Below are 70,210 nucleotides of genomic sequence, written 5' to 3'. Positions count from 1 at the left end.
GGCTGTGGCTGTGGCTCTGGGCTCTGGCTCTGGCTGTGGCTGTGGCTGTGGCTGTGGGCTCTGGCTCTGGCTGTGGCTGTGGCTGTGGGCTGTGGCTGTGGGCTGTGGGCTGTGGGCTCTGGCTGTGGGCTGTGGCTGTGGCTCTGGGCTCTGGCTCTGGCTCTGGCTGTGGGCTGTGGCTGTGGGCTGTGACTGTGGGCTGTGGGCTGTGGGCTCTGGCTGTGGCTCTGGCTGTGACTCTGGGCTCTGGCTCTGGCTCTGGCTGTGGCTCTGGGCTCTGGCTCTGGGCTGTGGACTGTGGCTGTGGGCTGTGGGCTCTGGGCTGTGCAGGTGACAGAGGCTTTGCACCATCCCGGGGCTCCCCTGGGCTCCTGTGGGGCTGAGCCCTCCCTGCCCTGGTGCTGGGGGCTCTGGTCCTCCACAGCTCCTGCCTCCCCTCACCACTGGCTGCCTTTGCTGATGGACAACTGCAATTGGATTTCCAAATTACACCGTCTCAGATTAGATTCAATATCCCTTTCCTCAGACCAGACAACCCCTTAATTCCTTTTCTTTCGATTGCGTGGGGACCCTCTGTGCAGCTCAGACCCTTCAGCAGAAAATCTTTGCTGCACCGAGGCTGTCGTGTGCTCTTGCAATAAACTGGAGACACAGAGCTCCAGCACAAACAGCAGGAGAGCAGCCAGTTTTCCCTTCCAGCACTGAGATTTCTGGAGGCTCCTTCTTGTCTGGCTGAGCTTATCCTCCTTCCAGCAGCAGCTCTGCTGGCATACTAATTTATAGCGTGCTTGAGCAGTCCCCCTGCATCCTGAGCGAGGAGGGTTTGGGAAATTAAAGTTTGTAGAAAATGCATCAAAAATTTGATGTCCTCAAGCAAGACAGCTGTTTTTCCAGACACCGAAAGGGAGGCTGTGCCTTGCTGCAGCATCTGGAGGCCGGTGTGGGGCAGAGGACCACAGGCTGGGGCAGAGGACGTGGCCCTGTGTCCTGGCGAGGAGCAGGGGCTGGGTGGGTGCCCGGGCTCCGAGGGCACTGGGGGCACAGTGCTGCCCAGCAGCCGTGCTCCCGCTGGCCTGGGCGGGGCTGGGCACGTTCCTGCTGCTGCCAAATAATAAATAACAATAATGATTATGGAAGCGCTATGCATGCGCCCCATGGGCTCTGCAAAAAAACCTTCTACATCAAAATCCAACTGCAACGTTTTCCCCCTTGTCTAATTCACAATATATGCCCATAAAAACAATAATTTATTTGTACATGGGCAATTCCCGAGGTATTTAGCGAAGATTGGTAGCTGCTGACTGTCTCCTATCCTCGCAGAGTAGACCCAGTGGGATTTCTGGGACTTTGTGCAAGTGCAGAAGTGTCTTGAGGGTGTATATTAAAAAGTTATTAAAGGACATTATATTGTCTACTTGGGATTAAGCCCTGGGCTAGCCCTGGTCCCACCCCCAGTCATGTCTCCTGGCTTGCTCTCAATGTCCCTGGGCTCTGAGCCTGGCTCGTCTCCTGTTGTTCAGGACAGACACTGAAAGCAAATGCTGCTCCCCATTTCCAGTTTTGACTTTCATATCATGGCTCTTCAATGTTCTGAAATCTGTGTGGTGTTTAAAATTCAGCTATGTTTGTCAGAATTCAATTACCCCTGAAGATTACACAAAGATTATCAAAGTTGTAAACAGCAGAATATGCTCAGAGATCAATGAAGCGCAACAAAGACCATATTTAACAGGAGAAATAAAAGTAGGAGCATGCTGGCAAACCCTGGCAGTAGAGCATAATGTCGCATCATCACGCTGAAGGTTGGGAAGTAATTGAAATCTATGTTTAAGCACAATATATCCCTGTGCAGATTTGCAGGCACAGAACCCAGTTCCACTTCTAATATCTGAGCAATTAATTTGGTTTGAGCAGAGCCAGGCTCGGGGGTGCCCAGCAGGTGCCAGCACAGGGAGGGTCTGCCTGCTGCCCCTGCCCTGCCTTGCTCCTGGCAGCCTGGGGCAGCAGAATTCCTGCAGGGAGGGGAGGATGAGGGTCAGGATGATTGTCCTTAACACAAGTGAGCCACCGCGTTCATCCTTGTTTGGGTGGGTTTGGCATGAAGCTGTTTCAGCTCAGCAGTGGCACGGGCCAGTGCTCAGTGGTCAGTGGCCAGTGGTCAGTGGTCAGTGGTCAGTGGCCAGTGGTCAGTGGTCATGGTCAGTGGTCAGCGGTCAGTGGTTGCCTCCTCTTGGGGGCATGGCTGCTCCTGGTGCCAGTGGGGTGCCCTGTTCGGGCAGTGCCCTGCCCTGGGTGCTGTCTGCCCTGGCACAGGAGCTGTTCCTGCAGAGCCTGGCGTGGCCCAGGGGCAGCAGCACAGGGGGAGCTGGGTGCTGCCCTGGCACAGGAGCTGTTCTCTGTTCCTGCAGAGCCTGGCGTGGCCCAGGGGCAGCAGCACAGGGGTGCCGGGTCCTGCCTGCCCGTCCGGAGCGCGGCCATCCCTGCTGCCCAGGAGGTGTCTGTCTGTCCATGGGAACACACACAGGACAAACACCTTCCCCAAAGCCACTTCCTGGTGCCCCGGTGCCCGCAGAGCCCTGGCAGATCCCCTCTGGGCAGCTGCAGCTCCAGCGTGTTTGTGGTTTCCATTGTCATTCCGGAGGCAGCAGCCGGCTGATTTTTCTTCTCTGTAATATATTGCCACTATAATACCAAGTCTAGCAGAACAATGAACTCCGGAGGATGGAGGTACCTTCCTCCTGTTTTGCAAACTAAACATAATTTTTATTTGTGCTCGGGTTCCTGGCTGGTGCAGGCAGGGTGAGGAGGGGGGACGGTGCTGGGTGGGAGGAACCCCAGCCCCGTCCTGCCCTGGTGCTCCCTGGGCCCCGCAGCATTGGGATGCAGGGAAGGAAATCTCCTTTTGTCAGGCACGGAGAGGTTTCAGAAGAAACCCTAAAACCCAGATTAATTACTGCTATCTGATCCCACCGGGGCTGGTCCACCTGCTGCAGCCAAAATGGGCTGAAATTCTCATTCCCTTTCTGCCTTCCTTTCTCTCTCTCCCTCTCTTTTTTTTTCCTATTTACTTCTGGTTTAATCTGCATATTATCATCAGTGCAAAGACCTCTGAAATAACATCTGACAAATGACGCCTATTAAAAAAACCCTCTGCACTGTCCTCTTTCACCGCCTTCCAATTTGGACTAGCACTATAACTATGCATCAATAGACAAGCAATATTATGTTAAGAACATGATAAAATACCAGCAGCTTCATAATGGCAGCAGCCAAATGGTAATTTCTGCTTCAGAAATTGGTCATTTATTTTGCTGGTCTGTTCTTACGTTCAAATTAGATGAAGTTTAATATACTGTAAAATTGAATGTATTCTATCCTTTTCAACAAATATGGCATGTATGAAATGATTTATGGGTCTTACAAACCTTAAAATGTTAAATAATCTCCTTTTTCCTGTGCCTTAACTCAGTGATGCCAAATAGTTTAAGTACAGAGAAGCAAAACTTTATTAGCTCCTATCCTGATCATCACTTTATTTTGCTGCATTTACAGAGATAGGAACAGTATTTAACATATTAGACCAAGTTTAGAAGCAGCCGTATTAATTGGTACATTAATTTTACCCTATTAACTGTAATTGGTAGGAAAGCGATTCTTCCCAATAAACGCTGTACTTTGCGTTTTAAATGTTTAATAAAGTCATGGTGCCCAAATGAGGCTGCTCCTCCCAGCTTGAGCCTCTGGCCCCGCTGGGCTCCCCCTGCCCGGGGCCTTGAGGGGCCGCCCCACAGCACCAGGAGCACCAGCCCAGGGCAGGGCCTTCACCAGATCCCTGCCTGCCCCGGGTGTGCCCCCCGTGCCCCCGGCTGTGCCCCCCATGCCCTGGCTCTGCCCTGTGCCCCTGGCTCTGCCCCGTGCCCCTGGCTCTGCCCCGTGACCCTGGCTGTGCCCTGTGCCCCTGGCTGTGCCCCCCATGCCCTGGCACTGCCCTGTGCCCCTGGCTCTGCCCCGTGCCCCTGGCTCTGCCCTGTGCCCCTGACTGTGCCCCCCATGCCCTGGCTCTGCCCTGTGCCCCTGGCTCTGCCCCGTGCCCCTGGCTGTGCCCCCCATGCCCTGGCACTGCCCTGTGCCCCCAGCTCTGCCCTGTGCCCCTGGCTGTGCCCCCCATGCCCCTGGTTCTGCCCTGTGCCCCTGGCTCTGCCCCGTGACCCTGGCTGTGCCCTGTGCCCCTGGCTGTGCCCCCCATGCCCTGGCACTGCCCTGTGCCCCTGGCTCTGCCCTGTGCCCCTGGCTGTGCCCCCCATGCCCCTGGTTCTGCCCTGTGCCCCTGGCTGTGCCCTGTGCCCCTGGCTCTGCCCGGGTATTTTAATCTGTACAGTTCAAGGGGGTTTTGTGTCTGGTGGCAGTAGCTTGGGGTACATTCGGGTCCCCCAAGGCTGGTGGCAGCAGCTCCTGTGAGCAGGGCAGGTGGGTGCAGTGGGGGCTGCCCCCTTCCCCAGGCTGATCACACACCGTCCCCGCCCGCAGGTCTGGCCCCGATCCTGGGCAGTCCCTGGGGGCTGCCTCGGCTGTGGGGCAGGGGATGGGTGGCAGAGAGCAGCCGAGAAGCGGAAGGGGGGTGACTGCCTCCTGGCTTGCAGTTTTTAACACAAATTGACTCTTCGCCCTTCGCCTCTCCTCTGCCTCCCGATCAGCAGCTTGTCCCTGAGGATGAGCCTCCGAGCAGCACAATCTCCTGCAGTCCCCTGGAGCTGCAGCCCTCTGCACCAGGATAAGTGAGAAGCCTTTTATTCTGTTTATTTGCTCTATATAATTTTTCGTGCTCTTGCTGACCCTTCTGGGAAGCGTTCCACCCTCCAGGCTCTCTGCTGGGTGCCAGAATTACTGAGCTTAGGCTGTATTTGCATTTCATATCCTAGTTAAACCAACATCAGCAAGGTCAGGACGCTGCGGAGCTGAGGAGGCTCCCCGAGAGCAGCGCCTGCCCGGGAGGGGCAGCGCCGCCCAGCCCTGTCCCGGGGCTGTCCCCGCTCCCTCCGGGCCGAGGGACGGAGCCGCCCAGCCCTGTCCCGGGGCTGCTGCCCGCGGACATCGTTCTGTGCCTGTGTCCTCACGGGGAAAATCCTCCATCCTCTTTGTCCAGACGGACTCACCCTGGCAGGAACTGGAACTATTTCCCCCTGGCTTTTCCGCATGACTCCGTGTACAAAGGTGTCCTGTTGGTTATGCCCCGTTTGAGGGGCACAGCCTTGCTGCCCCCAGTGCAGGAATGCTGATGTGCATCCCCGCGTGTGCCCGTGTTCTACAAACAGGCTGTAACAGGCAGCAGCTGCACAGAGCACAGAGCTGTGCTATAATGATTTTTACATCCGTGAACACTGTCTGGTTTTCCTTTCATTAAGGAACATTTCTTATGAAAAAGTAGCTGGATTTCTGATGTGAAAAAACAATTCTGCTCAAGACTGAGAGCTGTTTAGAATAAACGCCAGACACTGTGTGATGGAGACGTTGCATGGAGACTTAATGCTGGTCACATCCCTTCTCTGCCAGTAAGTCAAGGATGTGTCTTTGCTATTGTATTTGGTGACTCATCTTTCAAATAATCATCTCTGGAAGAATTCTGTGCCAAGATGAAAAAATGCCTGGGTCCCAGCAGCATGTGTGTGTTTCCGTGAGCACGGCCCAGGAGGGAGCAGTGGGGCAGCCCCGCTCATCCTCCTCTCGGGGCCAGGGCGGTGGCACGGGGCTGGCACGGTGCCCTCGATGGGGAGCGCGTGCCCTGGGCAGAGGGCAGGCCGTGAAGGGCAGGGTTTTGGCAGGAGGAAGCACTGCCCCGTGCAGGTCCCATTGACTGTGGTTTGGGGGGAGAACAGTCAGTCAGGGACCCACAGCCACTGTCAGACCCACGGCACGGGGCAGCCACAGCACTCTGCCCCACACCTGCCCGCACCCACCTGCCTTGGGGTCACAGCCCCAGGCACCTGGGCTTTTTACCAGCACCTGGAGGTTTCCTCACCCTTGGAGAGAAATATGTAGATTAGGTGAGTAAGTGAAGTGCTGTATGCTAATGAATTCAACAGAGCCACTGTTCCATAACATCCAACCTACACATAGAGGATGTGCTGCAAGTGGCTTCCTTGGAAAACATTTCCTCGCCGCTTAACAAAAAGTTACATGAACTCATTAAACATAAAACAAGATGGTGAATAGCAGAGAAGCTGCCGGTGCTGTGTGGACTGAGTGCCAGCAGCTGTGCCCACGGAGAGAGCCAGATTCCTTGGTGGCATGGGGAAGGCTCCAGCAGCTGGTGCGTGCCTGGGCATGGTGAAAGGTGGCAGCAGCACTTCGTTTGCAGCCCGTGGTGTAACCAGGCTCCCAGGCCAGGAGCACCATCTGCACTCAGGCAGCCCCGTGGCCAGCGCCCAGATCTGCCTGCACAGGTGACTCCCACAGACGGTGCAGCTCAGCTGTCCATGCCCGGTGCAGGTGGCAGAGTCTCCTGTGCCGCAGGGATTGGGGCACCGTGGCTGCCTGTGTGTGCTGGTGTGCACAGCCCCTCAGGAGTGCTGACTGTGCGTGGTCAGGGCTGCCCCTCACACTGCTCTGAGCCCTTCTTTTCTGTGTTTACAATAATAACTGCATGCTGCAGTTTTGACAGACCAAGAGCTGACTGGCTGTTCTGAGAGTTCTGCTGCAAAGACAGCAACACAGGTAGACAAGCCAATGGCACAAGCCATTCTCTCTGAGTTACATGGAAAGGCACTTTCCGTATTAGAATGGGGTTAAAACTCACAGTTCTCAGGGGCATTAGAAAATTTCTAGCATATGTCTCTGGGAGCACTTCCTTGGGTTGGTTTGGTTTTTCCCTTTCTGAGAGTAATTCCTATACTGGAAATCTTGCAAATCAACTTTTCCACATAAGTTGTTGTATCTGGAAGGAAAACGCCAGACTTACGATTTTGTTATCAAATCTTGCTAGAAAACAATATTAGTGAACAGTTTTTCTGTATTACAGAGATGCAGAGATGGCCCTGGACCAAAGGGATGAGCCAAGTGCTTGCTGCTGTGCCTGCAGCTCTCCAGGAGCTGTGAAGCCCCTCTCAGCAGGACTCTGCTGTGCTGTGAGCTCGGGCAGGGTGTGTGAACTGGAAAGGGCTCCAGTTGCAGCCTCGTTGCACAGTCACTGATGGAGTGCCTGGGCAGCCTGGGCTGGTGTCAGGCAGGGCTGCGCTGGTGCTCAGGGCTGAGGAGTGGCACGGATGTCTCGGGGGATGCAGTGCTGTTCTAAGACAAAGCAAACTTTGAGCAGGAAACCTTTGCCAGGCAGCAAATACCTGCTGGACAAGCAGGCCAGCCCACAGGGCAGCCAAAACCATCAGCACTTGGGCAAAGCACTGTAAATCACTTGCCCTCCTCCAAGGAGATCATTTGCTGTGAGCAGCTCATTCACCCACCAGGTCTGGAGCCTTGCTGCTCCAGCAGCACCCACCATGCCTCCAAAACACGGGACAGGGGAGCACACAGCCACAGTGCTGAGAAGTTAGATTAAATTAGCACGATTAACTGTGATGAGACACTTCTTCACAGGTAAATTTGGAACACTGAGAAAATGCAGCAGTTCTCCATCCTCTACCACTGCACTGGACAGGGAGAGGTTTCTGATGCAGGTACAACATGCAGCCCTCCAGCTTCGCATGTCATGGGAATGCAAAGATTCCCTGGAAAAAGCTGAATTTGACAAAGGACTTGCTCTCAGCTGCTTATTCTCTCAGAAAAGAATCCTTCAAGAGGTGAGTGAGGTCACCCCCATGACCTGCCTATTCCTCACTCTTTTCATTAACTGCAATTTATCCTGCAGTAGCTTTCTTTGATCAAGGCAAAGCCCTGCCATTAGCTTTCCCTTGCTGAGCTAGGGCTGAAACCCAGCCAGGTGTGCCTGCTCATCCCTGCTGGGTGCTACAGAGGGTCCCAGGGACAGGGATCACCGTCAGTCCCTGCTGGGACACCTGAGCTGACCTGCCAGGCTGAGCTGGCATGGCCGCAGTGCCGGGGGAGCACGGCTCGGCTCAGCTGGCACCCGGCGAGTGCTGCTGCTGCCCTGGCAGTGCTGGGAGGGGCACCCACGGCTCCCCAGGCTCTTCTGCTCCTGGCAAGGGCCTCCCTTGGCCTCTGCCAGCTTTGGTTCTGCTCTGCTGGTGAGGGGCTTCAGGCCTGCTGGCTCTGCCACACCTGTTGTCTGCCATCCCTGGTGGCTCTGTCACACCTGGTGTCTCTGCAATCCTCGATGGCTCTGCCATCCCTGCTGGCCCTGTCTCACCTGCTGGCTCTGCTGTCCCTGGTGGCTCTGTCACACCTGCTGGCTCTGCAATCCTCGATGGCTCTGCCATCCCTGCTGGCCCTGTCTCACCTGCTGGCTCTGCTGTCCCTGGTGTCTCTGCCATCCCTGGTGGCTCTGTCACACCTGGTGTCTCTGCCATCCTTGGTGTGTCTGTCTCACCTGCTGGCTCTGTCACACCTGCTGGCCCTGTCTCACCTGCTGCCTCTGCCATCCCTGCTGCTCAGGTCCCTGGCTGCAGCACCAGCCCTTGCCACACGCTGGCCCCACAGCCTCTCCACAGAAGCTCTGAAGGACGCTTACACTACTAATGGGGTATATTTACACCTGTTTATCTCTGTCAGTTGGGTGGAAAATTGCCAGATGTACCGTTTGCCTTCCTGACACAGACATCTCCTGCATCACCTGGATGAGTGCGCTGAGCAGCATCCCTGCCAGGGAAAACCTCACCCTCCTTGGTGGTCTGGGTGCTTGTGGGATGAGCCTTGGCCACTACAGAGAGCAGCGCCCTGAGGCAGGTCCTGTGGGAGCCAGATCTGTGTCCCACGCTGCCCTGGATTGAGCCTGGGGGAGGGAAAAGAGCAGCAGAGCCGGGAGCTCCTCACTGAGGCCCGAGCAGCCAGGGCTGCCATGGCCAGGCCCTGCAGCTGGAGACCAGAGCCTGCTTTGGAGAAACCCCAGAGCTGCTTTGGAGGCATCAGGAACCCAGAGCTGCTTTGGAGAAACCCCAGAGCTGCTTTGGGGGCATCGGGAGACCAGAGCTGCTTTGGAGGAACCCCAGAGCTGCTTTGGAGGCATCAGGAACACAGAGCTGCTTTGGAGGAACCCCAGAGCTGCTTTGGAGGCATCAGGAGCCCCCCGAGGCCGCGTGCCCGCTGCCAGGAGTGCTCAGGAGCAGCCAGGGCATCCCTGCTGGGGATGAGGAGAGGCTGCTCAGAGCCAGCAAATATCCTTTCCAACACAGAACAAGGCAGAAAGATAAGAATGGCTTAAAAAGAAAGAAATTGCCTCCAAATAAAATGTTTTTCTTCATTTCCCATGATACAGTGAAATTTCTTCATGGACAGATAGTCAGAGTAGAGTCCATTACACTCCACACTTTTTGCCTTGAAACATAAATAGCTGCATCTCATATAAGTGTTTGTTATGAGGAAAAGCATGTGCCTAGAAAAGTTAGACATTAAACCATTATTTCATGCAGAAAGATATGCTAAAGGGAGAGGATTACTTACTATATTAATTCTGTCCTTCAGCTACCCGTACGTCTCTCTGCACATAATGACTTCAGTCACAAATGAAGTGCTGCAAAAAATGCAGTTCCCTCCATTCCCATTCCTTGCAGACTGTGCACACAGGGACCCTCTGTCTGGGCCCTGTGGGGGCAATGGGACAGCAGAGGTAAGAGCAGAAATCTGTTAATCTCTGGGTACATCTGTCAGCTTCTGTCCTTGCACAAAGTGCTTATGGGCAAGTGCTGAGATTTGGTATTAGTCCTTATATTGCAGCTAAATACTTCAAAACATCCCTGTTGGTGGCACAAGGTAACTGTGATGTGACCCTCAAATATTCTTCCTGTACCAGAAGTTAGAAGAACATCTTAAAAGGCACCAAAAATTGTCTAATCATAAATTTTTCCCAGCAAGTGACTCATAGAGGGAGAGTTTCTGAGGTTAGCAAAATGAAAAAAACCCAAGCACGGGGTCCCAGGAAATGTGGGGTGTGGAAGATTGTTCGGCTGTTTGTGCCAGGATGTCACGGTCTGGTGGCACAGGGTGCCAAAGCCCAGCACTGCAGGCTGCAGGGTGCAAGGGCACGGTGCCAGGGGGCCCTGGCAGTGGCACGAGCAGGGGCACGGTGCCAGGGGGCAGTGCCAGGGGCAGGGGGGTTCCTGCTGACCAGGCTGTAACCGGGCACTGCACAGCCACAACCTGCCCAGCCAAACCACGTGCCATCCCCGGGGCTCGGGGCACAGACACAGCCACGGTCCCACGTGTGGAAGCTGTGCAGGATCTCTCCCCTGCCAGGGCCCCCTGGCATCCTGGGCCCTGCGTTCGCTGGCGCTGCTGCAGAGAATGCTCCGAGCTGCACGCAGGACTGGGAGCAGCAGCGAGCAGCAGGGCCTGATGTCACCATCTGCTCAGAGCCCATCTTGGGCACAGAGAACCCAAAGTGAGAGTATTTGGGTTCTTGGGGAGTGAGGAGGGGCCAGCAGAACTGCCTCCTTGCTGTTGAGGAGCCTGGCTGAGAGATTTCCTTGGGAGTCTTGAAAGGCACAGAATTCCTCCAGGGAACTGCAGCCCTGTCAGTCTGACCTTGGTGCTGAGGAAGCTTAAGGACCAGATCCCCTTGAATACCATCACACTGCACGTACAAGATAACCGAGGGATCGGGCCCAGTTTAGATTGCATATTAGGAAAAAATTTCTCCATGGAAAGGGCTGTGCAGCCCTGGCACAGGCTGCCCAGCAAAGTGATGAAATCATTGTCCCTGGAGGGATTTAAAAGTCATGTAGATGTGGCACTTGGGGATATGGCTTCGTGGTGGCCTCTGCAGGGCCGGGGGAATGGTTGGACTGAGTGGTCTCGGAGACCTTTTCCAACCTAAACAATTGCATGATGCTCTGTAGTAAGTCATCGTTATTCAAAGGGCTCTGTTTGAAATCTGGCATCAGCAACACAGAACATGTTGCATCTTTGCTGGTACCTCTTCAATCTGGTTTGCAAGACATCCTGGAGGACGTGACCTTGGAGGCGGGCAGCATATCGAACCTGCATAATCCGAGCATCTCTGCATCAGCGGCAGCCTGTTGGGCACCGGGCAGTTAATAAATAATGAGGATGTCAGAGATGACAGCAGGAAGGTGGGAGCAGGTGCAGCTTTGCAGCCAGCGCTCTGACAGCTGCCTGGCAACTACAGGGTGAGGGCTGGTGTTCATCCTGGCAGGGTCTGGCACCGGGCAGGGGCGAGGGCACGGGCTGAGGGCACTGCCCAGGGCTGCGGGCACTGCCCAGGGCACAGGCACTGCCCAGGGCTGTGGGCACTGCAGAGAGCACGGGCACTGCCCAGGGCTGTGGGCACTCCAGAGGGCACGGGCACTGCCCAGGGCTGTGGGCACTCCGGAGGGCACAGGCACTGCCCAGGGCTGTGGGCACTCCAGAGGGCATGGGCGCTGCCAAGGGCACGGGCCGAGGGCACTCCGGAGGGCACAGGCACTGCCAAGGGCTGCAGGCATTGCCAAGGGGTGCAGGCACTGCCTAGGGCACAGGTGTGGGCGCTGCCAAGGGCACGGGCCGAGGGCACTGCAGAGAGCACGGGCACTGCCCAGGGTGCGGGCACTGCGGAGAGCAGGGTGCGGGCACTGCCCCGGGCTGGGGCAGCTCCTCGGGACACAGCTCCTGTTCACAGGCGTTTCCTGCAAGGGTTGAATTGCGCCCCACCAACACTCAAAGGTTAGGAAGCTGAGGTGTGATGGATCTTCCGATGGCTTCTGAAATATCTGGTGAGAGGGGGCTGCTTTCCAAACAGCAGAATCTTCACCAAAATGATCTTGATTTGAATAAGTATTCCATCCTTGTTTGGTAAATATACCCAGTGTTAATGGTGCTTAATGGTGCCTGTAATTGGTGTCTAAAGTTATTTAAAAGTAAATTTACTAGAAAATAATTAGCAATTTTATAGTTCACTACTTCCTAATTTTGTCGATAAAAGTTTTTCTGTGGTTTTTATCAGATGACACAATAGGACCATGCTGTGAAATAACCTTTTTTTAAACAAGCAGGAAATTGTGCGCACAAAATAAGATTAAAAAATTTTCCTCCGAATTTCTTACTCTGGCAGCCAGCCCTCCCTCATACCTCTCTCTTTATTAGCCACTGATTTATCCTTAATCAGCAGCAGTGAAATCTCCCAGGTATTGCTCGGGGATTTGTTCTTGTGGCCTTGGGAGGTGCACCCCAAACTGAGCGGTCAGTGAGGAGAGCTCTCCCCCCTCCAGGACCTGCAGGCTGGCCCAGGTGTTCTGCTCCTGGTGCTCATTCTGCTCCTGGCTGCAGCACCTGCCTTGCCCAGCCCTGTGGGCCATGGGGGCCACGGCCTGCGGGGCATAGCCAGGTGGGCCGGGGTCACGGCAGCCAGGTGGGGTCACGGCAGCCAGGTGGGGTCACGGCAGCCAGGTGGGGTCACAGCCAGGTGGGGTCACTGCAGCCAGGTGAGCTGGGGTCACAGCGAGTGCTGTCCTGCTGTGGCTCCTGCTCATGGGGTGTTGGTGCTGCTGAGGGGCCAGGAGAAATGGAGGCAAGAAATGCAGCTGCTACAATGATTTATTGTTGAGTGCTGGGGGTTCCAGGGTTCGGTTCAGGACAGTCACATCGCTCAGGTACAGAGACACTGACGGACAGAGACGCACTGGGGAGGCAGTGACAGCACAGCAAGAAGATTCAGAACAGAGCCACTCTCCATTTCCAGTCTCTGAACCAGAAAGTACCAGCTTTTCCAGAACAATGAATCACTCAGTCTGTGTATAAAATTAAATATAATTTATGCTTTGCTAATTGAAACCAAATACAAAATTCAATTTCCTGGGTATTCTAATGCTGACATTTGAATAGTTTTTTTTAAAAAAAGTGTTATTAACCTGACTCTCATTTGGCAGGCCTCTCTCTGGCCAGATAGAAAATAATCCCCCCATCCAGCCCCAGCTGCAGTGGGGCGTACATGGGGCGCATTTCCAAAGAGCAAAACAAAAGAACGCCACCCACAGCCCAGCCCAGTGCCCGTGCCCCAGCGCAGGGTGCTGGCATGGCCCTGCTCCCTGCAGCACTGCAGCACTGCAGCACCACAGCTGCACCTGGGACAGGGCTGGGGGCTGCACTGCGCTGTCCCACCACGCTGCGTGCCCATGCAGCAGGCACCCAGGGCACAGGAGCGGGGTCTCCTCTCCCATGGGCGCCCATCAGCTCCTGCCCAGCTGGAGATGGCGTCTGGTATAAAAAATAAACTCTGAATATATGGCAGAAATGACAGCAGGGAGTGTGGGGGCAGCAGTGAGGAGGGGCACCGGGTCCCCAGCCCGCCCAGGAGCCCCCAGCCCCGAGCTGAGCCCCTGTGCCAGGCAGCCAGAGCCAGTGCCAGCGCCATGCCCAGCCCTGCTCCACGCTGGGCTGCAGGGACAGGCAGAGACTCCCAGACATCCTCTGCTGAGGGGCACACCGGGCCTGGAGCCCCTTGGCCTCCATTCAGCATCTTGCACCAAATCCTGCAACCACAGGTTTCCGATATTTGAATAATGTGTGAAACATCATAAGATTATTCTTATTATATACTTCCAAATTTCCTGTGGTATTTTGGGAGTTTGTGGGTAGTGAAAACTGTGCTATGTCAGGAGCTGTTTTTACACCTGCCCAGGCTGATGGGAGCTGGCGTGGTGGCAGCAGGGACCTCGCAGTGTCCCTCAGCACGGGCCACACAGTGAATGGTGCAAATGGCTTCAGCTCTTCTCACGCAGTCCAAGGCACCAGCACCATTCCATGGCATGGTGAGCCACAGACAGGCCCTGGAACCCTGAGCAGGGTCAGCTTCTCACCCAGTGAATGCAACAGTGATTTCATCTGCTGAGCTGGAGCTCGAGGGAGTTCTTTCACCTGAACCAGAACTGGGTCCTGGTCCTCCCGCAGCAGCCCCTTCCTGCACCCCTGCTGCAGACCTGCCCAGGGTCAGGGGGCTCTCATGGGGCTGCACCCGAGCTGCAGGCAGCCTTAGCCCTCATCAGAGCAAAGAGAGCTGCCAGCAGAGTCTGAGTGTCCTGAGGAGTCACCGTGCCAGGGACCATTGCAGCAGCTCTGCTTCACCTCTGCTCCCCCCCTGCCTGGTTTCCTGCAGCAGTGGAGGTGGAGCTGTGCACTTGTGTGAAAGCTCTGCTCCTCTCTGCCGGCCCAGCAAACAGCTCTCATGACACCGGGGGATTGAGTGGGGATAGACGTTTAGTCTATAATTTCTACCAGGATTTGCAAATTTGGGTGACTTGGTCATTTCCACTAGAAAGCACATGTTTTGTGCGCTGAGCAGTGCTTGCCCTGGGAATCGATTGCTCTTTTGTAATTCTGAAGTCAGATGAAGGCTGCTTCCCTGCTCTGCGACCCCAGCTGTCCGCAGCCAGCAGCAGGGATTGCATTTTCAAGGTGCAAACAAATGGCAGTGCCAGGGGTGCTGCCTGTCAGAGCCCGTGCCATCTGTCCCAGCCCTCCTGCCCCTCGGTCCCCACATGGCTCCAAACCATGGGGCAGGGAGCAGGGCAGGGCACAGCCTGGCCAGGGGGAGCTGCGTGGGCACCACTCCGGGCACCACACTGTGCCTTGGCAGCCTGGCTGGGCAGCGGGAGCCTGGCTCACTCTGGAGCCTGGAGTGCTCGTTCAGCCTCCACAAGGATGGAGGCCTGGGGGGATCCCAGTTCTGATCTCACTGAGCATCTCAGCAAAAAGGAACAACTCTCTTCCAACAGGGGAGGTGTACCCATCAGTCAGAGGAGAATTGAGACCAGGTGTCTGTGGCACTTGATAAATTCTAGTTTTAGTGCAAGAAGTAATTGAAACGTTTGGTGCAAATGAAGTTCCTGTACATAGTTCCTTTGCAGCATAACTGGCTTTACTCCTTCCACACACGAAGACCAGTGTGCATGTGAGTGCACAAGGCCTGAATTTACCAGATCTGATGCTGCTGTTTGGGCAAAACTAAAGTGCAGGGCAGGAGAAATCAAATCTATGGGTTTGTCCCAGTGCCGGGTTTTGGGAGCCACCCCCTTGCTGGGCAGGAGGTCTGGAGCCGCCTGCCTGGCTGCAGGGGGACCCCAGCAGTGACACGCTGACACAGAGTGCCCCTCACCCTAAAGGAGCCTGCTCCCCCTGCCTCCTCCTCCTCCTCCTCCCACCTGCCCCGGCCCCAGGGCTGCGCTGGGGAGAGCCCAGTGCAGCCCGAGGTGACACAACAGTTCCAACTGCACACCTGGGGCCACCTCTGCTGCAGCCCTGGCAGCACGAGAGCCTGTCACACACAGGGATGAGCCTCTGGCCCCAAGAGAGTTTTGGGTCTCAAATGATGATTCACATCCCAAAAACAAAAAAATATTTTTTCCTGATTTTGTGGTTCTACTTATCACTTTCTTCCTGCTCCCACTGGAAATCTTGGCCTGTCATTTGGTAAAACATGACATTGAAGGGTTTGTAAAACTTCCGCAGTCTGTGGATGACATCTGGGTCTATTTTGGGGTGAGTTCGACCCTTGGACTTGCCCAAACACCGGGGAGCACTGCTGTCCTCTGGCTTCTTTAGACAGGGAAACCCCTTCGTCTTATTAAAATAAAAATGCTTCTCTGTCACAATCCTCTTGAGGCCTAAGAAGTCCTGGACCTTGGCCATTTCCCCAGCTGGGTCAGTGATGAGCCTCTCACCACTGACAAACAGGATCTGGGAGAGGGGGAAATACTGGAGCCAGTTTTCCAAGTGCAGGGCATAAATCCCAATGCGGATAGCGCTCCAGGAGGCATCAATCAGCCCCAGGGTCCTGTTCTTGAAGGCCAGCACCTCGAAGGTGGGGATCTCCGGCTTTTTGGAGAGGGTCTGCGTGTAGTCCGAGATGGCGCGGGTGACGGGGTCGCGCACCACCACGATCAGCTTGGTGTCCTTGGCCATGCTGTGGATGCGCCGCGGGGCCTCGTTGGTCACGAAGTAGCTGGGGGTCTTCTCCATGGTGATCTGGCCCTCCAGCGTCTTGGGCATCACGTTCCTGCACCAAAGCAGAGCAGGGGTTAGCGAGGGCCGGGCAGGGCGGGCACCTGGCACAGGTGGGATGGCACACGCAGGAGGAAGGACGCTGTCACTCCTGCGCGTCCCCAGACCCCAGCCCTGCCGGCTGTGCGTCTGCTCAGCCCCGGCCACGGTGGGCACCCAAAACGTAACAGCAGCCTCGGTGACACATTATGCAGACAATTTGCCACAGGCGTGTGTCGACCAAAGCTAATTGACACTAAACCTGCACAATACCTGCCTGCTCAGAAGCCATCTGCTCCCATTTGCTCAATTAAGCCTATTCACTCCCGAGCCGTGTACGGAGCGCCGCAGTTCGGATTACACAGGACCTTTTTGTTATGATGACATGCTTTTAAATGTCTCAGCTAATAAAACTTAATACAGAATAAGATCCCTTGCTTCTAGTACAATAATTAAATTTATTTACTATCTTGTGTGTGAGAAAGAATGACTTTTCTTTTATCTCTAATTCACATGCTCTGTCAATAATTAATTGCAGCTGGGTTTTGAGCTTCCTGTGCAAGCACTTTTATTAGCCAAAAGGAATTTGCCTACTGGATAAATTAGCATGTAGCAAGATTTTCCTGGATAGCATATTACCATATTGTAAAATGAAACTGCAGAGAGATAGCAGTTATGTCTAAGAAAATGAAGAGGTAAATTCTTGTCCCAGTGCCACCAGTTAAGGATTATCATAGCCAGCCAGGGGCTTTTAAGTGATCACAGAATCACAGAATAAGCTGCATTGCAAGGGACTCTCATGGTGTCCCCTGCAGGAGTGTCACAGCCTCGGTGACACCTGCTGTGCTGCCAGGTGGCGCGGGGGCTGGAGGCTGTGGCACAGCCAGGGCCTGCCTGCTGCCCACCGCCAGCCTCGCCGTGCCCCGGCCGTGGGCAGCCCCAGCCCGGCCGCAGTGCCAAGGGCAGCCACTGCCCCGGGGAGGCACCCACGGCACTGGGCACATCTCCCGGGTCAGAACAGAGCGTGGCCGTGCCCACGGCCTCGCAGGATTATCCCTCTGTACTGCAACTATTTTTAGTACAAACATATGGTGAGGAAATAGCGTGGATAGGCTTGAAATGGCTCTGTGAGAGCACCTTGGGCAGCGACAGCCACAGTAAGGCTGACGTCAAAGTGCTGGGCCCCAGGAAGACCCATTTCAGGAATAACACAGCTGAGGCCTGGAGCAGAAGCAGAGGACTGGCACAGCCTGCTAGATGTGCCTGTCACTGTCACCTCCTATTTGTCTGCTAAAGGCATCATCTGGCTTTAACGCCTCTGTAATCTGTGTATTCACGGCTGGTGCCGTCCAGCCCACCAGGCTGGCTCTGCTGAGAACGGAGGTGAGGAGGGGTCTCAAGGCAAGAGTGAGGGTGGGTTTGCTGCTGCCTCAGGGCTGCCGGTGTCCTCAGCACTTTGGGTGAAGAGGCTGGCGTTCCTCGGCTGCCGCTGTCCTGCTGCAGAGCCTTTCCTGCTGAACAGTCCTGATGAGCACCAGCAGTGCAGCCTGCAGGGCTGCAGCTCTCCCTGTCTCTGGGCCAGCATGCTGCTGCTGCCCAGGCTCTGTAGGGAAAGCCATCCCCGTGCACCAGGTCCTGCTGCAGCTGCCTTCCCAATGGCAAGGGGCCTGCAAGCCTTCTGTCCAGAGCACTCTGGTGCTTCATGCGTGCCTTGCATCAGCCACTTGAGCAGCAGTGGCACGAAGGGAGCAAGGATTAGTCCGAATGGTGGATCTTGACGTATTTATTCCTTTAAGAAAAAAACTAAGAAAAAAAATAAGAGGGATAGGAGCACCTGGGGACTGCAGATGATGCAGAATTACAGACCAGCTTCCCTGGGGAATCCAGTACCTGAATTTAACAGCCCTGTGGGAAGGAAGAAGCTTTTACGGCTATGCACATCACAGCAAGACCCAGGGATGATCAGGGATGAGCCCTTGGGTGCCCACTGCTGTCCTACAGGGCGTGGGGGAGTGGGAGGTGCTGCCCCCAGCAGCCCTGCTCCGTGCCCACTCTCACAGCCAGCCCATGGGGAGGATGGGGAGCGACCCGCCTGCAGCAAGGACAGCAGCCACATGGCGTCTGCTCCCCACTGCAGCACCTGATGCCCCAGGGCTTTTGGTTTGGTTTGGTTTGGATAAAACAAACACACTGGGGGTTTATAAAAGAAGCATGAACAAACGTTAATTACAACTGCCCCTTCAGATGATGTTACCATAATAAAGGAGAGCCAAGAAATTCCAGAGCTAATAATCTGGAAGTGTTGCCACATTTAAGGACTGTGTTTAACTCTGTGCACAATAAAGACAAATAGATGGATGGGCTGGCCCTGAGGAGAGAAAACAGGGAAACAGCGATCAAGGAAAAGAGGAGGAGAAGCAGATTCAGCACTTGCTGCACGGTTTTAAGCATAAAGCTGGAAGCCACGGTTTGTCCTCAGGACACGCTGGCCATGCAGAGCCCGCAATGACTGTGGCTCTGGGACATGCATACAGAAAGGCTTTACCCAAACTCTGCTGTGTTTCAGAATCCCGCCACGCGCTGCCCTGCCTGCTGGGCAGGAGCTGAGCTGGCTGTGCAGGTGAAGGGGGCTCAGCCTGCAGCCCCGGGCCGGGTGCCCTGTGTGCAGCCGGTGGCACACGGTAAGCGCCGCCAAACAGAGAGCAGCGCGCTGCACGGCCAGCTCCTGCTGCTGGGAATAGCAGGGGTGTCGGAGCTGGAGCAGCCGAGCCTCCGGCGCGGCAGGAACGCTCCTCAGAGCAGTTAACCTTCACAGAGCTGCTGCCATGTGCTCTGCCCTAATTGCGTGTGTGCCGGCAGAATTCTAACCAGCTCTGTGTGTGCAGGCAGAGCAGCGCACAGGGCTCCCCTGCAGCGGCTGGTGCAGAGCGGTTTGCAGCGTGGGGCTGGGGCTTTGCTCCCTCTGAACACGTTTTGGCATTCCCGCAGTGTTTGTGTCCCTTTCGAGGCCAGTCTGGTCGCTGCAGATGCACGGCCAGGGAGTGACCGTGCCTGGCATGCCTGCACAGGGCACTGCAGGGGCGAGGGGTTGGGATGGGACATGTCTCTGCCACTGCTGTCTCCCCACCTGCATCTCTTCTCTCGTATCACGGCTCCCCTGGACAAGGGGAGCAGTGACAGCGATCCCCTGGCCGAGCTCTGCTGGCACAGGCACGAGCCAGCCCTCTGCCCCCTCACGGGACGGGCACCGTCCCCTTGAGCTGCGGGTGCAGCAGCACCGCTCTGTGCAGTGCCAACACCGGGCTGCCACGCTGGCCTCGGACCCAGGCATCTCCAAGCAGATGATCCAATATATATCACTGAGCACTTGCTCGGGCTTTGGATATTTCTCTCCTTTCCTGTTCGTTCCCCAGTGCTCTCAGAGGCTGAGGAGGGGCAGAGTGCTCTGTGTCCCCTGGGCTGCACAGGGGCTGCTGCCCCCACTCCAGGTTTCTGCTCTGTGCACAGAGAGCCCTCAGCAGGACAGCTGGCTCCTGCCCGCCCTGGCTTGGAGCAGGGACCCTCATTGGGAAAATGTGCTCCGGTAATTGCTCTTAACTGCTGGTTTCAAACAAGCTCTTTATTTTCAAAGGATACATTTTATAAATTTGCGAATTTGCATGTTGCCAAAATCCCCTTGTGGTTTATTTAAATCCAGATTATCTTGTTTATTCCTTCAGTCACAGCTGTCATTTATCTCTGTGTAGGCAGCTTGTTCACCATGTTGCAGGTTTCCTGCAATCCCACTCAAAAAGAGTCTTTGTTAACTGTATTTTCATGTTCTCAACAAGAGAAAAAACTTCACAGCAACTCCCAGGGCTTGTGGGATCACAGAGGAGGACGAGGATTTGCACAGCTGCCGTGGAAAGAGGAAATGGCCAGGTGCTGCAAGGGTCACCTGCCCACAGAGCTCTTCTCTGCTGCTCCTTGGGGTGGAGCAAACAGCTGCTTTTGTCTTCTGAAAAGACAAACATGAATCCTTTTTCTTTTTATTATTAACACATTCCAGTATAATTGCTTGAGCTGTCAGCTGTGACCTGCCAGTAATTCAGCAGGCGTGGGACTTTCAAGGGGAGAGCGGCATTGCAACCGAGCCCGCAGTAAGCATTAAAAGCAGAACCCATTTGCTATAAGCCCCCGAGTCAAATCTCTTGTTGAATTTGTTCAAACATAAATTTACAGCTGAATTTACATAGGTTTAATGTTTTATAATCTTTTCAGTCTGTGAATCTATATTCAAGAGTGAGTGCATTAGCTCAGAAATATTGTGCTTAACGCTGAAAATAATTTTAATCTCTCCAAAGTCCAATCCTTTGCACATCACTAAACCTCAGAAGCCAATCCCTTCTAATAAGAGACACAAAACCTGCATCTGTCGCTGCCTAATAGATTCACATTGCTCTAATTCAAACAGCTCACATATGTCTGTTAAAAAACACTAAACACAAATTATAAAGCCCTTTCAGAAAAGTGGGTGCCAGCTCAGACTGGGGGCCAAAGGAACTAGAACTATCCCCAGGAGACTCACTGGAAGAGTTTACTGGTTAGGGATCTGGTGGCTGGGAGAAGGGGGTGAACCGCCCCTCTCTGTGACTTGCATTCTGCTTTTGCAGGGCTTGTAACCCCAAATTAGTGGCTGCCGGTACCATTGGTTTCCTTCTCCAAAACAAGGAGCTTTCCCTCTTCCCAGGGTTTCCGAAGCCATTCGGTGTCCATGCAGAACACTCCTGTGAGGCGCAGCTTGGGGTTGCTCTGTGCCAGCCGTGTCCCCCGGCCCTGCGGGATGTGGGAGCCCCGGAGCCCAGCGCAGCCAGGGAACAAGAGGCAGCTGGGGCTGGGAGTGTCCCAGTGTCCCTCAGCAGGGCCAGCCCTTCCGCCAGCGCGCCCCGGGCTGCCTGGAGCCGGCCGTCGGTCCGGCCGTCGGTCCGTCCGCAGCGCGCTCCCGGGTTGCCATACCAACGCAGGTGCTAACGCATGTTGACTCGCTGCGAGCCGAGCTGATCACAGAATGGCAGCTTGGGGCTGCCATGGCAACCGAGATGCCAAATTGGAATCCGTGTCAATAGCAAAGGTATCCGGGAGGCGGCAAGAGCGCGGGGGCAGCGCCCGGCGGGGCTGCGGGCACGGGGGCATGAACCTGCTCAGGCTGCTCCTGCCGGCTGGGGCATCCCGGCACCGGGGCATGAACCCGCTCAGGCTGCTCCTGCCGGCTGGGGCATCCCGGCACCGGGGCATGAACCCGCTCAGGCTGCTCCTGTCGGCTGGGGCATCCCGGCACCGGGGCATGAACCCGCTCAGGCTGCTCCTGTCGGCTGGGGCATCCCGGCACCGGGGCATGAACCCGCTCAGGCTGCTCCTGCCGGCTGGGGCATCCCGGCACCGGGGGCATCCCGCTCCACGGCCTGCCTGCCCGCTGCTCCTGCCTGCTGGGGCATCCTGGCACCGGGGGCATCCACATCCACAGGCTGCCCCTGCCCGCTGCTCCTGGCATCCCTGCACCGGGGGCCGACCCGGCCGGGCTCGCTCCGCAGCGGTGCCTGCAGCGAGGCTGCACCCAGGGCACCGCTGCAGCCGCACCCCCGGACATGGGAAAGTGCCTTCGGAGCGCAGCCTATGTCTAACGCGATTTTTCACAATATCGCCTACTCTAGAGTCCAGCAATCCCAATGAAAGGGCTTCTGTGTCTCCACAAATGCAAAATCTTTAACGGCTCATTGGCATGTGCTTAAGTTGGCCTGGATAAGAAGTTACTCCTGAGAACCTGCTATTGATTCTGTCAAGGATTCAAAGGTTTTATAGGCATCGCTCAAGATCTCTTTAGTACTTGTACCTTCTTAATGGCTCCCATCACCACTGGAACGGGAAACGTCCCCCAGCGCCCTGGGAGCAGCCGTGTCTGTGCCAGGAGCCGCAGCCGCGCTGCTGCCCGGCCGGTGGCTGCCCTCCGAGAGCCGGGCAAGGCGCCCTGGCAGCCCGAGAGGGGAGCCTGTGGCTCCTCTGGGGTCTGCCAGGAGCTGGGAAGGGGCAGGGGGGCAAACTGCACCGGGGAAGTCTCCTCTCCTCCTACCACTATGCAACAAAATCAGTGGGCAGGTGGCTGAATAGCAGACAAAAATATAAATATGCTCTGATTTCACTGGGACCATCTGGCTCAGGCATGATAGGTGGGTAGGAATGCTATAATCATGGAGCAGAGTACTAAGCTGATCCATTAAAGTCTTTTAGCAGAAGCAACTATGGAACCTATATTAATCTGGCAATGCTTTGTGAACAGACATCACAAGGTTAGATCCATTCAGCTGCAATTAAAACCAGCCCTCACTGATCAGGCTAGCTGGGAGAGCTGCTGCAGCATTGTGCTCCCCAAGGCTCTCATGAGTATAGACTGTTGATACTTGCACAATGTAATCTGAAATTATGATCCTAATGCTAAATCTTGCTTTCTTCTGTTCTCTCCTCAAGTGGATCTCCTCTGGGACACGGCTGCTGCCTTGTGCCCAAATCCCTTGCCTGCACAGCTCTCACACAAATTGGATAGGCTCAGGTTAGTGCCGTGGGGTTCCTGATGGGGAATGCCTGACCTTGCTTGACCAGGGATAAATCTGGCCCAATCTCTCCAATTTTAGTGTAAGATTTTTTGTTGGTTAGCATGTATGGAACAGGTTGTGAGAAAGGTTGGAAATGCATATTTCTAGCCCCTCTGCTGTCAAAATTATTTTGATGAAGTCTCACTACCATTCCCTACAGAAGGCCATGATCCTATTCACTGAGAATCTCTTAGCATTGTCTGCTGGATTTAGTTACTGTGTTAGTCACAGTTATAGCAAAGGACTCACGGGCAGGCAGGGGGAGGCCTGCTCCTCTTACTGGGGATGTTCAAGTCCAGCTAGTCTGCACCCAGCCCAGATTTCCCTTCAGCACAGGAGCTCAAGCCCTCTCCGTGCCACTTCACTCACTTTCCACTGGTTGTTCCTGCCCCATGCCAGCGCTCAGCTATGGGGCAGAGCTGCATGAAATGCTGATGCACATTCAACCTCTGCAGGACAGAAACATCTGTGAAGCACGCAACCCAGTGCACCTTGCTGGCAGCAGCCATCACACACACTCCCTTTCCACCCCTTGGGATGCCAGTCTGGGACATCAATACCGACATGCAGCAGGAGGAGCCCCCAGCACCGGCTGTGCTCCTCCTGCCCCAAGCAGAGCACCAGGAGCCCGCAGGGACACCCGGGCAGGGGTGCTCCCACCCAGGCCAGCTCTGACAGCTGTTGCGGTGCCTGTGGAAGTTTCAGGACTGTCAATGCTGTTGGCATTGCAGGCTGCCGTACCTGGAGCAGCCAGTTGGACGTGGGAAAGCCACAGCTCATGGGGAGAGCTCTGTGCACACCTAACACTGATCAGACTCAGCTGGGTGGTCGAATCACTCCAGTTTCCCAAAGATGGGATGGGATGCGCCCTTCCCAAAGAAGGCCAGGGAAATAAAATATTAAAATATAGTGGTTTGGAGCTGCAGATCCTGAGGAGTCCTTTTTCATCTTCAGGAAAATTTAATTCTACCAGGAAAAACACGCTGGCAATAATGGCTGCCTAAGTGAAAGCACCACAGCTGTATCATACTAAAAGCTTTTCAGGGAAAAGAGTAAATAAATTCTATTCTTCAGATGTATCTGGATGTTATCCTAACGCAGCGCCAGAGTAATGGGTAAGCCATCAGCAGCTAAAAGGCTGGGAATTGTTATGGAGGAGCGGCAGTGCCAAAGAGGCTGCAAACGGCAGTAATCGTTCACAGCCTGCGCTGAGCCCCAGCCGGGCACGGCACAGGCACCAGCACAACCAGGCTGGACACAAAACCACGACCCAGGCTGCCACAGGAGCCCCGGCAGGTCAGGGGTGGTGCAGGAGCATGACCCTCTGCACCTTCACACCTGCAGTTCGCTGTTCCCTGTGAGCTGTCAGCGAGATGGATCCATGCGAGCCATCGCTGCAGGCAGAGCGGCTGAAGGGCAGGTGGGGAGGTCACGGCTCTCCCTTTGCTCTCCCAGCAAAGCCAGCTCCAAATCCCTCCACAAGACACTGAGTGGCGAGATCTGCCCAGCTGCGTGCGCCTCTCGGCTGCCCAAGGCACCACATCCCACTGTTTGGGTGTTTGCCCGGCAGGTGCCCCGGGCAGAGCCCCAGAGCTGCTCCCCTGCACACCCGTGCCCGGCCCCTCCTCTGCCTCCTCCCCATGCAAGTGGCGACCGCGTCCATTCCAGCATCAGTCGAGCCCTGCAGCGGCCAAGGCACCTCCCAAACCGCTGCCAAGGACTGCACACATCCAGGACCTGTCCGTTCCCGCCCCAGAGCTGCTCCTGTGCCCCTGGGGGGAGTGATGCCAGCCAGGCTGCTGCCGAGGGCACAGCTATTTATTATTTGCTTCTGTTGATTATTTTTGGGTTTAAGTTCATTTATTATGTATGCAAGAATGGTAATACATTGGCATCTGAATGTCTTTTAGGCATACAATATCCTTATTATTCAAAGTGGTTTTTCCTCCATAATTGAATGGTTTACCTTATTATTACACTATGTTAATGACCCAGCATTTCCATTTTTCTATAGGATGCTTAATTGTAAGCAAAGTGCAATCAGAATCAGAGATGCCATCTGTAATTGACAGCATCATAATAACAGCCAGAATTGCAAGAACGAAGCACCAAAATAAGTAACAGTGGGGAGAAAGCTGCCCTGAAACCCCTCAGGAGGCTGATCTGGGCTGGGACAGAGCCCGCCCACACAGGATCCTCTCCCCAAACTCTGACAGTTCGGGCATTAACAGAGATAGAGTGCTATTGATATCAGTTTGTACATTTAATCAGTTTTTTTGCAGTTTTCAGCGAGATGTGAACTATATCCCTGTCCAAGGCATTTGGTTCAAATCAGCTGAGACAGAGAATAATCAAGATTTATGATTCTCATTCTGACTCGGATCACACAGTCAGTGCAAACGGTACCGCAGAGCTTCCTCCCTGAGCCCCAGTGACATCCTGTGCTTGCCCTCACACGGTGATTTAACGTCCATCCCAGGGATGTCACCATGCCCCTGCAGCTCCAGATAATGGTGACTCTGGGTTCCCTCCACCGTCCCCAGGGGTGGCACTTGAGGGGCACCGCAACCCACTTTGGGGCTGGTTGGCAGAAATCAGTACAACAGCACTTTGCAAACCAGAAGGGAATTCATCTTGCTGTGCCTCCCAGCAGGGCCCAGAGCAGCCTGGAGCAGGAGCAGCCCGTGGCATGCCTGGCCTCTCTTACCCACAGCATCCCATCCCTGCTGGGGAAGCGCCCCGTGGGCTCCCACGGGTGACCCAAACCCACCCTGCAGGGGCCCAGGAGCAAAGCGAGCGCTGGAGCTGCACGGGGAAGGGCCAGGGACAGCTCAGGAGGCAGCTCAGCAGCAGCAAGGGCTGTCAGCACATCCTGCAGGCAGCCAGGGAGCCAGAGCCCTCCAAGAGCTCAGCTGGGAAGTGAATGTTTAGATAAAAATTAAATGATCCAAAACCAACTCTAATAAAACCAGCCAGGTGATGGGAACAGAGCAGTGGTGAGGCAATTTCCAAGCCATTTTGAAGGCAGCCGTGCTGTGTGTTGCTGGCTGGCCAGTGCGCTGTCTCTGGCTCCTGGGATGCTCTGGTGGGCTCCTGCCCAGACATCTGCTCCCGTCAGCAGAGGATGGATGTGAGCCCAGGCCAGGCAGCCCAGCCACGGCTGCGGAGGAGGGTCCTGGCACATCCCCCTGCCCACTGACCTGGGGGTTCCCCTCTCTGGGCAGCACAGCCCCACAGCTCAGCCCATAGCCCCGTCTCACAGCTCTCCAGGGTGTGGTCCATGGGAAGAGAGTGCTGTGATCCTGCTGCTGAGTGGCTCCACGCAGGAATGGGGTGATGGGAGCTCCCTCTGGGATGGGGCTGGGACGGGGAGCAGAGCCTCCTCTGCCCCCCGCCCCACTCACAGTGATGGGAGCTGCATCTGGGATGGGGATCAGAGCCTCCTCTGCCCCCCGCCCCACTCACAGTGATGGGAGCTGCATCTGGGACAGGGAGCACAGGCTGCTCTGCCTCCTGCCCTGCTCACAGTGATGGGAGCTCCATCTGGGATGGGGATCAGAGCCTCCTCTGCCTCCTGCCCTGCTCACAGTGATGGGAGCTCCATCTGGGATGGGGATCAGAGCCTCCTCTGCCCCCCGCCCCGCTCGCAGCGAGGGCAGCAGCACCAAGGCAGCAGGGCTGCCCTGCTGCTCCTGCTGCCTGCACAGGGCCCTGCTGCATTCTGTCTCAGCAGGGTTTGCTCAGCCACCTTTCCCCACACGCTGTGTGCAGCAGCACTCGGGGTTGGCCAGGGCTCTCTGTTAATTCACACATGTAGTGTAACATCCAAGTGAGTGAAAAAACAGCCTGATGCCACTCCAGTCAATAGAGTAAACAATTCCTGGTTTGGATAAACAGAATTACTAGTGCTGAAGAGCTCTGGGCAGCACTGCACAGTCTGATTAGTGTAAATGCTAAACACAAACCAATTAACACTCTCTAAGTCTGCTTATCTCATGTCACTTAGTGCTAAAATAAAGGCTAACACTGAACACACGCATTGATTTAGCCATTAAATCTAGCATCACTCAAAACAGCTCATTATATCACCGAGAAACAAATAAAGTCACCTGAATTTTCAGAAGCTGCTGTGTTATGAACAATGACTCATTTGCTCCATCCTGCACTAGGGAGCCACTGTTCAAACTGAGAACAGACTGATAGAGCTTCACCCAAAAACCAAACCTGGGCCACGGCAGAGGTGCCAGGTGGAGGTGCCAGTGCCATCCCTGGGCCACGGCAGAGGTGCCAGGTGGAGGTGCCAGGTGGAGGTGCCAGTGCCATCCCTGCAGCCCTGAGGCAGCGCTGCTCTGGCAGCACCTGGGGCTGGCCTGGTGCTGTGCCCAGGACAAACATCACCACCACTAACAACGACTGCTTGGCCAGTGCCAGCCGTGAATCCCAGGCATCCATCAGCTCTGCTGAGGAAGAGGAAAGGCTCTCCACAGCCCCAGCAAACCCCACCAGATGCCAGTGCACTTTTTGAGAGCAAAACCAGCACTGACAGAGCATCCACCTCAGTCCCTGAAGAACCAAAGCTACTTTGGGTTTGATTTGGGCTTTATTTGGGCTTTTCTTCAACTAGAAATTATTGAAAGCTGGTACGAGGGAAGCTGATGACAGGAATAGCCTGTCTGGGGGTATCCTGCCCTAACAAGCACTGGTAGCAGGCAGGGAAGGATGTGTGGATGTTAGCAGGCAGTGTGAGATGTTTACATTCCTAATTACAAGGGCTAATTCTTCGCTTTGGCCAGGTATCCCTTCTGCAGACAAGGTTAATGGGATGTGAGAGACCACAGCTGCCACAGCACCGAGTGAGGAGGACAGGCAAGAGACAGCAGCATTAATCAGCAAGGAGCCATGCAAAAATGGTTATCTCAAGCTGTTTGGAGGCACTGAGTAAAAATAAATCTCCCTGAGTTTAATATTCTGCCAGTCAGCTCCTTTTTGTAGGTGGAATCTATTAAAAATTATCTTTCTGCTAAAATGCTAAAGTGTTTCTGACATTTAACAGCTTGCTTCGAGCAAAAAGGTGCAATAAATACATAGGAGAGCTAATTGGCACCAGAACACCCAACATCCACCCAGCACGAGCAAGCACGGCTGTGTCAGCTCCTGAGGGCTCTGGCAGACCCCAGCACCTCCCCTGGGAATGGTGCCCTGCTCACCTGGGGGAGCTGGGAGCTGCCCACCATCACCCAGCAGCTGCAGAGGGAGAGTTGGAGCCACGGGGCTGGGGGACCCCTGCTGCAATCGGGGCTGGGGGACCCCTGCTGCATCTGGTCCTACCCAAGTCTCCACTTGGAGGTACTTGCTTGCTGCAAGATGCAGAAGGAGCTGCTTGGCAATGTGGTCTCAATAAAAATTAATGCTTTAACAAGAAGCCAAATAGCTACAGCTAATGTTCTTCTGAATGAGATCTAAATTTTATTCATAAGCATCAGTGTCAGGACTAAAATAACAGTTTTATGGACACTATGAGCATAAACAGCTCTGCTGATTCAAAAACAGAAACTGCACTTCTGAATGAATCAACGTGTTCATTTGGAACAAAAGCACTGTTCCAAACACATGCCTCAAATAGAAGAGAAAGCCAGAGAGTGTTCTCCTGGTGAGTCTGCTTCCGAGGAGTGCACTGCAGAGGGGAGATGAGGAACAGTGATTGGGGATGTGCCAGGGAGCAGGAGCAGGGCTCACCAGGGACTCCTGGGACACACTGGAGGCAGGGTGGGAGGGTGTTTCACCTCATCTGCATGGGGAAAAGAATCACAGGTGAGAAAGAAGAGCGCCACACTCCTGCAGAAATAAATCCCTGCTGAGCTCCAGCATTCAGGGCTGGATGGCCCTGGCAAATAGTCGAAATGGCCTTTGTTTATTTGAGGCCAATGCCTCAGAAAAGGAAAAGAGCTATATGGCTAATAAGTAATTGATAAGAGATTTTTAGAAAAATACCTCTTGGAGAGTGGGCTCAGACAATAGAAGGCAGGTAGCCCACAGTGTGGCATGCATGTGTGGGCAGTGGCATGGCCACGCTGGCCAGAGGCTCCAGAGCATGGCTGAGATGGGGTGGAAAAGACATTCTGTATTCAGTGAGGAGTTTGTCAGGCTGCTGGTGGAGCCTCTGGACAATTTGTTTGCTTTACAAGGCCAATTAAGGGCCATGCAAGAGGGCAGCACCAGCTCCAGCATCCCCATTCCCACAGCCAGCAAATGGGAACAGGATCAGCAGCACTGAGCGCGTCCAGCCAGCAGCGAAGCACCCCAGATACCATGATCCTTGTCCAGTGCCCTGCCCTGGGCAGCCCCCAGGCCCCAGCAGCCCTGTGAGCTCGGTTCTGCAGGGATTCTCTCTGGGAGAGCCTGGCTTTGCTGCTGCAGTGCTTCCCATAACTGGGGCAATATATCTGTGGCCACAAATGAAAGATCAATATTTATTTAACAGACACACTACCCTTTAGAGGCCCCTAATTGTAAATTAATCATCATTAACTGGCAGTAATTGAACGCGCTGAGAGCTGTGATCGCAGCCATCTCCACAGCAGGGTTTGCTCCAGCAGAGGGGTTGGGACGGAGCTCAGAGCTGGCAGGGGGACCCACGGGGGCCCTGCAGGGATGCAGACACTGCTGCAGCCAGAGGTTTGCTCGGCCCATAGGAGCCCAGCGCAGGTGGGACAGAGCTGCTGGGCTGGGGACCCTCACAGCAAACCCTGGAGCACCACGGGCCCTCTGCTGCAGCAGCCCCACAGCCCTCAGCAGGACAAACTCTGGAGCTCTGGCCCAGCTCCAGCTGGAAAGGCAGCGTGCTTCACAAGCCCTGGCCTGTGTGTGCAGCACAGGGGGCTGAGGAGGGAAATGAGAGGGTGACAGGCCCACCAAAGGGAAGGGAGACATGGCTCTGCTCTGCTCTGCCTGCCTGGGGAAGCACCTGTCCGGCACCATCAGCACAGCACAGAATGCTGGTGCTGCTCACCCGCTCAGAGCTCGCTGCCTGCTGGAGGCACAGCTGGTGCCAGGCCCAGGGGATCCCTTCCCTTTGGGAGCCAGAAACTGCAGTTTGTTTCTCTCCAGGTTTCCCAGGAATGCAGACCAGCAGTGCAAGCACCAGCTCTCACAGCCACGGGGCAGGAGCTGCTGCCAGGGGTCCAGGGGGACGCGAGGGATGCACAGCCACCGTGGCAAGTGTTTTGGAGAGCGCTGCTTTCAGACAGCCTTCAGCACTGGAGGGCTTTGGAGATGCTGGTGTGCCCTCTGGTCTGGGGCTTTGGGAGGCTCTACCCTGTGTCACCGTGATTAAGAGACAAAATCTAACATTGTCCTCGGTGTGAGCACAGGCGAGTGCTCCGGCCTCAGTGCCAGCGGGCTGTGTGGGGCGAGCTGGCAGCAGGAAATGCAAATTCTCCTTCTGAAAGGATGGCGGTGGCACGAATGCTGACTTTATTAAAATGCAGAATTATTTCAGGGCCCTTTGTTTAGCTCAGAGCCCGGAGGTAATTTATGCACAGGGATGGAGCAGCGAGGGCTGTGCTCGGCTGCTGGCATTGCCAGCAGTTCTTGGCTGTGCTCCTGGTGTGAAGGCTTTCTCACTCTGGAGGGAGGGTCTGGGGAGCCACAGCCTCGCTGCTTGTTCCTGCTGAAGGATTCTTCCTGTCCTCACTGCTCCTGTGTACAGCTGCTGTGGACGGAGCCTTCACACACAGATTGATTAAGTGCTCGCTGATCAAGTCAGCTGGTCTTGTGTCCAGAGACATCCCTCTCTGCCTGCCCCCCTCCTGCTGCCCAGAGCAGCCTGACTGTGCCAGGGCTGGGCTCTGCTGTGCCCACGTGCCATCCCCATCCCCGGGAGCTGCTTTGGGCATCCCGTGCTGCCCACGGCTCCCTGGGAGCAAGGCAGGGCCGTGCCACGCCGAGCCCGGCCAAGACACCTTCTGGGGGCCCTCTCTGTGCCCCACCACGGCTGTGAGCTGCTCCTATGGGCTGTGGCCACCAAACACGTTATCCCCTCTGCCCTGCCCCAGGTACCCCCAGTGGGGCAGTTCATGGACTCTGCAGCCCATGGATTCTCTTTGGATTTGGAGACTCTCGAGGCAGTCTGAGCTTCTGCAAATTCTCATCAAAACTTGGGACTTGGCTGGCACTTCCACTGCTTTGGCCTCTCTATCAAAGGGATGCATGCAGGATTTGGCAGAAGAAGTTCCAGAACCTGGCACACAGATGACAGTTAGTTTCTTATGAATAAATACTACAACTTGAAAGGACGAGGCTCAGAACTGCAGCACGGCTGGAGCTGTCCTGGTCCCATAAACAGCTGTGTTCCTGCAAGGGCACAGGGAGAGCATGAGGCAGGGCTCTCCCACACGCAATAGAAGGCAAACAGAAGAGAGGTCTCCAGGTCCCTGGGCAGCAGCAGTAAGCTCACCTGCTCATCACCACAGTCCTGGAGAGGGTTCTGGTGGCTCAGAGCACTGCATGTCAGATGAACAGGTTCAGCCAGTGCTGGGGGGAATCAGCACAGCCCAGGGGCACAGAGGGGTGCCAGGATCTGTCCTGGCAGCACTGGGGACTGCTGCAGCAGCACGGGCACAGGGACCAATGCCGGGCCCTTCACCTCTGCCAGCCATCGCTGCAAAGGCAAACAGAGGCGGCTGGAGCTTCTTGGCAGGGAGGTTTATTGAAATGAAACCTTTTCAGCAGGTTATGTGCTCTTGTTTTGAAGAGTTTAAGCCATGTCCAAGATCAGGCTAGATTAAATCCTTGACTTCCACTACTGCCCAGGAAGCCTCATCTAGACTGATTCACGTTTTCATCTGCATACTAATGCTGGGCTTTAATCAGCAAGGAAACCTTCCAGCACATTGCTTCAAAGGTAAATGTCTGCAGTGGAAGGCACACAGGGAGGAAACCCCTGCCAGCTCCTTTCCCCCTTTCCCATGCCCCACACACCAGATTTGCTGTATCTCAGCTGACAGGACGTGGGGGCTCTACTGCCTAACCCCACGAGCTGCAATAGGCTGTGCACTGCTGGGGCTGTGCTTGGGGAGTATTGCCGTGTTTGACACGAGGTCTGGTTCGCTGAGCCAGGTTTATCACCTGGGAAAGCTGCTGTGTCCAGCCACCACAGGCAGAGCAGAGGGCGTGCTGTTAGCAGGGGAAGGAGCTGGGGAATAAATCCCCGACTCCTGCCTTTGTGCAGGTGGGGTGCGGATTTCCGCTGCAGAGGATCCGTGCAGTCTGTGTGAGTCCCAGATGCCAGCCTGCCCCTCGCACATCGGTGCCAGCCCGCAGGCTGACAGGAGCGGGGATGGAGCCCGGAGCCCGGAGCCAGCCGCCCTTCTGGAGGGAGCTGCTATTCTTAGGCGGGTATTTGGAGGCACTTCAGAGGAACCTGCCTTGTCACACTTTTAAATTCCTCTCTCCGCAGTGGCACAGTGACAGAAGCCTTTCCGTATGGTGCCGTGGGAGGGAAAGCTTCCGCCCGCCACTGCCTGCGGCGGATGCCACCCGGCGCGCTGGGCACCTGCCACCACGGGGCTGGCACCCCGGCTGCACCGGCTGCCAGGGAGCCACAGCCAGGGCAGCCACAGTGCAGCACACAGAGGTGCGAGAACATTAATCACCGCGGCCGAGCTCCTTTCCTGCCGCTGTGTCACAGCCCTAATTGCGCTTGTTAAGTGGAATGTCTTCCTGGCGCTTGCTCGGGGCCACGGCTCGTTCAGGTAAGACAGAGCCAGGTCGATGCCGCTTGACAGGCGATGCACTCCGCTGCACTCCCGGCAAATGCTGCTCGGCCCGTGCCCCTCGGAGGGCTCCCAGCCAGCGAGGAGGGCACCCCCGAGCCCGGGGACCCCAGGGACACCGGTGCACTGTGAGCAGGGCATCCCCCGAGCCCAGCGACCCCAGTGTTACCAGTGCACTGTGAGGAGCCCAGGGACCCCAGTGCCACCCCAGTGCACTGTGAGGAGCCCAGGGACCCCAGTTCACCCCAGTGCACTGTGAGGAGCCCAGGGACCCCAGGGACACCGGTGCACTGTGAGCAGGGATGTCTCTGTCTCTGGCACGGGTGTGTGCTGCCCACCCAGCACTGCATATCTGCACTGCACAGCTTCAGCCAGGAGGGCACGGCCTCCAGGGAAAGCTGCTCACATTGCCAGGAGCAATGACCCCAGCCCAGCCTCAGCTGCTGCTCCTGTGGGACCCCCATGCCCTCGAGGGGCCCTACTGCACAGGACACTCGGCAGCTCTGCCTTTCCTGGTTGTGCTGGGCACAGGACAAAGCTGAAGCAGACCCAACACTCTCAGCATCACAAGTAATCCCGTTAGATGTTTCTGTGACATCTGACTGGTCATGAACACCTCGCTTTAAGGCAGACCCAGCTCCCCTGGCTCCCCAAGGTGATGCTCAGTGTGAATCTGGCACAGCTGCCCTCAGCACGGGCAGGTGCTCACAGTGCATCCCAGCTGCATGGGCTCGAGGGCTGCAGCCAGTCTGGGCACACATGCTGGCTGGGGCCAAGTCACTTTTCCCACTGTCACCTGGGACTTCTCCAGAGTCTCCATATTTGCTGTGCCTTTCACAGCTTGAAGGGACAGGCCATGCGTCTTTGGAGGCAGCAGGACAAGTTTCCTGCCTGAGACAGAGCTCAGGGCAGCATGGTCTGCACCAGCTCTGATCACCTTAAAAGCCTCGGCCCACGTGGATGCATTTCCCACCAAATGCATCTCTGGCTGAGGAGTGCTTGGGGACCAGCAGTGACGGATGAAGGTTGTGGCTGCCCTGAGCAACTTCAGGTTTGTATGGAGAGACATCTCCTTCTTGTCAGGGGAGAAAAAAGCTATAATCTGCTCTAACTGACGCTGTGATTTTCTTATCCATCACAGTGGCAGCTTGTTGATACCTGCCCAGGGCCCAGTGCTGCACAGGCAGCAGAGGAGAAGCGGGGCAGCTGCAGCAAAGCAGTGCAAGAGCCTGATGGGCTGGAGCACAGGACCAGCAGGATGAGCCTTGCTGACCACAGCCAAAGGCAGCTGCCCAGGGAGAGGGGGTGCAGCACGAGCCCTGAGCACTCCCAGGGCAGCTGGAGACCCAGGTGGGTTTTGAGAGCACAAGGGAAGATTTGGGGAGTTGCCACGGCAACAGCATCACTTATGTCAGGGTATGCCAGAGCGGCATTGTCTCTGAATCCAAAACCTTCCTTCAAATTAGCTCCAGAGCATACCGTACTGCCTTTGGAAATATGTAACGTGCTCCTGTCACTCTGTAAAGCCCTGTTTGTCAAATGGCTGGTGTCTCTTCCCTGCCTGAACAGCATCCTTGAGTGCAGCCCAGCCCCTGTGTGGCACAGAGCCTGCAGCACCCTCAGCAGCAGCAGCAGCAGCATCCAGCCCTGCAGGCGCTGTGAGCAGCGACCCCTCTGCCTGTGGGGGCTCTGCCCTGCACGGCCCCGCCACCCACCACGCCTCCCACATATCCCCTCACTATTTACAGACAGCAAATCACGAGGAAAGCTTCCGCTTTGCCTGTCAGACTTGTAAACAACCTGGCAGCAGCCCACAGCTCTGGCACAGATGTGTTAATGTGGCACTGCCATGGCCCAGCGGTGTCGGAGCCAGCAGCTGCCAGGTGAACCTGCTCTTCAGGGGCTGCGGGGTGGGTGCAGCTCCAGCTGCTCATCCCGCTGGACAGACCCCACAAGAGCTGTGAGGTTCCATTGCCCAGGCCTGGGACTCCCAGCCAAGCCTCAGCTCAGGCAGGCTCAGCAGGAGGAAGTGAGAGAGGTTCATGGGGCTCTCTCCAGCCCGGACAGAACAAACAGAAACTTTTCAAATGTCAATTAGCTTCCTGTCCATCAGCTTATGCTGAAGTAAGGTAATTACCTTGTCCTTACAGAACTCCCCCTCTCCTGGAGAAGGCAAAGCTTCCTCCTGCCTGCTTGGCACCAGCAATGCCCAGAGTGATCACCTGGAGCCTGTGGGGACGGCGGTGGCCAGTGCTGCCCATTGCACTGCTGTGGCCGCTGGGACTGGGCACAGCACCAGCCCTGGGACAGGCAGGTGCTGAGCCCCTCCTTCCTCACCAGCTCCGTGCTGCGTCTGGGCTCCCTTTGCTTCTCTCCAGATGCGTCTGCAGGGCCTCCCAAGGGCGGCTGGGTCAGGAGGAGAGCGGATGTAGGGATGTCCTGGGCGCTGCCAGGTGCCAGCAGGATGCAGCCCCTTCTCCCAGTCAGCAGTTCCTGGTGAGCTCTCCCCTGGTGCTTGGGGAATGCTGCTGCTCCCAGGCTGTCCCTGCAGCCACAGCTTGGCAGAGCCACCACAGCTCCGTCCCGTGTAGCTCAGGAGCTGCAGATCCAGAGACAGGCGCTCCCCTCGCGGTACTCTGCCCTGCCATGTCTGTGGTCAAGCAGCACCTCACAGGTGTGTCAGAACAGGAAATATCCATTAAAAATAAAGCAAAATAAAAAGGCTCCATTGTAATCCTATTAATGCATCTCCACACAGGTCGGTATCTCCTGAAGAACACTTCCCATTAGAGAAATCAATTTAGCATTCGGCTTTCTTCCTGTGGTGCATATTGAAGTGGGATTTGACAATGATGGAAAACAGATTTGTGTTAAATACTGCCAATAATGTCTCATAGCTCAAGGTTACAGCTTCTGGTGAGCGACAGACGCTCGTAATCCAACGCATGGAAAATACTGCGCTCCACTATCAATTATCTGGAGTTATTAGGTTTTAAAATAAACTGCACATCCGGACTTCAGGCCACATGTTTATTTTACATTTTCCTTGCAGCTGCTTCAGCCAGTTTGGGGCTTTCTGGTCTGTCTGAGGGCTCCGTGCACAGCTGGCTCCAGCTCCAGCTCCAGCCTGGAGTCCCAAATCCCCTCAGGGTGCAATGCTGGTATCCTTTCTGCCCAGGATTTCAGACCTGGATAGAGCTCCAGACTCCAGAGAGGCTTACAGCAGACAGGGAATTTCTTGATCCTCTTCGTTTAACAAATTGGGGTTTTCAGGTTCACCAGTTTAGTGGGGAATTTTGAACAAGTGTTTTCCTTCCTCGGGCTCCTCAGGAGCCCACAGCAAAGCAGCTGCTTTGTGTCCTGAATCGCCACTTTGATGCTTCACAAAAGCTTTTTCCTCTTTGATAAACAGAAATGAAGCCAAACATTAATGGATCCTTTCCTTCCTCTCAAGAAGGCTGGGGAGCCTTGCAGGGGGTCAGAAGAGCTTTTGGAGCCTCTTTTTACTGTGAGGCTGGCAAAGTCTCAGGCGAGGAGGGAAACTGAGCTCCTGCAAGCTGCCGCACGGAGGAGATGCCTGAGTGATGACACTGGTCCCCAGGCCCGGGGGCCAGCACTGCCCAGCTGGCACCCTGGGCTGCCCGGGGCCATGGGCCTCAGCAGTGCCACGGGGAACCGGGATAACTGGGAAATGCACACGGGGGCCTCAGCAGTGCACAGGGAACCGGGATAACTGGGAAATGCACACGGGGGCCTCAGCAGTGCCACGGGGAACCGGGATAACTGGGAAATGCACACGGGGGCCTCAGCAGTGCACAGGGAACCGGGATAACTGGGAAATGCACACGGGGGCCTCAGCAGTGCACAGGGAACCGGGATAACTGGGAAATGCACACGGGGGCCTCAGCAGTGCACAGGGAACCGGGATAACTGGGAAATGCACACGGGGGCCTCAGCAGTGCCACGGGGAACCGGGATAACTGGGAAATGCACACGGGGGCCTCAGCAGTGCACAGGGAACCGGGATAACTGGGAAATGCACACGGGGCTGCACGGGGAGTTCAGCCTCAGCAGTGCACAGGGAACCGGGATAACTGGCAAAATGCACACGGGGGCCTCAGCAGTGCACAGGGAACTGGGATAACTGGGAAATGCACACGGGGACATCAGAAGTGCCACAGAGAACCGGGATAACTGGGAAATGCACACGGGGCTGGATTCCAGCTCCTGCCTGGGGATGCACAGTGTTTCGTGTCTGTGGAGGAGGAACTGCCACACGCTGGGGAGCAAAAACAACACCCAGAGCTGGGAAGAGAGAGAGAACTGACGGATTCAGTGACAGGTGGGGAGCGCCACATGCACACACACCTGGACGGTGGGGCCGAGGAACCGGGACCCACAGGCACTCGCTGTTGGGCCTCTTCCCTGTGGGTTTTTACCCCAATTTGCAAGGCAGTAAGAACCCATATAGGAACCCTGTGCTGTTTCTGGATTGCACTGTGGAAGCTGCATTCCCTGGGACAAGGAGCCTGCAGAAGGGGACGCAAGGGTGACCAGAAAGCTGGAGCCAGCCCAGGGGATCATAACTGTGACACAGCCAGACCACAGAAACATCTGCTGGTCCTGCAGAACCCAGGGGAACAGAGAATGCTCCTCACCCCTTCATTAAGCAATTAGACCTACAGACATCTCTCTTCTATTAAGTGTCCCCGCATCAATGGCAAGGGCCTGCAAATATTCTAGTGGCATAAACAGAGTTATTAATCAGAGCTGTAAAGGCAAGAAATTAACATAAGGAAAACACAGACTGAATATTGGAGAAAGTTTTCTGGGAGCAAACCATGTTAGTCAGGGAATTGCCATCCCAGGGAAAGGGGAAAACTCCACAGCATGAGATGGATCGGAGATCCCTGGCAAATATCCCAGAGGGAATGCACAAATGATGGCTGGTGAGATGAGCAGGATGACCCAATATGTGACTTGCTCTTCCTGACTTCCTGGCTTCACAGCACGTGCCAGGAACTCGGTGCAGTGACACGGGTGACAAGAGCAACTCGTGCAGCTGCAGGGATGGCAAGGTTACCTGTGCCTCCACCAAGGGGAGCAGCTGCTCGTAGGACGCCCCTGAACGCTGACAGATCATTTGCTCTGCGCGTCCTGCTGCAAACAGATGTCTCCGTGCAGCAAAGCAGCCACCCGAATGCTAAAGCAGCTTGTTCTGGCTCTCCATAAAGATGTCATATTTGTTCCCAGAAGTTAATCTTTAAAGATTTTTAGAGCAATCAATAACCAGTGGAAGTGTGCAGAGCAGGCTGGAGCAGCGGCTGGGGACAGCAGCAGTGCAGCAAGCACCCATGCTGAGCCCCCTGCCCAATGCTGGGGACAGCAGCAGTGCAGCAAGCACCCATGCTGAGCCCCCTGCCCAATGCTGGGGACAGCAGCAGTGCAGCAAGCACCCATGCTGAGCCCCATGCCCAATGCTGGGGACAGCAGCAGTGCAGCAAGCACCCATGCTGAGCCCCCTGCCCAATGCTGGGGACAGCAGCAGTGCAGCAAGCACCCATGCTGAGCCCCCTGCCCAATGCTGGGGACAGCAGCAGTGCAGCAAGCACCCATGCTGAGCCCCCTGCCCAATGCTGGGGACAGCAGCAGTGCAGCAAGCACCCATGCTGAGCCCCATGCCCAATGCTGGGGACAGCAGCAGTGCAGCAAGCACCCATGCTGAGCCCCCTGCCCAATTCTGGGGACAGCAGCAGTGCAGCAAGCACCCATGCGGAGCCCCATGCCCAATGCTGGGGACAGCAGCAGTGCAGCAAGCACCCATGCGGAGCCCCATGCCCAATGCTGGGGACAGCAGCAGTGCAGCAAGCATCCATGCTGAGCCCCATGCCCAATGCTGGGGACAGCAGCAGTGCAGCAAGCACCCATGCTGAGCCCCATGCCCAGTGGTGCTGGGGACTGTCCAGGGACTGGCATGCTGAGCCCCGTGGCACTGGGGGCTCTTGGCCCTGAGCCCTGGGGCCATCTGGGGACCTGGGCAGGACTGAGCCAGGCCAGCCCTGGCAGGGGCTCCCAGGACACACCGCCAGTGCTGCCACAGGCTGGGGCTGGGGCACACAGAGCCCCACGCGCAGCAGGGCTCCTGCCTGCCTGTCCTGAGCCATAGGCTCTGGCTGCGTGCAGATGGCTGCAGGGAGCAAGGGGAGGTTTAGCCCCGAGCTGGCAGGCGGATCAGCAAGGAGAGGAGCGCTCAAAGCCAAGAAACTGGAAAGCCATTTGCACAGGCACAGAGCAGGATGCTGGGCGGTGCTGCCGGCGGGGACAGTGTGTGCTGAACTGCAGGAGCTGCTCTGCAGAGCACGGCGTGCAGCCCAGCCCCACCAAAACTGGCTGTCCTACACAGGCACAGGTAATGTCATCCTCACAGAGCTGCCCTGCACCCTTCCCTGGGCCCCTGGCCCAAGAGCCAGGGTGGATGCGAGCACTGGGGGCTGCTTCAGACACCAGTTCCGTGTGCTCCCTGTGTTCCAGGATAGGAACGCTTCAGGAAAGCACCCCAGGTCCCAGCAAACCCCCTTCCCCCATCTGAGAAACATTTGCATATTCATGAGCCTTATCACTCCCCTCAAGCTGCTGTGTGAAGGCAGCAATTCAAAAAGCAGCACCACACAAAGACATATTTTGAGGCCGTTGGGGAATCAGCAATAGTTTGTGACTCCCTCGCTCTGCTCCTGTCCTGCTGGATTGGAGCAGCGTTCCAGCCCCGCTGGTGCGGTGACAGTCCCAGCAAGGCTGGCACAGGTCACAAGTCCCTCTCAGCACTGTCCATCACAGGGCAGCAGCAGCAGCAGGGGCAGTCCTGGGCTGCTGGAGGGTGCAGGGCCCTGGTGAGTGCTGGAGTTGCGAGTGCTGCTGCCCAGGTGGAGCTGGGCGAGCCTCCGGGCTGCCAGGTCACATCAATGGCCAGCTACCAGCCCGGCCACAGTCAGCCTGTGGCTGCTCCCGGGCTGGGGTGGCCGTGCTCAGGAGGGCCATGAAGCCTCTGCTGCCGCTGCTTTCAGCTCTGCCCACTGTTGTGATTGGCATTTTATTAAGGAGAGCCATTATCATTTGCAAAAACATTCCACACTTTGTCAGTGCTTATCCTTGTCTGACTCCACAAAGCTCGTTGGGCCTTTATCTCCTGCAGACTAGATTACAGTAATGCCTCCGTGCTTGCCAGGAGGGCTGGTCTCCAGCCCCCAGCCCCACGGGCAGCACCGATCGTGCCCACCGTGCCCACCACCAGCCCCGCACCGTGCTGGGGCTGCTCCCGGGCTGTCCCTCCCGGGCAGAGCACTCTGGGCTGGCACCATGGCCGAGCTCAGCCCAGCCTGTGCTGCCCGTGCCCCAGTGCCCAGCTGCACGGGGCTCAACAGCCAGCCCTGCTGCCACCCCTGGCACAGGAGTCCCAGGTGCTCCACTGCTGCCTTCCCAACAGCCCCAGCAGGGACATTCCCGACAGTGTGCAGCCCCTGCTCGCCCCTCTCTGCAGGCTGCCATCACACCTGGCTGTGTGGAACTGCTCTGGCGTTCCTGGGGCCCAACACACTCCCTGCATGGCGTAAAACTGCCAGAAACCTCCTCCTCCCTGCTCCCAGGAAAGGCCAAAATGCCACTGGTACGTCCAGGCAGTGAGCCCAGCCTGGAGCAATGCTCCCAGACCATCCTGTGGGACTGAGCCATGGGTGCCAGCAGCAAGGGACAGGGGAGCAGGGCTGCCAATGAGGCTGGCACTCCATCTCCCCTTCCCAACACATGCCACCTGCTGCTGCTCTACCTGCACCATTCTGCTGCAGGCTAAATTAATTATTTCTAATAAACTCATGTTTAAATTACCAACCCAGGCAGGCACCAGCTGATTTGAGGGCTTCTCACTCTGTTAGCCTCACTGCAGTCAGCACTGGGCCAGGCAAAGGCCTGCCCCGCATCCCCACAATCAGCTGGGATGGGGCCCTGCAGCCCCCCGTCCTCTGCTGGGTGAGACCCCAGCCATGTCCCAGCTGTGTCCCCTGTGCCTGAGCACAGCCAGACCCGCCCCATGCCCAGGCACAGGCCTCAGCGCTGGGAGAGAAGGAGCAAATACCTCCTGTAATCCGTGCCAGAGATGGAGAAGGTGTCACAGCAACAGGGACATGGGCACAAGCCAGCTCAGGGCGTGCAGCTTCTGCTTTGGGGAAAGAGCAGGGATAATACACAGCAAGGACAGCAAGTGCACTTATAGCTGGAGCTGCTTCATGAGCTGCAACAGGCAGGTGCAGTTAGCAGGGCCTGCAGAGGCAGCTGTGGGGAGGAGGCTGCAGCAGCCGGGCAGGGTTCAGCCCTGGGTGCTGCAGCTGTGGGGAGGAGGCTGCAGCAGCCGGGCAGGGTTCAGCCCTGGGTGCTGCAGCTGTGGGGAGGAGGCTGCAGCAGCCGGGCAGGGTTCAGCCCTGGGTGTTGCAGCTCTATTGCCCTGAGCGCAGGCAGGTGAAGCACAACCCGAGGCAGGCAGCGGGCCCATTCCAGCACGCTGCAGTCAGTGCCTGGGCTCTGAGCTCTGGGCTCGGCTGGCTCCCCCCACAACTTATCTCAACCCTTCCCAGATGGCTTTTATCTCTAAACTACTGTACAGCAATACAAAAAGACAACAATAATTTAAGATCCTCTTTGACTGCAGGCTAATACCAATTCACTCCGCTTGCCGAGGGATGGCACTTTCCCTTTTTTATATAGCCTCTGTGATTTTTCTAGCGTATGCAGATAATCTCAAGCTCCTCATAAATGCAGCCATAAACTTCCCTCCCTCTGCCCCCTCGGAAGTGCATAAAGCCAGCGGGATAAGCAGCATCATCCTGAGCCTCCGAGGAGCAGCAGCTGCAGCAGTGCCCGGGCAGGTGCCATGGGGAGCTCCCGGAGCTGGCACGGTCACTGACCCCGGCCAGCCTGGGCACGGAGGGCAGGCAAAGCACAGGGCTGGATCTCTGCACAGCAAGAGCCTCTGCCATGCACAGCGGCTGCCTGGCAAGGTGTCCCTGGGCAAGGCTCCTGGCCAGGCTGTGCTGGGGATGGCACCGCTGGGCACACCGGGCTGCCAGCCCAGAATCAGCTCTGCTCCCCCTCAGAGCCTGCCCGGCTCACACCAACACCTCTGGGGCCTGTCCGGAAGGAATTCCTGCCTACACACAAGCCAGCGATGGTTCTCTTTCCCTGAAGAGATTTCAAAATATAAAATGCTCTTCCTGTGTGGATAAAAGACCAACATCTTATCATCTCTCAGCAAATTATTTGGTGTCTATGGAAATGTAGTCTTCCAAGAATTCAGCCCTATTAGTTTTGGGGTTTTTTACATGCTAGGCCTGAATAATTAAGCCTTCACATTCTGACTCATTTTCCAGCCTGTTCACCAGCGCAGCTGAGAGAAGGTGTTCTGTCAACAATGGAACTTTTCCCCCAAACACTTTAAAATCCAAAGGTTCATCAAAATCAACTTTAGTTTGCAAACTGTTTAGGTTTTGACTTAGCAGCTTTTTTTTTTTGTGGCAAAAAGAACGGTTCAGAAAAGCTCCCAGGCATCTCTGCTGCAGATTCTGGGAGAGCAAAGGGGGCTGGCACAGAGCTCTGAGTCTCAGCCAATTTCTCCAGCACCAGATTATAAGCATCCTTCTTCCTCTTGCTGGAGTGCAGACAAAAACTGCATGTTCTCATGAAAGCCTCCAGCCACAAAGACAACAGAACGGTGTGCGGTTGAACAGAGCACGGCTGTGGCTCCGTGTCGCCGGGTCTGCAGGGGCAGCTCGGGCGCATCGCACTCAGACAGACGCCCCTGGTGTGGGGAACATCCCTGGCTGAGCAGGGCTGAGCGTGCAGCTCCCCCAGCAAACCCTGCCAGCCTGCTCCCCACCGAGCAGCAGCACCGAGCTCCATTCCAGGCGCCTCCATCCCGCAGATGACAAATCGCTGCCTGAACGGACAGGCTGCACAGCGTGTCTCTAGCTGAGCTGAGATTTCACCCAGAACCACATCCCCAAGAGTTATTACCAGTTTCATTAGATTAATGATTGCAGAGCCACCAGCAGCATCGCAGATGAGGCGTTAACGTTTGCATTCCCATACAGTAGCACCAGTTGCATGGTTTTGCTTAAATCAGGACAAGAGACCAACTGGAGACTGACACAGTGAGGTGTGATTTCTTGCTGGCTCCAGCAGCAAGAGGACAGATTTATGATGCTTAAAAAGCACCAACTGGACTGGGAGACAGAAATCTTGGTCTGTGCATAATGACACACAAGACTTTAACCCCAATGACACACAGGACTTTAACCCCGCATGCTACAAACTTCCTCATCTACTCTCACATTAGCCTGGTAGTAGAACTCCCACTAATACAGGGGGGTAAGGAAAAGGAACTAGAAAACATCCATTCACTGCCTAAACTGTCATCTGTGCTGCTAATAGTCATGGGCAAAGCACATGGTGGGCCTGCTGAGATAAAAGGAAGTGAAGAGATTGTTTGTACCATTAATACATCTCGTGATAAATGATGTGTGAAGTTTTACTGCAAGGTCTTGAGGAGGCTGTGAGCCTGGAACCCCAGCTGAGGGAATGCCAGCCTGGGGGAAGGACTGAGAGGCAAACCCGGGAGGCTGGGGCAGGGCCAGGAGCAGCCTGAGCCATCTCTTCCAGCCCCATGTGATATCACAAAGGCAGACGCAGGGCACTGAGATTCCAGACCTGATGGAGGCTGCATGAGGGAGACTGGGGCATCCACACCGAGAAGCTGGAACCGAAGATGCCTGTGACAGCCATTGAGGCAGCCACATCCAATCCAGGTGGCTAAATATGCTCCTAGGGGGATTTCTTGCTTTACCTCTTTAATATTTTCCTATGCTGTGACCCAGTGCTACATGCAATAAAACAATTTTTCAAGCTGAAAATGATGCTTTGCCCTCAGCCCGAGGCTGCTGAGGGCTGTGCCCTGAGCCAGGCTCTGTGCCTCTGGCCACAGCCCACGTCTGAGCCTCTCACACCCCTCCTGGAACACATCCCTGGGTCCTGGGGAGCTGCACCCACCACATCTGCTATCCCTGCCCCGTCCATCAGCACCAAACCCTGCTGTGTGCATCCTGGTGCCAGGGGCAGGCCTGTGACTGGGGGCACTGCGAGCCACTCTTCCCCACCGGGGCTTTGAGAGTCCCAAAGCAGAGGATTGATGCCATGGTTATCTCAGAAATGCCACACAAACATGAAAATTGAGCAAATGATAAAATGTAGATGAATTTTCAGGAGCAGAGAGATTGAATAAGAAAAACCACGACATCAAACTAAACAGTTTATGCACAGGAAAGATATATCTTGACAAGAACTAATATTTTATGTGGCGCAAATAATTCAGTAGTAACAGATTTGCACGTTTAAAAATATGGTATTAGGAACAAAGTCCTGATTTCCCCTACTTCTCATCCAAGTTCCTGACATACACCATCTCCTCACCCTGCCCTCAGTGCTGCCTCGTATTCCACCGCCCTCCTTTTCCTGTCCTTCTCCTTGCTCCCCACAGGGGCTGCCACGCTGCAATGGCCTGGGCTCCAGCTCTCAATGTGGAGAGGCAGCACTTCACCAAAGCCTGATGGGCAGTGTCCTGGGTGGGCTTGGGGTGCACAAGAGCCCGCCCCACATGCCCCAGTCCCCACACCACACCAGGGGCTGCCCCGAGCCCCCTCCCTGTGCCAGGGCTGCTCTCAGCACGGGATCCTCCCCAGCCTTGGTGATTTACACTGTCCATCTGCTGTCCATGGAGGCAGTTTGAGACCAGCCCAGGGGAAGGGACGTGCTGCGGGAGCGTGGAACAGTGGCCACGAGCGGGTCCAGCCCCAGAGCGATGGGCAGCTGGGAGCCCCGGGCCACCACAAGGCCACCAGGATGTGCTTTGGCCAGGGTGCCTCAGCAGCTCCCCGTGCTGCCTGTGCCAGACCATCTGTCAGCGCTCCCCATCTCTCCCTGCCGCAGCCAGAGATTTGCACAATCAAGCCCATTTAACTGACGCTGGAATCTTCCTACCTGGTGTGAGGCTCTAAGCCTTATCTGCATTTAGGAATTGTGCTAAGCCAGCAGATCTCCTGCGTATTTGCTCTTTGAAAGCCCACTCTGAGGAGTTCTGGCAGGAGGGCCACATAAAGGGAAAGCCCCACAGCTCCAGCCCACAGATAAAGCTCTGTACCATACAAGACATTTTGATATTTTATGCCAGCATTTGGCACTGCTCCAGAAGAGCTCTGAGTTATCTTCAGCTTCATAAATGCAGGGCTGAAGCATTAGCAAGGGAATTGCTCCTAAGTCAAGGGTTAGAGGCAACAGCAAAATGGGTTCTTAGGGGGTGCTCTCTGTGCCCCTGGCTCTGGGGGATAAGTCTGTATTTACCACCCCTCCCAACCCTGGGCAAACTGTGACGCTCCCCAACGCTAAGCTGATGGATTTTACTGAAACACTCCAGCAAAACGATTCCTCCTGGCTCCTAAGCACATAAAAGCATCAAAAAGTAAAAATGTATTCTGCACTATGGTGATTAATTAGGATGATGGACGAGGACAAAAATCTGGTTCCATTGCCCCCTTTGCCCAGATGCAGGAACTGGTGTGAGGGGAAGGCAGAACACAGGGGTCACTGCACAGGATGGCAGGACACGACCGTGGCCGCCAAAACGTGCCAGAGGCTCTGTGCCCACCCTGGCATGGCAAGGCAATCGCGCCTCCATCCGTGCCCACCCCGGGCTGCCCATTTTGCAGCAGCCGACGGTGGGAGCTGAGGAGCTAAAATAGATGGGCTTGAAATAATCCTGAAGGAGAGAATCAAGGCAGCTGCTCAAAGGCTTGTGCCAGCCTGGAGCTGAATCTCGCTCCAGGAAAGGTGCTGCAGCAAAGGGGACCCTGCCTCTGATCAGGCAGCTCAGGCAAGAGCTGAGCATTGAAACACACACAGCAAAGGAACTGGAAACAGAAAACAGGAAAGAGGAAATGGCTTCTAAACAGTGCAAATGTTCCGCTATGGAGGAGGACGGGGCCTGGAGAGGGAGGATTAGCCAGCTATAAATACAAGCAGTGCTGAGTTAAAAGGCTAATTAGAATAGCAAAAAGAAATACAGCAGTACATTTCAGAGATGATTCTGACTAACAAAGAGTTTTTCAAATCTGTTTGCAGAAGTGAATATGAAAGAGAAAATTGGATTCCTATGAAATGATTTCAAAAATTGGAGGAGGAAAAAGGTAACGGCAGATCTCTTCAAGAGCCAGTCAGGCTCTTGACATCTTCATCTGCTGCAAAGGCAAAGAGAAAGGCGACAGGTCTCAGTTTTCATGTCTTGGGAGGAAAAAAGAGCTGGTGACAAAGAATGGATTGTGGAGAGGGGGCACCAAAGCTGATGGCAGGCATTCTCCCTGAGGCAGCCTGGAAAGAGGTGACCAGTCCAGGTGCTTCAGGCTGAGCGCAGGGGCTGCAGCTCTGCCCTCCCTGAGCGCTGGGAACCGCGTGCCACAGCACGTGGAGGGGACATTGCCACCCACCAGTGCCCCCTGCCCATGGCCAGGGAGGGTCAGGGGCCCAGGGTCACCCTGGCTTCAGGCCGTGGGGCGGTGGAGCCACCTCTGGGGTTTGCAGGGCAAACTCCTCTCTACGGCAGCAAACCACGGAGCCCTCAGTGATTAATCACCTCCAGCCTCAGCATATGCCAGAAATGGCTTCAGCTTCCCCCAAAAGCTGCAACAGATGGTCCTCAAGTTCTTAACCCAATAAATGTACACAGACACACAGAGACACACGTACATACATATAGATATATAAAAATACAGCCTCTACCCCACCTCATCCTGCAGACAGGCGAGGCTGGCTGAGCCACGCCTGCCTCCTCCCGTGACAGAAAGATTCAATGCTCTGCTTTCTCCACATCTCTGGGACACAGCAACATTCCACACTAAAAGAGCTTGGACTTAGCCTGAGACAGAGCTGTCCCACACCTCTGCTGGCCAGAAGCAGCACAAATAAAGGAGACTGACACCAGAGCAAAGGCTAGTTTGGATTCACATCCTTCATTTGGGCTCCCAGGAACTGGGGCTGCAGTGTGGGGGTGTCACCAGAGACCTTTGTGGCTGGAGGAGAGGGACTGACATCACCAGAGCCCACGGTGAGGTAAACAGCTGAGCAGAAATGGGATGACTTTATTCTTCAGCTGCTCATGACAGCACTGGAGGCTGCTGTGACCAGAGCCACAGGTCACAATGACATCAGGCCATTAACAGGACAGAGAGTGACAAGTGGGATGGTGCAGGAGGCAGGGACGGGGCAGGGGGGAAGAGGTGCTCGGAAGGAGCAGACAGAGAGTGCTGCTGTCTCCTCCCTGGCAGGCAGCACGAGCTGGCTCTCTGTGAACCTGCCTGTGGCCGTGGGCACACAGGACAGCACAGGGGCTGTGCAGAGGCTGCCCGGCTGATGGCTCTCTGAAATTAAACTAATTGCATTGCCTGGTAAATCCTAACAGCAGCTACAATACCTTTGCTCTTCTCCAAAGATGCTGAGTGGCTTTATGAGCATTAATTAGCTCCGACACACACAACAAGCCTGGGAGGCAGGCACAATTAGATCCGTGGAGAGGGAAGTCCCCAGCCCCAGGTCCCACAGCCTGGCAGTGTGTGGGGGTCCCTACAGGACCAGTTCCCTCCCCAGGGTGCAATTACAGCCCAGGAGATCCTGCTCCCAAGACTCCCCTCTAATTAACCCTCCCATCTCCCTGCGCACTCACATCCATATTTATCATGATTTCCTGTAACAGACAAAAGGCAAAACCACGAGAAGCTTTGCTAACAAACAGGCACCAGCAGCAGCCCTTCATCCTGGGCAGTGCCAGCAGGGTCCCTCTGCGCTCATGCCACGACCCTCTGTTCCTGTGCTCCCACCCAACACAGCCAGCCTGCGCAACCCACGGGCTCTGCAGCTCCAGGTCAGCCTGCTCCCTCCCCTGGCAGTGCCCTGGAGGCACGGGACATGGCATGAGGCTTCCAGACACCCTACGGGCTTGGCTCTGTGTGCCTGTCCTCTCCCCCTGAGATCTACAGGACCCCATTCACTGCAGTGCCTGCAGCGCCTGCACCCCAGAGAGTGCTCCCTGGGGTGGGGAGCAAGGAGAGGAGAAGCAGCAAAATCCACAGACACACACCTAAATAAAATATTTGAAAGTGAATTTCCCATGAGGTGTAGCAGCTCTTTAATATTGTGCTGCTTTTCCTGGCCAATCATGTTGTCACTCCAGCTGGTGGGAGAGTGATTGCCAGCTGCCTATGGGGAAAGGATGACAGGAACGTCTCCTCTTGCCTGGGAGAGCTGCACCGGCTCATCCTCCCGCACCACTCCTGACTCCACAAGCAAACGGCTTCCTGCAGCAGGGGCAGAGGGGCAGCAGGAGGGGCAGCAGCCCCGTGTGCCAGCAGGGCTCCCTGCCCCGTGCCCAGTGGGCAATGCAGGGGCAGGGCCCAGCACGGGGCACACGGTGTTCTCCTCAGGGGCGAGGAGCTGGTCTCGCAGCTGTGGAACACAATGAGCCCTCTGCACCCACTCAGCCCTTCCACCGGCCAGCCGGGACACTGCCCCGGCCCTGCAGACCCTGCAGACCCTGCTGTCCCTCCTGGGGGATGCAAAGCCAGACAGCTTCATCCTCTGCCATCCCCACTGGGTGCCCGGCTGGCCCCTCCCTGGTCCTCAGGCTGCGGGCATTGGAGATTGGAGAAATGCTGCAGGAAATAGAGAGCAATACTGAAATAGAGAGCAATACTGAAATAGAGAGCAATATTGAAATAGAGAGCAATACTGCCCTGTGTCCCTACCCGTGGGGCCTGTGGGATGGCATGACCCTGGAAGGGTGCCCCTGCCTTCTCCTCTGCTCCAGCCACTGCTGCCACCCCAGAGGAGAGCTGTGCTGTGGTGTGGGGACAGCTGCTGTGAATGTCCCTGTAACAGCAGGCTCACCTCCACTGCACACAGGAGCTCTGTGCCCTGTGGCAAAGCCAATGCAGCTGAGCTGCACAAACACACCAGGTCAAAGCTGGCCAGCTGCAGCTTACAACTTCTGTGAATGGGGAAGAAATAGTTATTTCCCCTAATTACAACTTAACTGCCAAATAAGCGCCTGTCCGCTACGGTAATTGCAATGTCACTGGGTGATTAGTGCCTGCTCTGCACCTCGGAACCTGCAGCACATCTGCAACCCACAATAACCCACACCCGAGCGCCCCAGCTGCACACAGCCCCTGTGTCCCTGGCCATGGGGGCCAGAGCAGGGCTGCAGGGGGGAGCAGGGGGCAGAGAGCTGCTCTGCAGCCTGCCAGGAGCCTGCTGTGCCCAGCTCACAGCCCCCAGCTCACAGCCCCAGGGGCAGCTCTGTGTGCCCGCTTGGGCAGCACCCACACCTGGCCGTGCCCAGCTCACAGCTCACAGCTCACAGCCCCAGGGGCAGCTCTGTGTGCCCGCTTGGGCAGCACCCACACCTGGCCGTGCCCAGCTCACAGCTCCCAGCTCACAGCCCCCAGCGGCAGCTCTGTGTGCCCGGGCGGGCAGTACCCACACCTGGCCGTGCCCAGCTCCCAGCTCCCAGCTCCCAGCTCCCAGCTCCCAGCTCACAGCCCCCAGCGGCAGCTCTGTGTGCCCGCGTGGGCAGCACCCACACCTGGCCATCCCAGGGGCTCCCTGAAGCTGCTCCCACCCCAGCCAAGCGCTTGTCAATGCCAGGCTGAACATCCACACCCATCCCCAGCTGCTCTCAGTGCCAGGGCCAGCACCCCGCTCCTCCCAGGGCTTCCTGTGGATGTGCCATTGTTACCTGTGCCCACGACACAGCGTGGGAGGGGTTCCTGCCCTCAGCTCACCCACCAGGCAGCCACAGGGCCAGCTGCAGGCACCAGGGCTGAGCTGCACATCCCTGGCTGCTGCCACTCCTGAGGGCAGCCACTGCGCAGAGGGACAGGCTTTGAGGTTTAGCTTTATATGCATAGGAGGTCTCAAGCAGTGACACTTGCTAACTACAGTTTGGAAACAACAAAAGGAAATTCTATAGAAAAACACAGCATTTAGTCTCACACCCACCACCTTTTTTTTTTTTCCTTATTCAAAAGAAATAATCTTTTAAGCATTAAAAAACCCCCCAGTGCTGCTGATACAAAATGCATTGTAACCTTGAATTATATGTAGCAGGGCTGGCTTTCATTATTTATTAGCAAGATCAATTAGAATATTCTGTTTGCAGAAGAATATAATCCAATATGTACTTCAAGCACTAACAGCTAAATATATGCTTATTTAAAAATCAATCTAAAAGTCAAGGTTTCCTTTGTAAATCCTTACTACAGATTAAAAAAAAAGCTTTGAGTGTTACCACCTGCTGAATGCTGTAGTCTCAAGGAGACAGTTATACATTTTAAAACATCTCAAATGGGAATTGATTGTGCCAGGCAGACAATCGCTGAAGCCCAGCACGGAGGGCTCCCGGCCCGGGTGAGGGCAGAGCAGCTCCCACGGGCAGCCCCGGGAGCAGAGCCGTGCCCTGCACAGGGAGCGGGAGCGAGCCCCGAGGCGGGCAGGGAGCGCCAGCAGCCCCTGCCAGCCGGGAAGGGCACCCGAGTGTGCCAGCCGCGCCGGGTGACTCAGCCGGCTCACAGCATCCCAGCACAGGCTTGTTTGTCACTGCCTTCCCCGGGCTGACATGGAGGAGCCAAGGCACCCGCCTGCCAGCCCGGCTCAGGAGCCGCAGTGTCCTCGCCTTTCTCCCCCGAATCGCAGGTTTCTAAGATTAATTGTCATGTATAATTTATTGACCTCAGCCGCGACCTTGGCCCGGCGCGCTTTCCTCTCTCTGCGCTGTGGCAGCGGCAGCGGCAGGCGCTGGCAGGGCAAGGAGCGCCAGCAGCACGGATGGGCAGTTCTCCTGCCCCACAGCCCTGGAGGTGCCCCACAGCCCCTCTGCTTCCCCCCGTGCCGCCCCGCAGAGCCCCTTCCCGCCTGTGCCAGCGCCCGCTTTAATCTCCCCCCCGCTGCCAGCCCGGCGCCGGCTGCTCAGCCAGCTCCCCGCTTCTCCTTCTTCCTTAAGCCCTTTCTCTTTCGTCTTCCATTTTTAAATCTTATCTCCAGGTAAAGAGGGTATTTGATGGGATCAAAAAGTGACCTTTAACAAGGGTAGCAGAGCTTCAAACAATATCCCCGCAAGTTCATGCACACTCAAGTGTTAAAGGGAACAGTTCTCTGATCTCCTGTTCCTCAGTGGAAAAGTCGTTTCACAAAGATTTCTGCCAAAAGCTGGTGCAGCAGACTGAGAAAACTTTCTTAAAACCCAGCACCTAGAATTTGGCACAGGCTGTTCTTAGCTTCTGATAAACCAATCCTTCAAAATCTTTTGGTCTCAGTCTTTGCCAGCAAGTGCTCCAGCCACACCACCCTGCACCTGGCTGGGAGGAGGGTTGGAACAGGATGATCTTCAACGTCCTTTCCAACCCAGATCTTTCTGTGAATCTCCGGAGTGTTTGTTTCTCTGCTCAAGTTCCCTATCTCTTGCCAGTTTCCTGGGTCTGACAGATTCCCAGCTATCCCCCATCTTTCACTCAGCTGAATAAAATCCCTGAAATGCCTCTTAGGTAAAGCATTCCAGCCATGGAGGGAGGTCAGACAGAAGCAATCAGAGGGATCAGACAGTGATTAGTGGGCTGAAAATACAGCCAGAGCACAGGGGACAGACACCCTGAGGCTTCCCAAGGCCTCCTGAACAGCACCATGTCCTGCTCCAGCCTGAGGTCCTCAGGGACCAGCAGCATGAGCCGGGGGCTGGCATTGCCCTTGCTGAGAAAACCAGGCTGTTTGATCTACGATCTGGGGGTCCCTCCAGTCTTGGTTGAGACCAAGACCTACAGATCATACAGACCTACAGACCTGCACACAGCACCATGCAGATAAATCCCAAGTGGGAAAAGAACAGCCAGAGCTAAAGGGTGATGTAGGCACGTAACAGTTTGCCTGCTGAGCTTCCACTGTGCCATGAGGCCAATGGGTTGCAGTGTCACGCTCCCCTGGGACCTTGGCAGGCCAGAAGGGAGCACTGGGGGCCAGAGGCCACGTTATGCCAGATCAGGACAGTGCCACACTCTCCAGCAGCAGCACACAGCCAGCGCTGGCAGTGACGTGACCCCCATGCCACCAGGAGGACGAGGGGACACATGCGCGGTCCCCATCTGCAGCGGAGCTTGCTGGTGCCCCGCAAGTGGCACGGTGCCCGCAGTGGACAGACGGGAGCGGTGGGTGGGTGGCAATGACAGCAGCGTTAATCATTTCTGTGGCACCGCGCACGCAGGCGGCAGGAAAAGCCCATGGCGGGCACAGCCCATGGCAGGCAGTGCCCATGGTGAGCACAGCCCGTGGCAGGCACAGCCACTGCCGAGGTCTGCACGGGGGAGCCTCTCCTGCCCGCTCAGTGGGAACGGGGCACGGGGAGCCTCGCCCGCCCAGCAGGAACGGGGCACGGGGAGCCTCTCCTGCCCAGCAGGAACGGGGCACGGGGAGCCTCGCCCGCCCAGCAGGAACGGGGCACGGGGAGCCTCTCCTGCCCGCCCAGCAGGAACGGGGCACGGGGAGCCTCTCCTGCGTGCCCAGCAGGAACGGGGCACGGGGAGCCTCTCCTGCGTGCCCAGCAGGAACGGGGCACGGGGAGCCTCTCCTGCCCAGCAGGAACGGGGCACGGGGAGCCTCTCCTGCCCGCCCAGCAGGAACGGGGCACGGGGAGCCTCTCCTGCCCAGCAGGAACGGGGCACGGGGAGCCTCTCCTGCCCGCCCAGCAGGAACGGGGCACGGGGAGCCTCTCCTGCCCAGCAGGAACGGGGCACGGGGAGCCTCTCCTGCCCGCCCAGCAGGAACGGGGCACGGGGAGCCTCTCCTGCCCAGCAGGAACGGGGCACGGGGAGCCTCGCCCGCCCAGCAGGAACGGGGCACGGGGAGCCTCTCCTGCCCAGCAGGAACGGGGCACGGGGAGCCTCTCCTGCCCGCCCAGCAGGAACGGGGCACGGGGAGCCTCGCCCGCCCAGCAGGAACGGGGCACGGGGAGCCTCTCCTGCCCGCCCAGCAGGAACGGGGCACGGGGAGCCTCTCCTGCGTGCCCAGCACAGCCACCCCGGGCTCCGCTGGCCCCGGGCGTTGCTGTCCCGTTCCTCCCTGCCCCGTTTCCCGCTCTGCGGAGAGGGGCGAGCGGCGCCAGCTCCGGGCGCTCCCAGATCGATATCAGACAGAGCTGCGCTCCCGCTCCAGCTGCCCACACACACATCCCTGCAGCGCCCGGCCAGGGGGACGGCAGCCCGCCCCCGCAGGCCGGCAGCCAAGGGGTTAAAGTGCCTTGTTACTGCTTCTGGAGCCGGGCTTCACTTATTTGCAGCCGGAATTCCCCAGGAGCCTGGGCTTTTACTAGTGGCTCTGCTGTAGAACCATGTCATTATAGATTGCAAGTTCCTTAAAGGTCAGCTAACACAACACAATTGAATCATATTAGTGAGCATAGCGAGCTGATATTTTCCTAGGAAAACCCATAAAGCAGATTGTTTGCTGCAGAGAAACACACTGTTGTATAGCAAAGCCGGTGTAATCGTCTGCACAAACAAACAAGTGGTTTGTGAGAAAACCCTCCCATGCTGCAGATCCTCGGGGCGGGAGCCAGCAGGACCAAGTGCTGGGCATTCAGCACGTTGGATTTCAGCTTGGGTCACAGGACTGAAATACATCGCAAAAGACAAGTAGGGAAATAAACAATTTCCAAGTGTATTGTTGAGAGACAAATACTCGATATTTCATTTAATGTCTGGATGCAGGTAGCGGTTAATCCAAGACCGTGCTATTAAAGAAATGCAGAATTGATTGTGAGGATGATTGAAGATTTCTGAAGAGCACAATTTCCATGGCCATGATGACCCCACCTTTTTTTTTTCCTAATTTGCCTGTAATCTATTTGGACAAATCCTTTTATCACATTTATTTCCTTTAAAAGTTCCAACAGTGTGATTAATTACAGAACTTTGCAGTCCTACTTACCCTACTGCAGGCTCTAATTTTGCTTCCTTTTAAAATGGCTTTCCATCCCTAATAGACCCCTTTCCTTGTCCAGCTCCTTTGCTTTGTCCCTCTGAAATCCGCTGTCACTGACCCATCACACAGGCAGCCACCCATCCTGCCTGAACCTGCAGTTCCAGCTGGAGCCACCCAGCACCAGTGGCCACTTGCTCTCCAGAAGGGCACAGGCCTTTCTGTGGGGAGAGGAAAGACAAAACCTCTTTTTCCAGAAATTTGGGTGCTTGTCAGACCCCAGGGTCTGCAGCCCCTCCACTAGCCTGGAAATTCTCATTTGGTTCTAGGTTTAACTTCAGAATGAAAAAGCAACTGGAATCAGCACAACTGCTTTAACCTTCCCCAGTCACAGAAAGAGGAGGAAAAGTAATTAAAACCATAATTTTGAGTACACAAAGCCACATCTCCTCCCGTTGACCTTCAACACGTGCGTCAGCTGTCCGGGGCAGCAGAGCAGGAACAGCACTGGCTCCCACTCCCACCGTGTGGCTCTCCTCTGCTGCATTTCATCATGTCCCACACAAACAGTGGTGAAACACAGGCAGAAAAACAATTAGATTTAAATCTCGTTTCCTCTTTCTATCTTGCCTTTTTCTTTTCTCTACTTAGATGCTCCTCAGTGCGCTGATGGGATTTGTGTTTAGCACAGTGCGAAACGAATGATTTATGGTCAGTCCGCAGCGCACACTCCCAATGCCATTGCAGCCCCTGAAAGGGCACTCAAGAGCGGCCAGGCGAGAGTGCCCTGGCACTGTGTGTGACCCTCTGTACACGCTGCCCACACGGTCCCTGCTGTCCTGGCTCTCTCAGCGCCCCTGTGCTTTCCTCACACTGCGCTGGGCTCTGCTCAGGGAGGAAATGGGACCAGGACCCTGACCAGCTCCAGCCCCTGCAGCCAGGCAGCACGCCCAGTGCTGCCACAAACCTCCCGCTGGTTTCACTGGTGCCTCAGCTCAGATTGGCTCGTGCCCCATCTGAGCCAGGCAGGAGCTCGAGTCCCTGCGTTCCATTACCAACAGGCAATGCAAGGGCCACGTGAGAACGGACCAGACCCCACAACCCAAGCATGGTCAGGAGCACAGCACACTGAAGGCTGCAGTGGCTCAGGTGCCTCAGTCCTACCAAAGGTCCCTGGGACAGGTCAGATTCTCCTGGTGGCTCTGAACGTGGCTCTGTCAGCGCAGCTCTGGCGGCTCTGCACCAGCAGTGCCCTTCATTAATTCCTAATGCTGCCCCAAGTGCATCTCCTGTCCTCCAGGGTTTGGCAGCCCCTGAGAGCTGGGGCACAGAGCACAGCTCCCTACCTTCCTTCCACACATAACAAGAAGCCAAATGAAATAATGAAAGAAACTCATTTTAATGCCACAGAGGGAATTGTTTTATTGCTAAAGCAGCAAATAGAACTAATTGAATCCACTGGAAAAAAAAAAAGGCGCAAAGGAATGGAAAGGGTAGGTGTGGAACACAGACAAAAAGGGCGAGCTGGAGCCTGAATATTCATGGACCTAGAAACCGCAAACCCTTGAATGCAAAATATCTTCATAACTGATCATATGCCAATGGCAATGCCTGCACAGCTCGGAGACAGGCTTGGAATGTTTGCATTTACAAGATTTTTTTAAGTAATATTATGGAACAAATTCTCTGGTTCATTAAGCTGCTTTGCACCTCCCTGGTACAAGAGAACATCCTGGGAGTGAGCACAGGACTGGCACAGGCTCCCACCAACGCTGAGCATAGGGCAGGTGGCCGCGCACACCTGGCACAGCTGTGGTGTCCCCAGTGCCAGGCAGAGGGGCAGCAGCTGCCTGCCTGCTCTGGGGCCATGGGGCAGCTCTGAGCTCCGCCCCTGCCATGGGCCTGGCTGGGCTGCCCAGCTGGGGCACCCCAAATCTCCTCCCCTTGCAATGCCGCCAGCTACACCTGCCACAGGCTTTTAAACTTGGTTTTCAGCGAATCTCAATTTTCAGTGGCAACATATACATTAATATGGGGGTTACATTTTAATTAAGGCAGCACTCATGTTTTTCATTACAATACTAAGTCATCCAGTGAGGAACACCAAGGATATAAATCCCATTAATGAAGAAGGAGATACGTAACCTGCACTGCATGCTCCAGCACAGAGGCACCTGTACAAGATGACTCTCATACAAAGTGCAAGGTGAGAAACTGGATTAGAAATGCAGTTTATACTCCCAAGGGCCATACAATGCTCATCTGGCACCACAGGCCCTGGATCTGCACCCAGCAGGCACCCAAAACACCAGTCCTACCTCAATCTATTTTCCCATCCTGAGAGAGAGCCCAAGGCACAACTCGGGTGCTGGGTACATATATGTTTGTATATATGCTTATTTAAGCTGCTGGTGGGGGATACAGTGCCTGGGTCCCTCCTGGACACCCCCAGCCACGCGTGGGAGGGGAAGGGCTGCAGCTGAGACCCTCCCCAACAGCAGCAGCAGCGCTGCAGGATGAGGTGTCTCCCAGCCTTGGGCTAACTGGGGGCTCAGCTCTCCCCAGGCTCACTGAAGGCGGAGGCACTGGTGAAATCCACCTCTCCGCAAAGCCCTCCCTTCGTCCCTACACCAGCATCCCAAATCCTTACCCTCTGGGCACAGCAAAGAGCTTCAGGCTCACCTCTGCCTGCAACACACTCCAAGCATTAGGAAAAGTTAACGGGGGTCACGGGGGGAGCTGCACTGGGCAAAGCCATGCAGAGCACCCGGGGAAAGGAAGGACCCTGAGCTGGGCAGCAGGGACAGACCCACCACAGTGCCAGGGGGTCCCGAGCAGCCGGAGCCCCCAGACCCATCACCCACTGACAGCCAGCAGCTCTGAACTCACACTGATCAACAGGCTGCCTACACGGCCTGGCCATGGAAAGCACTGAGCTCACACACTGATCAACAGGCTCCTTACACGGCTGGGCCATGGGAAACACTGAACTTACACACTGATCAACAGGCTCCTTACACGGCCTGGCCATGGGAAACACTGAACTCACACTGATCAACAGGCTCCTTACATGGCCTGGCCATGGGAAACACTGAACTCACACTGATCAACAGGCTCCTTACATGGCCTGGCCATGGGAAAGCACTGAGCTCACACACTGATCAACAGGCTCCTTACATGGCCTGGCCATGGAAAGCACTGAACTCACACTGATCAACAGGCTGCCTACACGGCCTGGCCATGGAAAGCACTGAACTTACACACTGATCAACAGGCTGCCTACACAGCCTGGCCATGGCAATGCACTGAACTTACACACTGATCAACAGGCTCCTTACATGGCCTGGCCATGGGAAACACTGAACTTACACACTGATCAACAGGCTCCTTACATGGCCTGGCCATGGAAAGCACTGAACTCACACTCATCAACAGGCTCCTTACATGGCCTGGCCATGGAAAGCACTGAACTCACACTGATCAACAGGCTCCTTACACGGCCTCGCCATGGGAAAGCACTTCACCACTGCCTACTGCAAAAAAATGGCTGAGGAGTTCCTGATAAGGTTTTCCAAAGGAGCCCATCTGCAGCAGAGACATGGATTGCCTCCCACTGAGACAACCCTATCCCAAGACGAGAGTGCTTCAGAGTATTATGTGGGAACAGAGTAATAATAAAACACCTTGCTGCAACTTTAGCAGCAGTGGCTCTCGCAGAAAAGCCTGTAATGATCTAATAACACATTTCCCTTGCTGCCACTCCAGCCTTGTGAAATCCGGGGTACTTTAAGCCATAAATCCATCCCAGCTCTTCCTTTGTCATTAATTGTTAGGCTATTTGTATCACACATTTCACATACCAAATAGACTCCAATTTCATGGCGGACTAGACTGCAGAAATGCTTCTTTTAATCTTTTTTAATTTCAAAGTGGTACCAAACTTAAATATTTTCTAATGGAGTGTATGTTTTACTCACATCTAATAGTATCTCTACAATTTAGGAGCAATAAAAGTCAAGCTCCCGTCTGTACAATAAGCTTGCAGCTCTATTTCCGAAGTTCAATCAGTTAACCTAGGAGAGCAATAACTTCCCTACAATGAGTAACAGTGCAGAATAATATTTAGATAGAGATAAACCCTTTTTGCATAGGAAATTGCATTATGATTTGCTGGGTCTATGATATTCTCAGCAAGATGCTTTAGTTTACCAATGCAGTTGTTGCCTCAGGCATTTTTCCAGTGTTTCGATTTTTTGGGGAGGGTCTAGATGATTTTGAGCTGAGTAAGGAGCCCTTACCACTCCAGATCCCAGCGTGTGCAGCAGACCCAGCAACAGAGCTGCTGCAGCCTCTTCCCCACACTGGCAGCACAGGATGAGCAGCCAAACAGCAGCTGCCCCATCTCAGGGCTGTGCATCCTCAATCTCTGCCCTCCTGCCCCTCCTGCTCCTGCCTTTCTGTGCAGGGTGAACAGCTCATGTAGAGGAGGCAGAGCCCTTTGCTAGGGTACCCAGAGCCCTTTCCTGATGTACCAGTTCTCCTCAGTGCACCCTCCGGCTCCGCAAGCTCCGGTGCCACAGAGCATGAAGCAGAGGTGGTGATTGGTAATTCAGGAATTAAAAGGGTACAAATGAAGAGCCCTAAAATGAGCTTGAAGGTTGTGAGTGCTGACAGTGCACTGTGGGATCGATGCTGGTGCTCCCTGGGGAGCAGACCAAGGAGGGATGAACCAACAGCCACTTAAAGACCTCCAGCAGCAACGACTCCAGGATCCATAGGTCTGCCACCAGCATCTCTTGAGTCAGCACTTCGGATGGAAAACGGTCAGTTTGCCGTTGAACAAGCAGGACCAGGGCCCAGTAATTGAAAGTTTGTCACCTGCACAGGTGAGGCAGCACCTTCCACCCAGGGCTGAGCTGGGAGGTGACCCCTTCCCACATGTCTGGGGCTCAGGGCTGGGCAGCAGCTGAGCCGCCCGGGGCACACCTGGGGGAGCGCCAAGGGGCTGGGGCTGGTGCACGGCCCATGCTGGCTGGCACAGGCTGGGTGGGTCTGCTCAGCCCGGCTGGATGGGGGCAGCTCCTGCTGGGGCTGTGCCGTGCCCAGCTCCTGCCCTGGGGCTGTGCCGTGCCCAGCTCCTACCCTGGGGCTGTGCCGTGCCCAGCTCCTGCCCTGGGGCTGTGCCGTGCCCAGCTCCTGCCCTGGGGCTGTGCCGTGCCCAGCTCCTGCCCTGGGGCTGTGCCGTGCCCAGCTCCTGCTGGGGCTGTGCAATCCTCAGCTCCTGCCCTGGGGCTGTGCCGTGCCCAGCTCCTGCTGGGGCTGTGCCGTGCCCAGCTCCTGCCCTGGGGCTGTGCCGTGCCCAGCTCCTGCTCTGGGGCTGTGCCGTGCCCAGCTCCTGCCCTGGGGCTGTGCAATCCTCAGCTCCTGCCCTGGGGCTGTGCCGTGCCCAGCTCCTGCTCTGGGGCTGTGCCGTGCCCAGCTCCTGCCCTGGGGCTGTGCCGTGCCCAGCTCCTGCTCTGGGGCTGTGCCGTGCCCAGCTCCTGCTCTGGGGCTGTGCCGTGCCCAGCTCCTGCCCTGGGGCTGTGCCGTGCCCAGCTCCTGCCCTGGGGCTGTGCAATCCTCAGCTCCTGCCCTGGGGCTGTGCCATGCCCAGCTCCTGCTGGGGCTGTGCCATGCCCAGCTCCTGCTGGGGCTGTGCCGTGCCCAGCTCCTGCCCTGGGGCTGTGCCGTGCCCAGCTCCTGCCCTCGGGCTGTGCAATCCTCAGCTCCTGCTCTGGGGCTGTGCCGTGCCCAGCTCCTGCCCTGGGGCTGTGCCATGCCCAGCTCCTGCTCTGGGGCTGTGCAATCCTCAGCTCCTGCTCTGGGGCTGTGCCGTGCCCAGCTCCTGCCCTGGGGCTGTGCCATGCCCAGCTCCTGCCCTGGGGCTGTGCAATCCTCAGCTCCTGCTCTGGGGCTGTGCCATGCCCAGCTCCTGCTCTGGGGCTGTGCAATCCAGCCGTGGTTTACCACCCAGGCCTGGTGCTGACGTTGGCTTCCCACGAGCGTGCTCACGGCTCAGCTTAATTATATGAGTGTCCATCAAGAGCAAATACAGAGAGGGCAGAGCTGGGGCTGAAATAAAGTCATCTGCAGATGTGGATGAGCACTAATACTAAATATATTAGTGTACACATCTCAGTGCAAGATGAAAGGAAATACACTCTGAAACAAAGGAGAACTGCAGATCTGGGCTATCACAGCAGCGCTGCTCTGCTCGGATCCAAAATAATTACTGCTAATAAAGGAGGGGGCCAAGTCCAGTCCAGCCTGGCTCTGAAGGGAATGGAAATCAGATTTTGGCTTGAAATGTGTTATAGCAATCTCTGTAATACAAAATAAAGTCTGGCAGATGGAGTTATTTTTATCCAGAGCTAGTTCTGTTTAGTAGGTCGGTGGCTATAACTGATGTCCCTTTGCTATTTCCTCTTCCCCCAGGTCCCCCTGCCTCAGTTTCTCCAGGCACTGACAAGATTGGAGCAGACAACTCCAGTATATTTTGGGAGGATCCTACTTAGCTGTAAAAATCAATTGTGAATTTTGCATCCACCCCCAGCATTTGGCCTGTTTATATTGCCAAATATATTCTGTAAAGAAGTACCGTACTTCACAGGAGAGCTTGTCAAGGTAAATACCTTAATTTACATAAAATGTGACTAGCAATTGAAATGTTAAAGCCATAAAGAGCAAGTTTATGATCCATCCTTGATGCCTGGATGTATAATATGACAAGGGGGGAAACACTGTGCCTTGCAACATTTACTAAATTGGTGTTTTAACACTGGGGAGGGAAATGGGAGACTCTGGAAAAAAAGGTTGGAGGGTTTTTCTGAGGGCTGTTTTCTGGCTTTTTTCTTCTCTCTTTCCATAAGTGTGAATTTTTCCCCAGCCTTCTGCAGCTAGCTTTCAAGACTCTCCTTCAGCTTGGAAGCTGCAGCCACCTCACTAACAAATGGGGGGAGCAGTGCCCGAGTGCCATCGCGGAGCAGAGTCTGAGCTCGGCCGTGCCAGGGAGAGGAGCTGCTCGTGGCAGGGTCAGGGCCCATCCTGCCACTCCCCCATGCTGCTGACAGATACCTGTGGTCTAAACAGGAATTTCTCACTGCGATTGAACAGACTCTTGCAATTCTGGGGCTCCTTTAAACTTCTTCAAATTCAGGGGAAACCAATTTAAACCTCATACAACCCTAAATAATACTTATTTAAAAGGGGATTAAAAGCCTAAAATGAGCTCGTGCTCACATGAACACAGCAGTGAAATTACAGTATCCACACTGTATGCTCTGGAAAGTTTGATCATGGAGGTTCCTGGCCTGGACTCCATACAAATGTTTCAGCCATTCATTCATGCTCATACCCTCACACCCTTCACAATTCATTGAAACCCTTCAAGCAAAAATCATTTGAAAGAAATTACCTCTGTGTATCACCGTCTGAGCAGTGAGAAATGTCCCACATGATCCAGCCCAGCCCCCAAAGCAATAAAATTTCTGCTGAAGTGCATGAAATAATGACTCAGAGAAAAGGAGTCCCCATGAAAAGAAGAGGCAAAAGAAACCCATGAAAAGAAAAAGACTCTGACCTTTGTCGATACAAGGTGTCACAAATTTGTGTTGGAATTTTGACTTTGAAAATGTAAAGCCCTTGCCCACAACTCTCTTTGAGAAGCTGTTGTTCCTGCTCTGGCAGAGTGAGCCTTGCCAGCCAGGGAGCCAGCAGGGCTCAGGTGCATCATTTAAACCACGGAATGCGACCACCCAACACTCCCCTCTTGCTTCTCCAGGGGGCTGCTTTTCCCCAGGCCTGTTTCTGAGTTTTCTGTAACTCTACATGCACGAGCAGTAGTGCGCTCACAAAGAGAGCCAAGCTCACAAATTCTGACATCCCAGACAACACAAACCATTAGCACCAAAGCACCAGCCTGTTTACAAAGCGGGTAATTGAGCAAAATCCTAGAGAAAGGATGTTCTTGAGACTGCAGTGCAACAGTTCAATGATTTTGGGCTGGTGACATGTGCTGGTTTCTTTCCCACATGCTCCAAGGGACGTTCCCTTGGAAGTCATTGGAAGAGGCATCCCCAGCACGCGTGGCTGGTGTGCTGAGCCCCGTGTCCACAGCCCTCCAGGAGAGCTGTGTGCTGCTCCCGGCTCCTCACACGCCCTGGGATCAGAGTGGGAGCAGGGCAGAGCCCAGCTGGGCCTGCTGGGATGCCACCCTGGTCACCCCATCCCGGACACCCCCGTGCCAGGCAGAGCGGGCAGTGCCCGGGGGCTGCGAGGGGCACAGAGAGCACCCTGTGCCTCCTGTGCTCACTGCCACCCACAAACACGCTCCCCATGGAGCAGAAGCAGGGACAAGCCCTGCAGGAGCTGCTCCAGGGCCCTCCCGGCAGCGCTGGCCCCGGCACTTCTCTCACTCTCTTTGCAGGAAGAGCCAGAGCAGCACACAGGGGCTGCAGGTGCTGAGAGCAGCTGCCATTCCCATGGCTACAACTGAGCGGCATGTGGATAACCAGCATCAGGTGACAAAACACTGCAAATAGACACAATTCATTCCTTCACCCCATTCCTTGAGCTGAAGCAGAGCAGAAAGGAGGGAGACAAGTGCTGCCCAGGAAGGGTGCAGGGGGGTTCCCCGGCTCAGCACACAAGGCAGGGCAGAGCCAGGAGACCCTGAGCTCTGGCACACAGCAGATTCACTGCAGTGGCTGGAGGATGCAGAAGGAAATCCGTGCCTGCTGCTGGAATGGCCTCTCATCAGTCCCCAGATGGGTGAAACCGGGAGCCAACCAGCACAAAGCCTGACCCCTGCTCGCAGTCCCCAGCCCAGAGCCGACCCAGGTGTCAGCAAAGTCCAATACACTGGATCCACAGAGGAGAGAGGCAGCTGAGTCACTACATTTCAGCAAAACCAACTCACAGCAGGGCCCAGAAACAAAATCAATACACTTTCCCTAAGTTACCAGAAGTGCAGTGGGTACAGCACTCTGGGAAGGCCTTTTGCAGAGAAACACAGCGGTTCCCAGGCTCTGCAGCTGTGCCTGTGGGCAAGAGCAGACCCCAGTCCATCCTTCCATTGTAGGTGTTCCCACAGTGCCGCCGGCACAGGCTCACAGCGCTGATGGAAAGGGTTTGATTTCCTGAATGCCCCGAGCTGATCGGAACAGCGCAGGCATTAGCCAGCAACACAATTACAGCTCACAGCGAGGTACAGCTCACAGCTGTGAGGTGGCACTGTGTGGGATGAGGCTGAAATGGCCCCAGGCTGTTGCTGCCCAGCAGCTGTTAGGGGACGCTGGAGGAGGGTCCCCGCACGCATCCCTGGACACAATTCCTGCCAGCAGCCATGGCAGCAAGAGCCAAGGCTGGATCGTCCCCGGGCACGCAGGGCTGGCCCCACTGCCCCAGGTCAGCGCAGGAAGGAGGGTGAGATGGCCCCGGGGGGAGCAGAGCCCGTGGCACAAACAGCAACACACAACAGCCCCCTGCCCCACACAGACCAGCTCAGCATCCCCAGGGACGGCACTGGCAGTGCCAGCTCCCAGGCACGGCCCGCGGCTGCAGGAACCGCTCACCCTGAGCACGTGCTTATTGCTGAGGGAAGAGCTCCTGTCATGGCATTATTCATTGTTTGTATGAGGCCAGCAGCTCACCAAAGCACACGCAGGCCTGACTGCTCGGGAGAACACTCCAAAAACCCAGACAAGCAGTGCAAATAGCATTAGACATGCAAGCCACTCCACTCCTGTCATGGTGACTGCTCCTGCAGCCGGGCCACTCCACACACACAGCTACACCCCGTCCAAGCACTCAGCACTGGAGACCAGGCAGAGAGGGGAATGCGATCTAATCACAGATACTGCTGCAGCCTCTCCATGAGGGCTCCACTGAGGAGGAAGCAAGGAGTAAAGAAACGTGCATGTACACACAGCATTTAACTCTTCCAACCAGCAAACCCTAAAATCCAATTTCAACTCACCACTATCAAGTGTCCTTTTTGTGTTATGGAAATTATATTTGTTTTAAAACCACAAGTTTGTTTTCAAAATATTGTTACAAATCCCCAGTTTTTCTGCTAAAGGTAGGATGTCAAGATAGCCTTGAAAGGGTAACGTGACAGAACTGAACCCCCTCACCATGCTGAGCCTGCAGACAGCTGGGGATGGTGGCTGGGAGCACTGGGCTGTTCCACTCAGCTCACAAAACCTCAAGGGTGCCCAGGTGATGAACTCTCCTGTGCTGGTCATTTGCACCAGCAGAAAGACACAACTAAAGCCCTCCCCATGGCTTGGGGCTCCCACTCCCTTCACACAGTCACCTGAGCATTTCTCTTCCAAAACCTCCAGAGCAGTCACCAGCAGCATCTGAGCACCCCCAGGCACTGGATCTGCACGGGTGAACCCACAGGTGCAGGGCAGCGTGCCACTGACCCTGCAGGCAGGATCACCTCCCCTCCTTCCCCAGTGACACAGAGCCCCCGGCCCCACAGCGGCTGCAGGGCTGCCCTGCGCACCCTGCCCCCCTCCCTGGGCCCTCTCCCCTCTGAGACTGAACCGAGGCCCCCAGCACCAGGAGACAAACCTGCCCAGGTGCTAGGCACTGCAGGCAGCCTGCAGCTCCCACCATCCACAGCATCCCCACACAGCTGTGTGCCCTTGATCCACGCGCAGGCAGGGAACTCAGACATGTCCCAAATGCTGTGCCTGCGCTTGTAATGAGCATTTATGGATGTAATCTCCGTTCCCTGGTCTCAGAGGCCTCTGTGTCATTCTGCCATCCTTTCTGTGCTCTGAGAAAGGCTCTCAGTGCTTTCCCAAACGCAGGATAGCTCAGGGCAGAGCTCCTGGCACAGGCCATGCCCACTGAGGCATGAGCATCACACTGGAGAGAGCAAATGCCCGCAGTCCAGCCTGGCCGTGGGGGACGTGTGGAGATCCCCGTGCCTGAGCACGGCAGAGAGCAGGGGGACGCTTGGACACTGGCTACAAACCAGCAGCAGCTCCTGCAGGAAAGCTGGCATATCCTGGGGAGGGAAGGAGCAAGTTAAAGACAACGGCTTACAAAGAACAGCAGAGGAAGCCTGGATCTCGTTTAAGGAAAGCTGTACCATGGAACTTGTCTTTCAGACAGCCCAGCATTAGGACGGACAGAACCATAAACTGCAGCCACACAAACAACCCTGGCAGCATAACAGAAACTAACCAAAACTAATCTTGGCCCAGTTTGCACCAGTTTGTGTGTGGAAAGACCTCTGTTTGCAATTGCGCATGAACTGAGCTAAAGAGATCAGAGACAGCACACAAACCTTCAGCTTTCCCTACAGGCTGCCAGCAAAAAACAGAGCCAGCAGTGTGGAACTGCCACCCTGCACGGCACCCTGTCCCCAGCAGCACAGAGCTGGCAGCCCCCGGCCCAGTGCCTGCAGCAGCTCCAGCCCCTGAGAGAGATCCTGGACCACACAGCCAGAGCGTTTAGGGCTTTTCAGTCTCAAGGCAGCAAAGACACAGGTGAAGCAGCATGGAGCACACAAAGAAATGGCAAAGCCCTGGCACCGTCTCCATTTCACAGGAGAAACCATGGTGGAGAAGGCATTTCCCTTTCCTCCAGCCCTCGAGGCTGGCAGATAACCTGGTGACTGAACAACTAAGCAAGGAACCCTGAAGGTCTGCCATTCCCTTTTTTCACTATGTAAGAAAAAATCTGACCGTGTTAAAAGCTCACAGTGTGTAATGCAGAAGTCACCATAAGGAGGTGACTTCAACAGTTGCTTCTTTGCCAAAAAGACATTGACATTTCTGTGGACAGGAAAAAAACCTCTAATTACTCTACCTGGGACACAGCTATGAGCTGTCAGCCTCCCTAGTGCACTCAGTCAGGTAATCTCAGAGGTCAGAAGAAGCAGCTGCTGGGATGGACGGTGAGCTTTCCCCATCCTGTTCTTGGTCTGTGTTTGTGTGGCACTAAAAGCCAGCCCATGACGACAGCCTGGCACCAGTACAGCCCCAGGGCAGTTGTGGCTGCTGCGGAGGCTCAGAGCACCAGCAATGTCCTGCCCTGCAGGGCTGGGCACTCTTGAGGGAGGGGGGAGAAGCACCTGTTTGTGTTGGGCGGGTGTGAAGGTACCTGCAGGCCAGGCAGGCAGGGCTGGCACGGCACAGAGCAGCAGCCATTCCTGACCCATCCCACAGCCTGCTCTGCCCAGTGAAGGTACCAGTGGTCAGGCAGGCAGGGCACACACAGCACGGAGCAGCAGCCATTCCTGACCCATCACATCACACAGCCTGCTCTGCCCAGAGCTCACACACCGAGGGTGCCCCAGCCTGTTCTCCCACCTCTCCTGCCCCAGCAGCAGAGCTGCAGGGCTTGAAATGAGCAGCACAGCCCAGAGAGCTGCTGCAGGGATAGAAAATACCAAACTGCAAATGGAAACCTGTGTGTGCCTCTTACTCCACGAGAGGAGCTACACCCACTCACTAGCCCTTTTCTAGTAGCATAACTTTAAAGATGAAAAAGCAACTGCTCATCATATTCAGTGCTTGATCTTCTTCTGCCTGTTTTAAATGAAACCAAACTTTTTATGTGCTACTTTCTACCCTCTTCTAGCCAGTTTTCTAAACTTATTTTTCAAGGTTAAGCCTTTCTTCCAAGAAAATTCAATACAACAAAACACTGCGTCTGAAATTATATCTATAAACACAATAACTATATCCAGTCCTTTAGTTCTTCCCCCCATCAGAGCAGCAAACCAAAAACACTCTCAGGGACACCCTCACTTTCTCAGTGCTGATGTCCACTTCCATGAAATCCCTCCAGAAAATCCCACAGCATTTCACCACAGCCAAGCGGATGCCACACCAAGTGTTACGAAGACTTTCCTTCCACAATCCCCACAGAAGACTGCCTGGAGTTTGTCACCTTTAAACACCCCTGGTATACAGACCATGTACTTTATTTTAATAACGAGGGACCAGATAATCCTGGCAATAACTTGCCTGCTGCCTCTCATTTTTAGCTTCGTTTGCAGAGCAACTATGAAAGCTGCCATACTAGCCACAACAAGAACTTCACCAGCTCAGCCACACACCACTTTTTATCAAGAACCAGTATGGTTTGCTTTGAACTACAGAGCTACTGGGAGTTTTTAAGTTCTATTGATGTGCTGCATTCTGCTCAGAAATTTTTAAAGAGAGAGAAAAACACTAAGCCATCACAATCCACTGATTTCCTAAACCTGTCAAGACATTTAACACTTCCTTACTGCAGTCCAGTGTTTTCTAATAACCAGGACTTTTAGCATAAAATTCCTTTAAAATGTTACCCATTCCTTTAAAATGTTACTCAACAGTATTTAGAGACGTCTTCACAAACAGAATTAGATCTTGTCAATGGAAAAAAACTTCCTAACGTGGAACTTGTTGAATAAAGAGCAAACCCTATTTGTGAAGCAAAGCCTATGCTCACATGAAGGCAGCATCCTTCAGCCCTAGCAGCACCTGGATAACTTGCGATCTTGTTTATTTCAGTAATTATTAATTACCGACCTATTTAGGCGTATTTTACACCGACTGCAGCGGAACTGCTACGGCATGCTCACGCACTCGGAGCAGCCGAGAGGGACGTTACCGGAGATTTCCTGCTTTCCCCCCAGAACAGCACGCTTTCCACCGCGGCCGGGCGCGGCCCCGCCGACCCGCCCGCCCCGGCCCCGCGGGGTCCCGGAGCTCGCCCGGCTCGCAGCGGGGGCAGCGGGGACCCCCGGGACGGCGCCGGGGCTGCCGCCGCCCGGCACGGACACGCGTTCCTCCCGCCGCGGATGGCGCCGCAGCCCCCGCCCTCACCTGTACCACTCCAGCCCCTTCTCGTAGTTCCTGTCGAAGAAGTGGGGCTCGGTGCCCACGGCCCGCACGTCGGGGTGCGCCCGGATGGCCTCCAGCAGCGCCCGCGTCCCCCCCTTCTTCACCCCGATGATGAGGGCTTGCGGCAGCCGCTTCTCCCCGTAGTCCGGCGTGGTGCTGCTGCTGCCGCCGCCGCGGCTGCCCGGGCTGCCGGCCCGGCTCAGCTCCTCGTCCGTGGTGCTCGACTCCTGCGGGTCCCTCTCGAAGGCTCCGCTCTGCGCCGTGATCACCTCCCCGGGGGCCAGCTGCGCCCGCAGCCAGGTGTCCGCCGCCCCTTCCCGGCTGCCGTTGGAGGCCCGCGGCGGAGCGGCCGAGGGGCCCGGGGCGCCGGCGGAGCGCGGGGCCGCCGTGGCGGGGAAGGCGGTGGGGGAGCGCGGGGCCCCGGGGGCCGCCGAGGCGGGGAGCGCGGCGGGGGAGCGCAGGGCGGCCGGGCCGGTGCCCCCCATCAGGCTGTAGCACAGGTAGGTGAGGCACAGGGAGAGGCTGCACATGCAGAGCAGCTTCCGCGCCGGGGGCCCCTTAGAGCCGCGCCCGCCCGGCACCCCCGGCTGGGCGGGGGGGGACATGGCTGCTCCCCGCTCCTCGCCCCGGGCACCGGGCGCACATGGTGTCAGCCGCCGCCCGGCCGCCCCAGCCGCATGGGGCGCCGCTGCCCGCCCGCCCCGCCGCCGCCGGTGGGGGGGGGCCCCGCATGGCACGGTCGCCGCCGGCCCCCGCCGGGTACCGGGGCGCTGGGGCTCCGCGCGGCCGCGCTCCGGTGCCACCGGCTCCGCACTGTTGCCGCCCGAGTTCCTGCCGCGAAACTTTGTGCCGGGTGGGAGGCGGGAGCGCGTTCCCGGCGCGGGGAGGGCCCGGCCCGCCCCCGCCGCCGCCGATGCCGAGAGCGCGGGGAGAGCGGGGAGCGCGCCGGGCCGGGCCGGGCCGGGCCGGGCGGCGGAGGCGGCGCGGAGCAGCGGCCGGGCAGCACCGCGGACAGCGGCCGGGGATACCGGAGAGCCCCGGGCCGGGCAGCACCGCGGAGCCGCGGCCGGGCAGCCCCGAGACGCCCTGCCCGGGCAGGCCCCGCTGCCGCGGTCCCGCCGGCACACGCTGCTCGCCGCCGCCAGCCCTCGGCCGCCCCGCAGCGCTCCTGCCCCATCTGCGGCCCAGACCCGCCCGCCGGGCCGCACCCGCTCGGCCCCAGAAACAGGGCCGGTGTCAGCTGTACCCTACAAATCCTCCTCCTTTCCCCTGCAAAACCACCGTGCCACAGCTCCTTGGCCCCATGTCCTGCCCTGCTCCCCTCCATCTCCCCGCGGTCTGTTCTGTCCCCAGCCCATGGCTCCTGCACACAGCCTGCAGCTGCCAAGAGACAGATCCTCCGGGACAGCCCCACGCAGCACGGCCCGGGCCCCTTGGTTCTGGCCTTATGGGGATCTGGGACAGGTTCTCAGGGCAGCCTGCTTTCCCCTGGGATCCTGAGGAGAGGTGGCAGACCGTGGGCAGGGGCAGGCAGGAACTTAATTTGGAGCATGGAGGGTTCATATTTTGGGTGCCAGGAGCTGCACTAGTAGATGAGGCCAATTACACCCTTGCACGGTGTTCTTCCAGGAACTCTGTCCCCAGCCTCGGTGGAGCAGGTTGGGGCTGACAGCCTCCCTCCTCACAGTTTTCTGGAGCAGCCATCGCCTCTTTCCAGCTCCACGTTTTGTCACTTCCCACCTCCAGTTCTCAGGTTTGGCATTAGAATGTGTTTTGTGAGGGGAAGGAATGCATTATTGTCTCTCAGAGTTTCTCCATCGTGAGTGTTGCCCTGGGATATTGGGGCATGTCACAGCCCTTGGCATCCTGCTCCACAGCAGAACAAGGCTGGCAGTGCCATGTACATGAATTGAGGAACACGGCCATGTGCTAAAACCCTCACAGATGAACGAGCAGCAATGTAACCTTGTGCACCTGCCAGCACTACCTGAGGGCAGCAGATCCCAGAAAGAGCCAGCACCGACCCCAGTGGCAAAAGCTGCAGAGCAGCTCTGTGTTCACACCCACGAGGGCCACAGCTGCACGTCTGAGCCAGCCCTGGGAGAATGCAGGCTGTGTCTCCAGCCTTGTGCATCTGTGAATGCCGTGTAACTCATCCTGCCTGTGAGCAGGACCAGAATTTGGAGGCAGTGACACTTGTCCACTCACCAGTCTGGGGAACTACTGGATTGTACAGAGATGCTCTGGGCGAGGCTGGATGGGAGAGAGCTGGCAGAGCTTCCTCTTGCTCCCCCAGCTGATGAGCTGATGAGTTTTGCAGGGGAAGCCCAGGAATTGCCCAGGTTTTACAGGGGAAACCCATCTCCAAACCTTACTCTTGCATAGGGGACGTGGAATCATGGAATGTTTTGAAATGTGAGATTCTTCAAGGTCACAGAGTCCAATCCTTGCCATGGGCGGGACATTTTCCACCATCCCAAGCTGCTCCAAGCCCCATCCAGCCTGGCCTGGAACACTCCCAGGGATCCAGGGAGAGCCACAGATTCTCTGGGCACCTGTGCCAGGGCCTGCCCACCCTCACAGGCAGCAATTCCTTCCATATCCATATATCCAATCTAACCTGGTCCTCTCTAAGTGTGAAGCCATTTCCCCTTGTGCTGTCACTGCTCTCTCTGACCTCCCTTTTCAGCTGACATATCTGTAGAGGCCCTTCTTGTTATTC

The 70,210-nt window shown here is 55.9% G+C and overlaps 1 protein-coding gene across 1 annotated transcript; it reads right to left on the bottom strand.

Annotated features, from left to right (window-relative positions):
• Positions 1 to 15,298: 15,298 nt before the first annotated feature.
• HS3ST4 (heparan sulfate-glucosamine 3-sulfotransferase 4) lies at positions 15,299 to 68,093 on the bottom strand. The gene is made up of 2 exons (XM_054271295.1): positions 67,471 to 68,093; positions 15,299 to 16,111 (listed from the first exon to the last, which is right to left on the bottom strand). The coding sequence occupies exons 1-2, from the start codon at positions 68,091 to 68,093 to the stop codon at positions 15,475 to 15,477; spliced, it is 1,260 nt and encodes a 419-aa protein (XP_054127270.1). The 3' UTR covers positions 15,299 to 15,474.
• Between the last annotated feature and the right edge of the window lie 2,117 nt (positions 68,094 to 70,210).

Source organism: Melozone crissalis, unplaced genomic scaffold (assembly GCF_028551555.1).
Source record: "Melozone crissalis strain CALT ecotype California unplaced genomic scaffold, PUWL_Pcris_2 ptg000012l_1, whole genome shotgun sequence".
NCBI lineage: Eukaryota > Metazoa > Chordata > Aves > Passeriformes > Passerellidae > Melozone > Melozone crissalis.
This window is presented reverse-complemented; position numbering and strand designations above follow the sequence as displayed.

Excerpts from the sequence above, each read along its gene's own strand:
- HS3ST4 (XM_054271295.1), bottom strand. The coding sequence starts at position 68,093 with ATGTCCCCCCCCGCCCAGCCGGGGGTGCCGGGCGGGCGCGGCTCTAAG. Across the intron at positions 16,112-67,470 it reads AAGGGGCTGGAGTGGTACAG|GAACGTGATGCCCAAGACGC; the intron begins GTGAGGGCGGGG and ends GCTTTGGTGCAG.